The sequence below is a fragment of the Mixophyes fleayi genome, chromosome 1 (assembly GCF_038048845.1).
Source record: "Mixophyes fleayi isolate aMixFle1 chromosome 1, aMixFle1.hap1, whole genome shotgun sequence".
Classification (NCBI taxonomy): Eukaryota; Metazoa; Chordata; class Amphibia; order Anura; family Limnodynastidae; genus Mixophyes; species Mixophyes fleayi.
Genome location: NC_134402.1, coordinates 221,612,339 through 221,675,502, shown reverse-complemented (window position 1 = coordinate 221,675,502; position 63,164 = coordinate 221,612,339). Strand labels below are relative to the sequence as shown.

The 63,164-nt window shown below is 42.3% G+C and overlaps 2 protein-coding genes across 2 annotated transcripts; one reads left to right on the top strand and one right to left on the bottom strand.

Annotated features, from left to right (window-relative positions):
• Nucleotides 1-28,268: 28,268 nt before the first annotated feature.
• On the top strand, nucleotides 28,269-32,150 carry RPS15 (ribosomal protein S15). Its single transcript, XM_075205573.1, has 4 exons — nucleotides 28,269-28,371; nucleotides 28,867-28,952; nucleotides 29,200-29,434; nucleotides 32,002-32,150. Exons 1-4 carry the CDS (start codon nucleotides 28,369-28,371, stop codon nucleotides 32,113-32,115), a joined length of 438 nt encoding a protein of 145 aa, XP_075061674.1. The 5' UTR covers nucleotides 28,269-28,368; the 3' UTR covers nucleotides 32,116-32,150.
• Nucleotides 32,151-41,267: 9,117 nt separating this feature from the next.
• On the bottom strand, nucleotides 41,268-44,404 carry LOC142107247 (gap junction beta-1 protein-like). The gene is made up of 2 exons (XM_075190549.1): nucleotides 44,219-44,404; nucleotides 41,268-42,966 (listed from the first exon to the last, which is right to left on the bottom strand). Exon 2 carries the CDS (start codon nucleotides 42,954-42,956, stop codon nucleotides 42,273-42,275), a length of 684 nt encoding a protein of 227 aa, XP_075046650.1. The 5' UTR covers nucleotides 42,957-42,966; nucleotides 44,219-44,404; the 3' UTR covers nucleotides 41,268-42,272.
• Nucleotides 44,405-63,164: the final 18,760 nt, after the last annotated feature.

Sequence of the window (63,164 nt, the reverse complement as noted above, 5' to 3'; positions counted from 1 at the left end):
AGCCAGCATTTATAGTACCTCAGACAAGCCCAGCCGTTGAATGGGGAGTAATGCGCATGCGCACTGCTGTTCCCGCTGTCTACTAGGAAACGCCGCCTACTACAAACTCTTCTCCAATCAGCGCGACGATAACACAGCCAGCAACAGCACTCAGTCATCGCTTGCAGCCTTCCCTCCTGCACCCGCTCTCCTTCCATGCAGTCCTTGCTTTCTGATCTGGCTGCAGGCTTCCCCACGGCATCATTAAGGTCCCCAACGTGCACTCTTTTTTGCAGTATTCGCTCCATAAGACGCACACACTTTCCCCCCCACTTTTTTTGGGGGGGAAAAGTGCGTCTTATGGAGCGAAAAATTCAGTATATATATATATATATATATGTATATATATATATATATATATATATATATATATACATATATATACACACATATATATGTGACTATAAGTGCTCTTACCCAGGGATGTAACACATAAACGGAGTTGGTGGAACAGATACTCCGGGTGGCAGGAGGTGGGCACTTGCAGGGGCAAATTGGACACTGCAAGGGAAGACACAGGCTTTCAGTCTCATTATCACTCTCACCTATCCCTTAGGCTCCGGATTTAACTGGTCCCCTTCCCAACACAGGCACACACTTCCACACCTCTCTGCAACTGCCACCAGCTACATATAAGGCCCATACCTATGACTTAATTACCCAATTGTACACACTCTGCGCACTGATAGCTAAAAGAGTTAACACTGGTATTTAAAGGATTAACACACCAAGCAATCAACCTCTTCTTGACAGGCAGTGAATTTGTTTAGTGCAATAAGGACAGCACTTATTAATTTTTTAGATTTAATACACAAAAAGTACAATGCTTACAGGTTATAATAATAATTAATAAAGGATGACAAAATATATGGCAAATAGGTAAAATAAAAGGCGAAAGTTCATAGTATAAACTTACATACAAGTTTTATAATCTGCGCCAAGGGAAATTGGCTCAGAAGATGGACAACTTATCAATGTTGATTGATTTCTCAATAGACAATTTCTTGTAAGTGGCCTCATCTTTTCAAGACACTTTAACACCTTTTTCCTCCTCCAGTAAAAGTGTGTGACACTTTTTAGAACCATAATTTACATCTTCCCTGTTTAATACCCAATGCTAAAATGTAGCATATCTTTCCCGGGAACTCAACTTATTACTAATAAATCCAATGCAAATTTACCAATTTATAGATACCAAACATGCATAGGTTCAGTGGATTCTCTTGCTGTACAGTATTTACAATGTAGTTGTAACAGATTCTGGATACTATATTACTAATCTTGATTAGGGCTGGCTTACCTGAGGGGCGGAGTCTAACGATCTCCCCGGTGTTCACCAAAAACCGCCGCAAGGCGGGGTGGGCTTCGCTGCCAGGAGTCGCAGGTCGCGGTCCCCAGGTTCGCCCCAAGATGTAGTACAGCGGAGTGAAGCGGAGGTAGCGGAGTCAACAAGCCGGTTCGGTACACAGGAATGGAGTCAGGCAGAATCAGAAGGCAATTCGGAGTCAACAAGCCAGGTTCGGTACACGGGTCACAAGAATAGGAGAATGGTCAGCAAGCCGGGTCGGTACACAGGGGTAGGAGAACCAGAGAAATCAAACAGGCAGAGATCAGCACACAGGTAGACACTGGAAACTGGAAGACACTGCAATCCACGAAGAACAGGAGCCAGGAACAGGTAAGTGTTGCTCTGACACTCAGCGAGTGCCAGAGTGAGGTTTTTATGCTGAAGGGGATTCAAAATCCCCGCCTCTGAGATGTGGTCATGTGACCGCCTCCGGGTGCGGTCACATGGTCCTGGATGCGGAAGTGCGGCTTCCGGACGGAGCGGCGGGGATAAGGTAAGTCCGTTACAGTACCCCCTGCCATAAAGGTGGACTCCGAACACCTAATAGGGTTTCAAAGGAAATTTTTTATGGAAGGATTTAAGCAGACGGGGAGCATGCAGATCAATGGCTCTTACCCATGAGCGCTCCTCAGGGCCGTAACCCTTCCAATCCACCAGGAACTGTATGGCACCTTGGACTTTACGAGAATCTAGGATAGTTTTAATCTCGTATTCGACTTGATCCCGATCAACAGGAGGAGGAGTTCTGGATGAGGTGGAGAATCTGTTGGTTACCATCGGTTTTAACAAGGAGACATGAAAGACATTGGGTATACGTAAAGAGGGAGGCAGACTCAATCTAAAGGCTACGGGATTAATAATCTCAGAAATAGCGAATGGACCAATAAACTTGGGAGCAAATCTTTTACTGGGAACCTTTAAACGGATGTTCTGGGTGGATAGCCATACCCTGTCCCCGACTGAAAAACTTGGAGTCATTCTTCTCCTTTTATCATAGAATTTTTTGGAACGAGTAGTTGCTTGCTTTAAATTTGTCTTGGTTTGTTCCCAAATATCAGAGAAGTTACGAAACAGAGAGTCCACTGCTGGAACTTCAGAAGATGAAACTTGAGAGAAGGTGGGTAGTCTAGGATGGCAGCCATACAGAACAAAAAAGGGGGAGTTAGAGATGGCCTCATGGAAATGGTTGTTATGGGCGAACTCGGCCCAAGGGAGAAGATCCACCCAGTTGTCTTGGTTACTAGAGATAAATATTCTTAGAAACTTTTCTAATTCTTGGTTGGTTCTCTCAGTAGCCCCATTGGACTGGGGATGATATGCGGAAGAGAAGTCAAGCTTAATCCCGGATTTATTGCAAAAAGGCCGCCAAAATTTTGATATGAATTGTGATCCCCTATCGGAGACAATATGTTGAGGACAGCCATTGAGGCGAAATATTTCTTTGATAAAAATATCGTCTAAGGAGGAGGAAGAAGGAAGGCCTTTAAGAGCAATAAAGTGAGCTGTTTTAGAGAAGCGATCCGTGACCACAAGCACCACAGTACAGGATTTGGAAGGAGGAAGGTCCGTGATAAAATCCATGGAGATCTGTGACCACGGGTAATCAGGAATGGGTAATGGGAGCAAGCATCCATAAGGCTTCTTCCTAGAGGTTTTGTGTTGAGCACATTTGGAACAAGCAGCGACAAATCTCTTCACATCTTCCAGCAAGGAAGGCCACCAGTAACTTCGGGACAATAAGTCCCAGGTCTTGCGAATGCCGGCATGCCCAGAGAAGAGTGAGTGATGAGCCCAGTTAAGGAGCCGGGTGCGTAGATGTGGCAAGATGAATGTTTTGCTCGGGGGACAACCCTTTTTCAGGTGTGTAGCTGCCAATACTTGACATGGATTTACAATGAATTTATTATCTTCAGAGGATTCCATGTCAGCTGGATCAAAAGAGCGAGATAAGGCGTCTGCCTTCGTACTCTTGGATCCTGAGTGAAAAGTGATGTTGAAATCAAAACGTGAGAAGAATAAGGACCACCTTGCTTGTCGAGGGTTTAGACATCGAGCAGTGCGTAAGTAAAGCAAATTCTTATGGTCGGTATATATGGTGAAAGGAAATTGCGCTCCTTCTAGTAGATGTCTCCATTCGGAGAGAGCCAACTTGATGGCCAGGAGCTCTTTGTCGCCAATCCCATAATTCTTCTCAGCAGGTAAAAAGCGACGGGAAAAGAATCCGCAGAGATGAAGTTTTCCAGAAGGGCTTCGCTGTGATAGTACAGCTCCTGTGCCAACAGAAGAGGCATCTACCTCCAGGACGTGAACAATCCGGCTGTTGAAGAATGGGTGCAGATGAAAAAAGAGACTTTAATAATATAAAGGCTTGGATAGCCTCAGTGGACCAAATACTAGCATCAGCAGATTTACGGGTTAATGCTGTGATGGGAGCCACAAGAGAAGAGTACCCTTTGATAAATTGACGATAATAGTTGGAGAATCCTAGGAAGCGTTGAGTGGCCTTAAGACCCGATGGTTGGGGCCAGTCAAGTATGGCTTTCAATTTCGTGGGATCCATCTGTAGACCGGTGCCCGAAATAATATATCCCAGGAAGGGAATCGGTTTCTGCTCGAAGGTGCATTTCTCCAATTTGCAAAATAGATGATTTTCTCAGATACGAGAGAGGACCTCCAATACATGAGTGCGATGGGATACTAGATCTTGAGAAAAGATGAGAATGTCGTCCAAGTAGATGACTACGGATTGGTACAAGAGGTCTTGAAACAGCTCATTCATAAAGCCCTGAAAGATGGCTGGGGCATTGCATAACCCGAAGGGCATGACCAGGTATTCGAAGTGGCCATCTCGGGTGTTGAACGCTGTCTTCCATTCATCTCCCTCCTTAATGCGTATGAGGTTATACGCTCCTCTGAGGTCAAGCTTAGAAAAGATGGTGGCACCTTTAATCCGGTCAAATAATTCGGAAATCAGTGGCAGTGGATACCGATTTTTAACGGTAATGGCATTCAAGCCTCTGTAATCAATGCAAGGGCGGAGACCCCCATCTTTCTTTTTTACGAAGAAGAAGCCAGCCCCAGCTGGGGAGGCAGACTTGCGGATGAAGCCCTTTTTTAGATTTTCTTGGACGTACTCCTCCATAGCCTTAGACTCCGGGAGGGAAAGGGGGTAAACACGGCCCCTGGGAATGGGTCTACCAGGTATCAGGTCAATGCCACAATCCCAGATTCTGTGAGGGGGAAGTCTAGTGGCCTCTTCTTGACAAAAAACATCAGAGAAGGTTTGGTATGGTTCAGGCAAAAGAGTCACAGGAAATTCTTGGGAACGTCTGGGACTATTCGGAGGAACCACTCTCTGTAGGCAGTGAGAGAAGCAGGACTGTCCCTAGGACGATATGTGACCTGATTTCCAGTCCAAGGTGGGGGAGTGAAGACGAAGCCATGGAAGTCCTAGTATGACTGGGTTGGTAGATCTTTGAATTACTAGGAAAGAAATCTTCTCCCGATGAAGCGCTCCTATCTGAAGCAGTAGAGGAATAGTGTGTACCAGGATGGACCCCTCAGGAATTCTTTCCCCATCAATGGCCATTAGAGAGATGGGTTGTTCCAAAGCTTGTGTGGGAATGGCAAATTGTTTAACTACCGCGGCAGAGATGAAATTTCCTGCGGCTCCGGAATCAAGAAGAGCCGACTGCGGGAAAGTTTTTTGTCCTAACTGAAGGGAAATGGGAATAGACAGGCAATCATTACTACTGGGAACTGACTGACACTGAGAAAAGAGGCCCAACGATACAGCTCCTGAACTCGTTAGGCCCTGTCGTTTCCCGAGCGTTTAGAACAAGAACTCAGAAGATGGCCGCTCTCTCCACAATATAAACACAACTTTTTCCGAAACCTCCCCAGTTGCATGGGCTCTTCAGGAGGAAGAACAGGGGTTTGGAAGTTGGGAGCCAAGCGAATCATACTACGCCGAGACTGTTCCTTCTCAGAATTACGTTCCTTGAAACGCAAGTCAACTTTGACACAGAGGGAGATAACATCGTCCAAAGACGTAGGGAGTTCCTGAGATACCAGCTCGTCTTTGATTCGGCCTGAAAGGCCCTGCTAGAACGTAGCTACTAGGGCTTCATCGTTCCAGCTAAGTTCAGAGGCCATAGTTCTAAAGTGGACCGCATACTGTCCCACAGACTGGTTTCCCTGGCGGAGACGTAATAAGCCGGAAGCGGCATTGGACACCCTTCCTGGCTCATCAAATATTTTCTTGAAAAGTAGACAAAAAGACGCTGAAGTTATGTAGAATGGGGTCGTCCCTCTCCCATAAGGGGGAAGCCCATGCTAAGGCTTGACCGGACAATAATGAAATCACATAGGCCACTTTCGTTTTTTCGGAAGGGAAGTTCCCGGGTAAAAGCTTGAATTGTATGGAGCATTGATTTAGAAATCCTCTGCAATACTTGGGATCTCCATCGAACTTGGGTGGGTTAGGTAACCGTAACTGTGAGGAAGAAGTTGCTGCTGCGGCCTGAGGTACAGGAGCCACTGCTGGCCCGGGTGATCCACCAGCCACTAGGGTGATGTGGACAACATCCAACCGAGTGGATAAACTATTGAGGAATTTTAAAAGTTGCTCTTGGTTAGCTTCTTGCTTATCCATCCTTCCTACTAAATGCTCCAACCGATCTTTAGCTGTGGTATCCATGGTCAGAGCAAACTGTAACAGATTCTGGATACTATATTACTAATCTTGATTAGCGCTGGCTTACCTGAGGTGCGGAGTCTAACGATCTCCCCGGTGTTCACCAAGAACCCCCGCAAGGCGGGGTGGGCTTCGCTGCCAGGAGTCGCAGGTCGTGGTCCCCAGGTTCGCCCCAAGATGTAGTACAGCGGAGTGAAGCAGAGGTAGCGGAGTCAACAAGCCGGTCCGGTACACAGGAATGGAGTCAGGCAGAATCAGAAGGCAATTCGGAGTCAACAAGCCAGGTTCGGTACACGGGTCACAAGAATAGGAGAATGGTCAGCAAGCCGGGTCGGTACACAGGGGTAGGAGAACCAGAGAAGTCAAACAGGCAGAGATCAGCACACAGGTAGACACTGGAAGCTGGAAGACACTGCAATCCACGAAGAACAGGAGCCAGGAACAGGCAAGTGTTGCTCTGACACTCAGCGAGTGCCAGAGTGAGGTTTTTATGCTAAAGGGGATTCAAAATCCCCGCCTCTGAGATGTGGTCATGTGACCGCCTCCAGGTGCGGTCACGTGGTCCTGGATGCAGAAGTGCGGCTTCCGGACGGAGCGGCGGGGATAAGGTAAGTCCGTTACAGTAGTCCTCCTTTATGTGATTATGCTTTATTCACCAGTTATGTTATTTGCTAATTCTTACAACTGTAATTCCTCCCTGTTCACTAGAGACACCAGCAGGTTTTTTTACTTTCATTTATAATAGGTCACGGGAAGGGCACCAAAATTGCATTATTGGATCATTTGCATAAGCACCATGCTGGGAGTGTAGGCTTTTACTGTGCACATACGCCCCTCCTCCACCAGGTATTTGGTTCCTGAGCACCTCTGTTCCTTCCCCTGCTGTCCTCATTCATATAGCTGTATGTATTCCTCCCTCCCCCAGTGTGTATCTCTCTAACACCTCCATCTCTACCTTTTTGCACACCTTTTTGTATGTCCACCTATATGCTCCATGTGTGCCTCTGTTTACCTTTGTGCATGTGCCTGTGTCTTTTTTCCTCTTTGTGTGTCTGTCTCTAATATAGTATCTGCACCTTTCTCCCCCTTGGCCTCTTTTAACTGATTGGCCTTGATGGGGCATGTGGGGAGTCTGATTGGCCTGTATGGGGCATGTGAGGAGGCTGACTGGCCTGTGTGGGGCAAGTGCAGAGGCTGACTGGCCTGTATGAGGTAACTGGGGAGGCTGATTGGCATATATGGGACAGGTGGGGATGCTGATCGACATGTATGAGGCATGTTGACTATTTATAACTTTTTTTTATCCCCACTTCAACAGTTCCTCCACAGCAATTGTGGATACAGAAGCACAGTAAGCTACTGTGGAGAGACTGTAAATTCCCTTTGTACTCTCCTCCACTGGACACCGCAGCAAGGTAAGAGCTTAGTTGATTATTATTCTGAACATTTTGACAATGTTGGATATCTTCTTTTTCACTTACCAAGATTATTAGTAAATTTTGTTTTATTTTTAATGTATGTGTGTGTGTTATGTATGCGCATGTTTATACTGTGTATATGTGTATGCACATATATATAAAAGATAAAATTGTCTCTTTGCCGTATCTATGGACATTTTTTGACTCTTAGTCTCCAACCAGTTGTCCACTCCTACCCTACCTCCTCCTTCTTACAACTCTCTCCTCTTCACCCCTTATCTTCCTCCTCCTCTTCCGCTGAAGTCAATGGAGTTCTGCTGGCTGCCGATCATATGTTCTGTGGATGAACCTGAATCTTCTGATTTTAATAGTTTTGCCATTTAATTGTATTGTCGTATTGCTGGGCTGGTTCTATATGGAGAGAAAGAGAAAGAGGCCTGGAAACACAACGATCAAGTTAACACTGTCTGGATAGGGACTAAAGGTGACTGGTATTGAACTGTGTCCAGCCCATGGAATTCCTTCTTACAGCATTTGATGAGAGAGATATTAAAGGGTTTTATAATGTATTTTTTTTTTAACGTTAATAAAATGATACTGCACTATCCTGCTCCCCACCCTGTTTTGCTTGTAGCATAAAGATATCTATATATAATTTAATCAGCTGAATGGTAGCTAACATCACTATCCGTCCTCATATTTATAGGAATAAAATTAATGGTTTTGGCAAAAAAAAAGAAATTGCATGGTGATGGTGGTGCAACTACTCTCTTTCAGATGTTACTGTAAATTTATTACTTCCAAACAGCATATGCATTACATAACAATATTGTTATGGATTATGGGAAAGGTATCTTAGACTCTCGGAGTGAACCTCTTGTTCCACTACTAGTTAGTGCTAAATGAGTATTTGGACTTTACCAGGGACTCTGCTATGAAGTGAAAGATTACACGGTGGAACACCCAGAGGTCAGGGTATCAAGGGTAACCCTACTAGACAGCTTCTGTCACAAGATAAAGGAGAGAGCATGGGATGAAACACAATAGTAATTGGAAACAGGCCAAAGGCCATGATGGTCAGTAGAGATCAGATCAAGAAGTGAGTTGAAGTGAAGATCAGGGTCACAAAAAGACAGGCTGAGTTTGAAATGGGAGGTAAATAAACAAGATAGACTAGCACACAATAAGTAAAATAACCTATTGCTCAGGCACAGTGCTGTGCTCTGAGCAAATATTTTGCAGGTTTGGAATCAATTATTCTGTGAATTATTGGTCATGTGTAATGTCTGTCACTGAATTTTCTTAGGCTGACTTTGAATGTGATCATTATGAGAGTCAGTGTAAAACCACAATATTTTGAAGTGCATATTGAGAGAGCTTTGTAAATGAGACACACAGTGCTTATGGGCATCTTAAGTTGCCTATGGAAATATTGACATTATATCTGTTAATCATTTCAGCTAACAATGATCTTAGATTACTATCTTAACTTTTATTTACCAAATATCTATTTACATAACAGGTTTTATGTACCTCATGAAATGTACAGGTTTAAAAGGCATGTGTTTATGCATGTAAGTGGAAGTACAAATGCATGTGACATGCGGTTGAGGTCACCTAGGCTTCCACCCTATGTTCACTTGCAATAAATACAGGTGAATGGAGCGCGCATTTGAAAAAATGCAATGCATCAGAAGTGTGACTTGAGCAGGTCTAGTCATAGAAATAAATTGGTTAAAGTCTGTTTACATGCATTGTACTAGCAGTAAAGAATTACAAAAACCAAGTACAATGCAAGAAATTAACACCAGTCTGTATAAGGCCTTACAATACTTCTACAGTATCACCTGAGTGGTAGCTGTAATAATGAAGTCTCTTTAAGTAGGAGCTGATGTTCCTTATACACTGACTGGCCTCTTTGTTAGTTACATCTACACATTAGCCAACTGCTTCCCAATTTTCCCTCAGAACATCTTGAGTAGTCCAACCATGAACTGAAAAGGGGATTGAAAGTGAAAATCAGGCATACTGGTCAAGGTGGACTCCAATGTGTCTCATAGGATTTGTAAATTAGCTGGTGGTGAATCTCTACTCTGACTTAGGCTGCTTACACACTACAGGTTTTTTCACTCGATTACCGGGCCAATACCACGATAAATGACCATTCGGCCAGATATCACATTAGTGTATACACTCAACGATTATCGTTCCAAAGCACATCGTATTGCTTGATTTGATTTGATTTTATAGACGGACTAAAAATCTCTGTAAGGGATATTGTTTCAATTATGCAGTGTGTATGGACTCACGACCAGCAGTGTAGGCAGATCTACATAGAGTTTACAGAATCATGGAGGTAAATGTATCAAGGTGTGATTTTTCAAATCCAGCGATTTTCTCTGGAGAGTTGAAACTCGCTGTATGAAGCTGAAATTTCATGTAAAATCGTCACAGATGTGTTTCTGTCAAAATTGCTATTTCCAAAATCGATAGAGATCAAACTCCCGACTGTTTGTCAATCTATACAAGTCTCAAATGTATGAAGCTGCGATTAAGCAAACTCTCCTGAGTCTTTTTTTAAAATCGCTAGATACAACACGCTGCCAAGCAGCACGATTACTAAATACATCACTGTTACACTGCCCCTGCCTATAGAGCTGGAGGTCCGGCAGCTGTCAAATGTTTAAAAATAGATAAAAGTTTTTTTTAAAAAAAAAAATGCATTGGGAGATGGTCGCTCATTCGTGAAAGAATCTCAAGGTCATCTATTAATACAGCTATCCGTGAAAACTCATACAAGGTCTACACCAGATGGTATATGGTCCCTGAGAAACTCCATTGTATCTTTCCCCAAACTTCAGATCTATGTTGGCGTGATTGTGGGGCAGTGGGCTCTTTTCTTCATATTTGGTGGGATTGCCCTTTGGTGGCTAAATTCTGGGACGAAGTTATATCACTGGTCCGACAGGTTACCTCAATTAATGTGCCTAAGAATCCACTCTCGGTGCTTCTATACCAACCTATCAAGGGCATTACTAAAACATCAGATAAGCTGATCCGACACATCTATAATGCAGCTAATTTACAAATAGCTAGCGAATGGAAGAAGGCCTCACAACCTTCTAGAGGGAGTTATGAAAAGAACTTGGCACACAGCATCCATGGAATATGTGACTAGTCTCAGCCATGACACAGTTCCCACGTTCCACAAAGTGTGGGATCCTTGGTATAGCTTTAACAGTACTATGCCAGGCCTCTCATAAGCCTAAGTTGCTTTTCCCTCCTTTTCTTTCTTCAATCTCTATAACTTTCTTTCTCCTATTCTCTGTGTGTTCCCTCTATCCACCTCTCCCCCTCTGTCCCTTCCCCTTCCTCCCTTCCCCTCGCACCTCCCCAAAAAATAAAAAATCATAGCAGTGTGTTCTATTCGCTGGATATGTACAATGGTACAAGATGCACCTGTGGTATTGGGAAATTCTTTTATCTCAGTTGTTCATTTTGCAGATCTTTAACTCCCTGTTGGAATGTACATGGTTGCAAAAAATGTATCTATATTTTGTCTGTTATTTTTTATGCGTTTCTCATTTTTCTAATCTGATGCCTTTACATTTAGTAATCTTGGTACTTGGATAATATGTATGAACTGTACTGTTGTGCTTTATACACGTATCTGCTGTTATAAATTAAAAGTAAAAAAAAAAAAAAGGTTAATAAAAGTATCACATATAATTGTCAAAAAAAAAAAAAAGGGGTTAGGTCCCCCCTCCCGAGCACTATTAACCTTAGTGCTGCCAGCCTACTGCTGGTTATGTGTAAATAGGGGGAAAAATTTGCGTGGGGTACCCCCGATTTTGACAAAACCAGCACTAGGCAAACCAGCCCTTGGTGGGTGGGCGCTCGACACTCAGCAGGGGTCCATCTGCCATAATGACAAACCAACCCCAGGCAGAGCTGGATTAAGGATCTGGGGGGCCCGGGGCACTTTAGACAGGGGGCCCCTAAGGTGTACTATGGATATAATTTTAGATAAATACACAGGCAATACTGTGTGCACTACTGTTAGGTGCAGGCAGCTCTGCCTTCACCAGTAGTACAGTGTGAAGCGGGACATACCTCCCAACTGTCCTTGTAGTTGGACCAAATCCTGACTAAGCCAGACAGTCACCCAAATTCGGGACTGCCCCACCAGATTCCGGGCAGATGGCAGACTGTCCTGCTCTCTCTTGTTCTTGTCACTTTCATCACCTGTGGCTGTTGGTGTCTTAAACTCAGTTGTTGCTTGTGTAGATCCTGGAATGTTCATGAAAATCTAAAACAGCCCTGGCATTAAATCAATGGCACCCACATTTAATAAGTAGGCCTCCCTCCTGCAAATAGAGCTGAATATAAAATTAAAAAAAATTAATAGTATACAAATTTAATAATAGAACTGTTTCTCCCAACTAGCCCTGACATTGATTGAATAGCATACACATTTAATAAAAAAAACTATTTCCCTCCCCACAAAACAGCCCAGCAATAAATTAATAGCATTCACATGTAACAAACCCATTTCACACAACCATTGCTGACAATTAATATTTCATCTTCATGTTTAATAAATTAGCCCTCCTTCTCCCCAAACTTAGACCCAAATTAAATAATAAATTAAGTCCCAAAACCAGCACATCATTTAAATATTCCACCAACACCTGTAAAATAAATCAATAGCACCCACCATTATTCATTCATTCTCTCTCTCTTCCTGTCTCGCTGTCCATATTCATCCAACCACATAAAAAGGCATCTGAAGAACTGTGCAACACCCAACTATCACTCACTGCCTGCGCACAGTATTGTACTAAGATCGGATCACCAACTGACAGGTGATCCAATCTTTCTCCAGCTGTGAGTCCAGTCCAGTCCCCCTGACGCAGGCACGCACTTCTCATTACAAACCCTCCCCCTCCGGACGGACCAAATCATTGGCAGGAGTCCAGATGTACAGCAGCACCGCGGCTGCTGTACATTTTAGATCGCCGACTTCTAGCTGGGAGTGGGGTCAGCCGACAAAAACTAGCGGGTTTCCCCTCTAGGGACACCCAGGGGCCCAGTGCTGAAAACACTAGGGCTCTTCCTACACCCTGGGCGGTGGGTGTAGGGTAATAACAGTGATAGAATGGTCATCTGGTCATCACACAAAAAGCAAAAAAAAAAAAAAAAAAGAAAAGAGAACATTCTTCCCTTTATCTTCTTTTATTTAAAAAAAAAAAAAAAAAAAAAGGTAAGTTCAGAAGAGAGTATTACCAAGGTATTTGGGACAGGGAAACAGCTTCAGGAGTCAGGCCACCTATGCACATAAAGGAGTTCACTTGACAGGGAGGAGATGGTGCAGGAGCTAAGGGGTTATAAGTAAAGCCAAGGAGCCCAAATCTGGTGGAATTTATCGTCCTTATCGTGAAGGTGGTATCTAATCTGTTCCATCTGTGCAATGAACCAAATATAGGATCGTAAGGCCGCCATAGTGGGGGGATCAACTTGTTTCCATGACTTAGCCACTAGGCATCACACAGCTGCAAGGATATGGGAAGCCAATTTCGCACACTGTCTATCATCATCAATCAGAGGATAACAGAGAAGAAAAGACCATGGTTCTTTCCAGACGGGGCACGGAAGGAGGGGGGAGAGGAGGGCCCTAACTCGTTCCCAAAAGGAGGATATTTTAGGGCAGGTTTTTAATCGGGAGAAATTTTCTGTATTGTGTACCCAGCTTTACTCATACTCTTTCACCCAATAGATGTACTGTGGGATTCACAAGTGATAACCAATGCATTAAGCTGAACTCACTAAATGATCTCACTGGAAGAGCCCATTCTCAAATACATTGCAGCAGTAATAAATTCAATGTTTAGGCAATCCCTTAATGCTAAACTGTTGCTCTACTCATACCAAAGAACCAAATATGTACCCATAGAACACACCAACCACCAGCTTGCATTGGTACCACACCAGTAATAATGTATATCCAGATTATGACGTGTCTAAAAGCTGGAGCCAAGATTCATCGGAATGGGCAATGTTTCCGAATCCTCCAGGTCCAGTGTTTTTAATCAGCTCTTAGCAACCACACATCTTGTTTTTCACAGTAGTGTGGAGGTCAACATTTGAACATCCACATGCATGAGAAATTATGAGTTGTGTACTCTGATGTGCCTCTCTTGATATCATCATTGTACTCAGCTTTTACTGGACTGACTGTACCCACTACTATATTTCTACAATAGCAATTTATTTTCAATCGGCCAGATGTTTGGTCAACTTAAAGAACATGGCAACCTGATGCAGAGAAGTGAAAGGCAGCATGGTGGACATAGTGTGTTGTATTTTACTCAGTACCACACAACTTCTTGTTAGGCTGACAGTCTGATCACCAACTCACAGAACCAGATGGCAGAGGTCTTCACCTATAGCAGCCGCCTTTCCCTTAGAGCTTTATATGCTCACTGGTACTCAGATGCTCCCAGGACTTAACTCCAGGCGTAGTGTGAGTTGGTAATACAGGCCCTTAGTAGCAGGCCATGAGGCTGAATAGAAGGCAGCGGAGAGTCCGAAAATTACCGAGGTCAAGGGTCACAGGCAAGCAGGATAGTCAGTAAACACGCCAAACGGTCAGAGTCACAGGCAACACAGCGGGGTCCAAGGTATAGGCCAAAGGGGCAGGGTCACAGGCAAGTAGGCAAGGTCCAAGGTACAGGCAGGGGTCATACACAGTAGTCAATCCAAAAGGCTTTCACCAAACACAGCACAGGTTAACTGACATAGAAACTGGACACTATAACCAGCAGTGAGGCTAAGCCCTCCCTGCCTTAAATATTTTGATGTGCCAATCAGAAAAGAGAAGGACAGGGCTGACAATCAGCCTCAGGAGGCTGCTAATTAAGTACTAGCTAGAACTGGCATAGATAATAATATAAACCAGGAACATGTATAAATATATAAATTAACCAATTTAATTCATAGAAGAGCTCCCCCTGGTGTTGGAGGATGTCCCTACACCCTCCTACTCTATGCCACAAAGATAAGCCCAAGGACAAATAACAGTGCATTGAAACCAATGCACGCGCCCGGCTATTAGATCACGCCAGGATGCGGTGTACCGCCGCGGCTCGTGACACTTCTGTGATATATTTCAAATAGCAGTTTTTTTGCTCTTCAAAATGTGACAGACTTTCATATAAATAATGCAGCATGCAGTCAACAACTTTTGAATGATTTTCTTACTAACCAGAGCTTCTTTGACAGACAAGGAAGATGGTAAAACAATACAGTTCTTCCATCTTCATTTGAACATGTTTTAGGTTTAGTCCCAATGTGAAAGAAAAACAAGTCTGGAAGCTTTACATTTTATTGGTAGTAACATAACCTATGCATTTAGATCCATTAAAAGCAAACATAAAGGGTTTTCTGGAATGCAGTCATGGTCCCTCAGCACTGACAGCTAGAAGAGAAGAGACCTCTCAGTGCTACTATAACCAACCTGTCCTAGCCTTCCAAACAACTGTGTGTAGGAAATGAGGCCCCTGAATGGATAGTCCACATCTCATGTCTCACCAGGATCCACTGTAACCAGTTAAATACGGAAAGGGAGATTGAATCTCTCACCAGATTTTACTGATAGCTCTCAGTACTAGCAGTGTCTTCAATCTAGTGGGGGTCATAATGATTGAAACCCCTCCAAAAGTGTTAGGTTATAGGGAGGTATACCTAACGAGCAGGGGTTGATGAAACGTATACAGCAATTTAACCTATAAAGAATGAAATACATCTTTACTATTATTAAAATTAATATGACCCTATGCTACAGACTGGGGACATTAATAATGTGCTACTGAGGCCAATGTTATAATTTCTACTTTTGACTTAGAATTTTTTAACATTATAAAGTCATTTATAGTATACTGAATTTTTGGTTCAATGTCCTGAATACATATTCTTATACATGGGGCATAATTTCAAATTCTTGTAATTTTATAGATTTGTTTCCTGGTTTATAACTTTACTATTGTGTTGATTAACAAATACTGCACCTATGATCATTGTATGCCCTTTTCTAGGATTCTATACCAGCACTCCTCAAGTATGGGTTATAAAAGCCATACTTGGTATTTTTCCAGATGTTTTTTATGTACTTTTACTGCACCGTGCATATATAAATTGCATTTAAAAAGCAAAATGTATTGAAAAAAAATGTGTGTATGTGTGTAAGTATTATTATTATTATTATTATCATTTAATTGTTAGGCGCCACAAGGTTTCCGCAGCGCCGCACATAGTACAAACAGTAGACTATACAGGGTATAACAGTACAGAACAATAAACAAAAGTACCAATACTTCAGAAACTCCAAGCAGGCAGATGCAATAGACACGGAGCAGAAGAACGGGTAAGGAGACAGGAGGGAAGAGGGCCCTGCTCAAGCGAGCTTACATCCTAAGGAAGGGTTAAACAGACCAGGCACAAGAGGAGCCAGTTGAGGGAATGGGAGAGAGGGGAGAATGAGTGGAGGAGATGGGGGTTAAGTGGATGGTTGGTAGGCTTTGAGAAAGAGGTGAGTTTTGAGTGCACGTTTGAAGGAGCACAGAGTAGGAGAGAGGCGGATGGAGCGAGGGAGGTTATTCCAGTGAAGGGGGGCTGCACGGGAAAAGTCCTGGATTCTGGAATGGGAAGAGGTGATCAGAGTGGAGGAGAGGCGGCGGTCATTGGCCGAGCGCAGGGAGCGGGTAGGAGTGTGAATGGAGAGGAGGTTAGAGATATAATGGGCAGTAGAGTGGGAGAGAGCCTTGTAAGTGGTGGTGAGGAGTTTGAAAAGAATTCTGTAGGGGAAGGGGAGCCAGTGTAGGGAAAGGCAGAGAGGGTAGGCAGAGGATGAGCGGCGTGAGAGGTAGATGAGTCTTGCGGCCGCATTGAGTATAGAGTGGAGGGGGGAGAGACGGGAGTGGGGGAGGCCGGTGAGGAGGTTGCAGTAATCCAGGCGGGAGATGATGAGTGCGTGTATGATGGTTTTGGTGGCCTCCTGAGAGAGAAAGGGACGGATGCGGGCGATGTTGCATAGTTGAAAGCGACAGGCTTTGGCAAGAGAATGAATGTGGGGGGCAGAAGAGAGAGAGGAGTCAAGGGTGACACCCAAGCAGCGGAGTTGGGTGACAGAGGAGATGGTGGTGTTGTTAACGACAATGGAGAGGTCATGGTGGGATGGGAGGCTGGGAGGAGGAAAGACAATGAGTTCAGTTTTGGAAATGTTGATTTTGAGAAAGCACTCCGACATCCAGGAGGAGATGGCGGAGAGGCAGTCAGATACCTGAGCGTGGAGGGTGAAGGAAAGATCAGGTGAAGATATGTAAAGTTGAATGTCATCAGCATAAAGGTGATACTGAAGGCCAAAGGGGGAGATGAGAGCACCAAGGGAGGAAGTATAGAGCGAAAAGAGTAGAGGGCCAAGAACGGAGCCCTGTGGGACTCCTACAGCAAGAGGGTAGGGGGAGGAGGAAGAACCAGACATGGATACAGAGAAGGAGCGGTTAGCGAGGTATGAGGTGAACCAGGCGTGGACAGAACCAGAGAGGCCGAGAGAGAGAAGAGTTTGCAGCAGGAGGGGGTGATCCACGGTGTCAAAGGCTGTGGAAAGGTCAAGGAGGATGAGTAGGGAGAAATGACCCTTGCATTTGGCCAATAGGAGATCATAAGTGTCACTCACCGGACCGTGAGTGCCTCTTCCCGGACATTTAGGAACCGTGGCCGTCCACCATTCTGAGGGTCTGCGCATGCGCAGCCCTTTTCTATACTTCAGTGTATACCCCTTTAACTTAATTGGCAGATCAGGCAACCTCCCTATATTAAGCACCTGTGGTCACTACCACGTTGCCTGATCTTGGAGTCTCATTCCTCATGAGTCTCTGAAGGGGTTCCTGTATTACTTGTGTATTCAGTGCTGCTGATTCCTGTGGTTTCCAAACCACTTCTACTACTGTGGTTCCATACCACTTCTACCATCAACTTTATCATCATGACTGTTTGCTGATTCCTATCCGCTGCCTCCGTGCACTACAGTCTTCTACACCACTTCAACGTTATTTTATATCAATGTGACTGTTTGCTCATTGCTATCCGCTGCCTCCGTGCACTCCAGCTTTTACCTCACTCACCTGCTTCTCATCAAGTCTGTTTGCTGATTTCTATCCGCTGCCTCTGTGCACTACAGCCTCCTGCTTGCAACTCGCCTGTGTTCAACATCGTGACTGCCAGCTGACTACTATCCGCTGCCTCTGTGCACTACAGTCTCCTGCTTGCAACTCGCCTGTGTTCAACATCGTGACTGCCAGCTGACTACTATCCGCTGCCTCTGTGCACTACAGTCTCCTGCTTGCAACTCGCCTGTGTTCAACATCGTGACTGCCAGCTGATTACTATCCGCTGCCTCCGTGCACTACACTCTCATCTCATCTTTGCTGTGACTTCCTCGAGACTGCCGCTTTTCATTACCATCTGCTACACTTCGTGATCTACAGCTCCTGCCCTGCGCTGCACTCCTGTTTCCCATCGCTGTTGGTTCCTGTGGTTGCTACTGGTTACCTCCATGTGCCGCTGAGTCCTGCCGCTGTGGTCAGCGCTATCGTCCATCTCCTGCTGATCCACTCTCCTCGCCTTCACGTGTTCCACTGGCCTCTACCCTCCTGTCAGCATTGGATTTGTATCTCATCTACTACCCTCTGCTGGATCATCTCCATTCTCCTGGGTCTCCTATGAGTCCAGTTCCACGGGTTGCTGACTCCTCTGGATTCGTGTCCCTGTTGGTCTACTCACCTGTGCGCTGCACCTGCTAGACCGCTGCCTCACCTATCCAGGGACTTCCTATCCAGTCGGTCTCCAGCCGCTCAGGTACCGCTGCAATCCCATCTGACTGCTACTGCTGAACCACGGTATGCATACTTCTCATTGACTGTGCTGTGTATTGCATATCTTGCTGGACTGTGTTTGGTTCTCTCTGGAGTCTGCTATCCGCTGAGTCTATTGCCATCATTGACTGTGTTATCATTGTGCTGGACTACTTCAAGAGACTTTCTAGATTGCAGACCTGCTCAGTCATTTATATCCATATATATATCTATATTGTGCATATTACTGTGGATCGTGTATAAGGTGCCTGTGTATATCCTGTGTTGCAGTCTTCCCCTGTGCACCTCCTCACATATATATTCAGTGGTACAACTTGCGGATGTCAGACCACTGATCCCTGTTTCCGGTATCTCCTGTTCCATCATCCTCTCTCATAGCAGTGGTACAACTTGCTACCGCAGACCACTGACTACCTGGATACCTCCACTTGGATTCCATTCCTTCACTCAGACAGCGGTACAACTTGCTACCCGCAGACCGCTGACTCTCATCACCTCCTTGTTTCTGTTGGACATTCCTCCTCACTATAGCAGTGGTACAACTTGCTATCGCAGACCACTGACTATCTTCACGTGTCCTTGTCCATACAGTTCCTTGTGTATTATTATCTCATTATTACCAGTGTTGCTAGTCATAGACTTTCCTGAGCATCTCATCGGCCATCATTTCATGTTCCGTGATCACCCAGCTACCAGAGTACCCTATTACCATCTACATTGCTCTGGTAAGCCTACCATCTGGTGATCCCTGGGTAAAGACTCCTAGTGCCCGTGACAGTAAGATCAGGCCATGACAGACCCAGATGTGGAACCTACCGCCAAGGAGATGCTGCAATATCTGGTTACCCGTATGGAACAACAAGATGTTCGTCAACAACAGTTGCTGCAATGTTATCAGACTTTAGTCGCCCAAGTAACTTCTGTGCCAAGGGTAGCAGCCACTGTTGATCCTTCCGTGTCGTCATCTTCTTCCCCTGTGCCATCCCAGGTGTCTACTGCTTCCACGCTACACCTGCCTACTCCGTCAAAATATGATGGAGACCCCAAAACCTGTAGGGGTTTTCTTACTCAATGCTCAGTTCATTTTGAGCTCCAACCTCAAAATTTTTCTACCCATCGTTCCAGAGTGGCCTATCTTATTTCATTGTTTTCAGGACAAGCCCTGGCTTGGGCTTCCCCTCTGTGGGAAAGAAACGATCCATTGTTACAGGATAGTGCCGAATTTATTTCCACGTTCCGAAGTGTATTCGATGAACCAGGTCGTGTTATTTCCGCTGCATCCAGCATTCTCCGTCTTCGCCAAGGATCTCGCACTGTGGCTCAGTACGTCATTCGATTTAGGATCTTAGCCTCTGAACTTCAGTGGAACACTGAAGCACTACTTGCCGCCTTCTGGCAGGGGCTTTCCGATAAAATTAAAAACGCACTGACTTCACAAGAACTACCCTCCTCTTTAGAAGATTTGATCTCTCTTTGCCATCGGGTAGACCTGAGGTTTCGTGAAAGAGAAACTGAGAAAACAACTTCGGTTAAAACACCTCTTCTCTCAAATCCTCAATTTCACCCAGCTTCATCTCCGGTGATACCCATGGAGATAGGTCGCTCCAAATTAACTTTAGAGGAGAGGGACCGAAGAATAAAGAATAGACTTTGTATCTATTGTGCCGATTCTACGCATATGCTCAATTCTTGTCCCAGGAAATGCCGGGCTCTAACCAATACTGGGGAGATAAGGTTAGGGTTCCTGGAGTCCTCTCCATCTTCCATGAAATCTAAAGTCTGCGCCTTTGATGTTACGATTTCCTGTGCTACCAAAGCCTTTGAGTCACAGGCATTGATTGATTCCGGAGCAGCAGGAAATTTCATTTCCAAATCATTAGTGAATCAATGGTCCCTACCAGTGATTACTTTGAAAACACCGATTACTGTGACTGCTATGGATGGATCACGTCTCATCAATGGTCTCATCACCCAGAGTACGTCTCCAGTAACGCTTCAGATTGGTGGGCTACACCATGAAGAGATTTCGCTTTTAATTCTTCCTGTTACGACAAGTCCGATTGTCTTAGGCCTTCCATGGCTTCAGTGTCACTCTCCCCAGATTGACTGGCGCACTTCTCAAGTTACATCTTGGGGAGCTGAATGTCATCATCGTTGTCTCTCTCAAGTGGTTTCATTCAAAAGACAGCATTCGTCTATTCCACCAGGTCCTCCTCCACAGGATCCTTCATCTACGGATCTGTGTGATAAGGTTCAGTCTGAACGCCTTCCTCCTCATCGGGCGTTCGTGACGTCATCGGACGTTGAAGATGGATCTCAGGAGTCATCTTCAAAAAGTCAAGTGCTGGTGGTTCACGGTCACCATCCGTCTTTTCCGGAATTTCCTGCCCTCCCGCCCACCCAAGTTCCTGCGGTGGAAACTGTTTGTCAGACCTTTAAAAATATCTGGTCTCAGGTCAAAACCTGTTTAAAGAAGACATCTATCAAATATAAATCTTTCGCTGATAAGAAGAGGCGGGCTATTCCACCACTAAAAATTGGAGATCGTGTCTGGTTATCCACAAAAAATATTCGTTTGAAGGTTCCATCCATGAAATTCGCCCCTCGTTTTATTGGTCCATATAGGATCATTCAAGTTATCAATCCAGTATGTGTGAAACTTCTTCTTCCTAAGAGTCTTCGGATTTCTAATGCCTTCCATGTATCTTTGCTCAAACCTCTTATTATCAACCGTTTTTCAACTCCTCCCTCAGCTCCGCAGCCAGTTCAAGTCCATCAGGAGGAGGATTTTGAGATTACCGAGGTACTAGATGCAAAAATTTCGCGAGGAGTCCTCCACTTCCTCGTTCATTGGAAGGGCTTTGGTCCTGAGGAGCGCTCTTGGATCAAAGCTGAAGATCTTAATGCTCCTGCCCTTTTGAAGAAGTTTTACTCCAAAAATCCGGACAAGCCCGGTTCCAGGCGTTCTGTGCCCACCTTTAAAAGGGGGGGTACTGTCACTCACCGGACCGTGAGTGCCTCTTCCCGGACATTTAGGAACCGTGGCCGTCCACCATCCTGAGGGTCTGCGCATGCGCAGCCCTTTTCTATACTTCAGTGTATACCCCTTTAACTTAATTGGCAGATCAGGCAACCTCCCTATATTAAGCACCTGTGGTCACTACCACGTTGCCTGATCTTGGAGTCTCATTCCTCATGAGTCTCTGAAGGGGTTCCTGTATTACTTGTGTATTCAGTGCTGCTGATTCCTGTGGTTTCCAAACCACTTCTACTACTGTGGTTCCATACCACTTCTACCATCAACTTTATCATCATGACTGTTTGCTGATTCCTATCCGCTGCCTCCGTGCACTACAGTCTTCTACACCACTTCAACGTTATTTTATATCAATGTGACTGTTTGCTCATTGCTATCCGCTGCCTCCGTGCACTCCAGCTTTTACCTCACTCACCTGCTTCTCATCAAGTCTGTTTGCTGATTTCTATCCGCTGCCTCTGTGCACTACAGCCTCCTGCTTGCAACTCGCCTGTGTTCAACATCGTGACTGCCAGCTGACTACTATCCGCTGCCTCTGTGCACTACAGTCTCCTGCTTGCAACTCGCCTGTGTTCAACATCGTGACTGCCAGCTGACTACTATCCGCTGCCTCTGTGCACTACAGTCTCCTGCTTGCAACTCGCCTGTGTTCAACATCGTGACTGCCAGCTGATTACTATCCGCTGCCTCCGTGCACTACACTCTCATCTCATCTTTGCTGTGACTTCCTCGAGACTGCCGCTTTTCATTACCATCTGCTACACTTCGTGATCTACAGCTCCTGCCCTGCGCTGCACTCCTGTTTCCCATCGCTGTTGGTTCCTGTGGTTGCTACTGGTTACCTCCATGTGCCGCTGAGTCCTGCCGCTGTGGTCAGCGCTATCGTCCATCTCCTGCTGATCCACTCTCCTCGCCTTCACGTGTTCCACTGGCCTCTACCCTCCTGTCAGCATTGGATTTGTATCTCATCTACTACCCTCTGCTGGATCATCTCCATTCTCCTGGGTCTCCTATGAGTCCAGTTCCACGGGTTGCTGACTCCTCTGGATTCGTGTCCCTGTTGGTCTACTCACCTGTGCGCTGCACCTGCTAGACCGCTGCCTCACCTATCCAGGGACTTCCTATCCAGTCGGTCTCCAGCCGCTCAGGTACCGCTGCAATCCCATCTGACTGCTACTGCTGAACCACGGTATGCATACTTCTCATTGACTGTGCTGTGTATTGCATATCTTGCTGGACTGTGTTTGGTTCTCTCTGGAGTCTGCTATCCGCTGAGTCTATTGCCATCATTGACTGTGTTATCATTGTGCTGGACTACTTCAAGAGACTTTCTAGATTGCAGACCTGCTCAGTCATTTATATCCATATATATATCTATATTGTGCATATTACTGTGGATCGTGTATAAGGTGCCTGTGTATATCCTGTGTTGCAGTCTTCCCCTGTGCACCTCCTCACATATATATTCAGTGGTACAACTTGCGGATGTCAGACCACTGATCCCTGTTTCCGGTATCTCCTGTTCCATCATCCTCTCTCATAGCAGTGGTACAACTTGCTACCGCAGACCACTGACTACCTGGATACCTCCACTTGGATTCCATTCCTTCACTCAGACAGCGGTACAACTTGCTACCCGCAGACCGCTGACTCTCATCACCTCCTTGTTTCTGTTGGACATTCCTCCTCACTATAGCAGTGGTACAACTTGCTATCGCAGACCACTGACTATCTTCACGTGTCCTTGTCCATACAGTTCCTTGTGTATTATTATCTCATTATTACCAGTGTTGCTAGTCATAGACTTTCCTGAGCATCTCATCGGCCATCATTTCATGTTCCGTGATCACCCAGCTACCAGAGTACCCTATTACCATCTACATTGCTCTGGTAAGCCTACCATCTGGTGATCCCTGGGTAAAGACTCCTAGTGCCCGTGACAATAAGTAACCTTGGCCAGGGCAGTTTCGGTAGAGTGGAGGTGGCGGTAGCCGGATTGGAGAGGGTCAAGTAGGGAATTGTCCGAGAGGTGCCTGGTTAGGCGGCTGCAGACAATTCGCTCAAGTAATTTAGAGGCATAGGGGAGAAGAGAGATAGGGCGATAGTTGGCAAGAGATGTGGGGTCGAGATTGGGTTTCTTGAGGATAGGAGAGATGAGAGCATGTTTAAATGACAGGGGTACTACACCAGAGGAGAGTGATAGGTTGAAAAGGTGTGCAGGGTAAGAGCAGGCAGTGGGAGAAAGAGAGCGAAGGAGGTGAGAGGGGATGGGATCGAGAGGGCAGGTAGAGGGTGGAGAGGAAAGAATGAGAGAGTGAACTTCTTCACCTGTTGTAGGGCCGAAGGAGCACCAGAGTTGGGTGTTGGTGGGAGGTGAAGCGAAGAGGGAGGCGGGAGAAGGGGAGGAGGAGATGTTCAGTCTGATGGCCTCAATTTTGGAAGAGAAAAAGGTGGCAAAGTTAGAAGCGGACAGGGAAGACGGGACAGAAGGGGGGGGGGAGAGGATGAATTTAAAGTGAAGGAAGTCGGCCAGGGAACGAGATTTCCTCCAGAGGCGTTCAGCAGTGCGAGAGCACTTTTGGAGGAAGCGGGTGAGTTTTGAGTGCCAGGGCTGGGGAATAATGCGGCGTCTGCTGACAGTAGAGGCCGGGGCGACAGCGTCCAGGGCAGTAGAGAGGGAGAGATTGTAGAGGGTGGACGCCTGGTCAGGACAGACCAGGGAGGGAAGGGGTGATAGGAGAGTTTCAAGAGAGGAGGACAAGGAGGTATGGTCAATAGCGTCAAGGTTGCGCCTGGTGTGGGTGGCTTTGAGCGAGGCAGGAGCAGGGGAGGAGGACAGAGTGAAGGAGAGGAGATGGTGGTCAGAGAGTGGGAAGGGAGAGTTGGATAAGTCAGAGAGATCACAGAGGTGAGAGAAGACAAGGTCAAGGGAGTGACCAAGACAGTGGGTGGGGGAAGAGGTCCACTGAGTGAGGCCTAGGGAGGAGGAGAGGGCGAGAAGTTTGATGGTGGCGGGGTCAGAACAGTTGTCAATAGGAATATTAAAGTCACCAAGTATGATGGAGGGAAGGGCAGAGGAAAGGTAGTGGGGGAGCCATGAAGCGAAGTTGTCAAGGAAAAGGGAGGAGGGGCCTGGGGGAAGGTAGATGATGGAGACACGGAGGTGGATGGGGGAGAAGAGCCGGATGGAATGTACTTTAAAGGAAGAGAAGAAGAGGGAAGGTAAAGTGGGAATGACCCGAAAAGTGCAGTTGGGGGAAAGGAGGAGACCCACTCCACCTCCTGGACGCTCATCCGGTCTGGTGGAGTGGGTGAAGGAGAGGCCCCCATAGGAGAGGGCGGCATGTGAGGCAGTGTCAGAAGAAGTAAGCCAGGTTTCAGTGATGGCAAGAAGATTTAGAGAGTTGGAGATGAAGAGGTCATGGATGGAGGCTAGTTTGTTACGGATAGACCTGGAGTTCCAGAGGGCACATGAGAAGGGGAGGGAGGGAAGAGGGGAGATGCGGATGAAATTGTCAGGGTTGATAGAGTTAGGGGGAGGGTGAGGGGTGGGGCAGCGAGAGATGGGCGAGAGAAGGGGGCTGGGGGAGAGGATGGGTATAAGAAAGGAGCGGGGTGGCATGGTGAGGGACAGGGATGGACGGGGAATAATAGAAGGGGCAAGGGTAATTAACACAGAGGTGAGGGCAGCAAAGGGAGACAGAAATGGACCAGAGCAGATAAGAGGCTTAGTTAGATTAAGGATAGACGGAGTAAAGTAAAACAAAGACTTAGTAAAATTAAACTAGTTAGATTAAGCTAAATTAGATTAGGGATTGACAGAACAAAGTAAGACAAAGACAAAGATAAGACTGTAAGAGACAAAGGAATGGAGCAAGAACAAAAGGCGGTCGCAGAAGCAATATAAAGTGCCGTAAAGAATTAAAATAAAATGGAGAAAAGTAAAAATGCAAATAAAATACAATAATTAAGATAAAGTACAATACTTAAGATAGAATAATTAATATAAAATACAGTACAATACAATAAAATAAATTGCAGTAAAATAAGGTTAAACTAAGGTTAAAATGAGCTAACGGTAAGTTAGAAATGAAAACACAAAAATTAAATAGCAGTAAAATAAGGTTAAACTAAGGATAAAATAAGCTTAAGGTAAGTTAGAAATGAAAACAAGGTGGCGAAAATGATGTAGGGCTGCAGAGAGCCGGTACCGGGTCCAGGGCAGGAAAGTCCAGGGAGACCGGGAGTCCAGGGAGGTACAGGGTCCAAGGCAGGAAAGTCCAGGGAGACCAGAGAATCAGGAGAGTCACGGTGAGGACAAGAGCCACGCTGAGGCGGTGAGGCAGAGTCACAGGCTCGGGGAGACGGTGAGATGGTTGTGGAGAGTAAGGCAGCGTTGAGAGGCTTCAGTTCGGCAGCAGGAGAGAGCATCAGGACCGGAGCAGTGCCGCGTGGAGGGCAGCTACAAGAGCAGCTGGAGACAGCATCAGGAACTGGAGGAGCATGATCAGGGGCTGGAACTGGAGCAGCAGGCGTCCGGACCGGGGCAGTCGGAGACAGCAGCGGGACCAGTGCAGGCGGAGGAGAAAGAGCAGCACACCGTTGGTAAGGGATGGTGGCGTGGAGGTCGGAGACCAGACGTGGCAGCGAGGAGGCCGGTGACCGAAGACAGCATCAGGAAGACGGAGCAGCACGTGGAGCCGGAGTCAGCGCCATACGTGGAGATCAGCGGAGAGATCAGCAGCGGTCGGCATCAGGGTCCTCAGAGCAGAACAGCGGAGAACACAGGAAGAACTTCAGGCGGAGAAAATAGCAGCGGACGGCGTCAGGATCAGCGGAGCTGGGAACGGAGGCATCACAGACGATCAGGGTAAGAGACAGCAGAAATGCTGTAGAGGTGTACCCAGGTGGAAGGCTGGTTCAGGGGGCTGAAAGAGGAATGTAGGGCCCCCAAGCCACAGCAGCGAGAGGCAGCAGGCATCAGAAGGGCATCTCCGGGTGGAAAATGCGGGGCCCAGAGGAGGATCCAGCTGGGCTCCAACGGAGAGCGGGCAGGACACGTCTGTCCTGCTCAGTGTGGTGAGGTCAGGGATGAACAGGGAATAACATAGCCACTGTGTTATAGCATACTTACCAACTTTTTTAAGTTGGTGTCCGGGAGACTCTCTGTAGCAGGTGGGCGTGCAGGGGGCGGGGTGCCGAAATCGCGTCATTTTGGCCCCACCCCGCGGCGTAATGACGCAAATCGCGTCATTTGACAGCAGGGGGCGGGGCTAAATGCTGCAATTCACCGGGAATCGCGGCATTTGGGATCTAATTCTGCCCACTTCACTATGAAGTGGGGCACTTCCTAGTGAAGTGGGCAGAATTCGGGAGATTGCCACACTCGCCCGGGAGACTCTCGCAAAATGCGGGAGTCTCCCGGACATTCCGGGAGAGTTGGCTAGTCTGTGTTATAGATACAATATTGTAATAAATACTTGTACAAATGGCTCACTCTAACATCAGAACATGGGGATTATACATTTTGCTATTGGTATTTCTACCAGTAATGTGACCCTTGCTGTCAGTAAACCTGTAGGGACTCAGCGACTTTCTTTAAACTCCCAAATGGTCTTGGCGGCAAGTGAGTGTTTCACACACCCCTGAGGTGTCAGAGTATTTCTGTAATAGCTCCTGAAATATGTGAGACTCGTGTATGTTGCCATGGCAAGTGTTGCCTTCAAGGAGAATCGAAGGAGACTGACATATCCACTCAGATCAGTGTTTACATAAGCAACAGCTACCACTGAGATCTGGCTTTAAAAAGCAGGCGGGTGTTCTTATATTTTAGAAATAAAAAAAAAAGGATGTAATGAACAAATAATAAATATATAGGCCCCGAGTCATTTAGGAGAATAAGGCAAAAAAGGAGTAAATTTGATCATGAACAAACCAGGGTACAATGGAAAGGGTGCAAATTATTTTATTGCTGTGCACATAAAAAAAATACTGTTATTGTCATGTAGCACACAAATACTTGATAACTGAAATTTAAAATTGATCTAGGACATGCCCTACCCCAACTATAAATCTGTTCTCACGTTTTAATTTTACCTCCCCCTCCAATGCATTATGGTTTTGCCCAGGTGCAAAGTTACACCTTCTTTTTTTTTTTTTTTTTTTGCTTTGCTCCACTTAATGACTCGGGCCCATAATGTCTGCGTAAATAAAAAAAAGTGTGCTTGTGTAAGAGTGTGTTTGTTTCTTTGTGTCATTGTGCTACTTTATTATTCATATGTGTGTAATTTTTTTTCCTAACTTGTGTATTAAAATGAATGAAATAACCCCCATAGTAAATTATTATTAGTCTATTCATAGTTTCATGGCCTGTATAAAATATGGTCTTAGAACTCCTTTGTGACTTCTTCTAGCCTTTTAATTTACAGAAATATACATTATGCTATCTAGGTTGTAAGAGGATCAGACTTCTAAATAGAAATCATGGGATCTTTTTTAAATTACCTAGCTACGAAGAGTAGTTGTAGTGGATTAGCTACAGTCTATAAAGCACTGCACAGAAAAAAAACGACTTGAAGTTAACAATATTTTTATATAATTTACATAATCAAGGTAAATGCATGAAGAACATGTTTCATCAAAATCTATACTCGCTAAAGGGGAAAAACAAAACTTAGTAAACAATTCAATTTCAACTGCAGCCAGCTCTAACATTCTGAAAACCTGTCAATGGCCAGGAACATGGCCGCCAGCAGCCGTCATTTTGTAGACGACCAGATAGATTGGGGACTTCATGCCGGATATGACTTGTCGACTCTGTACAGGAAGTGTCTCCACATCTCGCGATAACTGGTGGCGCACGCCGAGATCGCCCTCTTTTCCCTTAAGATCCCGACAAGATGGTGGGTGCTCTTTCTGTCTGTGATTATAATCCGATGTCATCCGCTATTAGGAGATCACCGGGGCTGGTTTATCCTGCGAATAGCGACTACATAGTCTACCCTATATCTAGACGTCAGCGTATGGGTGACGAATATTGGAGCGTTGTGGGGTTTAGGGCTGGGCGGTCGGCGGGCCTGTTCACCCTGGATGTTACTCTGATAGACCGAGCGCATTTCTCGTCATGTGTCTCTACACGGCTTCCTTACTCCTACCGGTCTCCGGAGCCATTGTCCGTGTGTGGTTACCGTCTGCGGGCTGGAGATGCCATAGAAGCTGCTGTGTTATAGCATAGGCTACATACACCAGAGAATGCCGTTCTCAGACGTTGGGCATATTGTTGCTGCTTTTTTTTTCTTCATCAAATTTATTATGTTGGACTTATGATGGTTTTCTTCCTATATTTATCTTCTAATTTCTTTGAAATCTGTATCTCCTGTCTATATTTCTGATATCAGGCGGACGTCGAGCAGAAGAAGAAGAGGACCTTCAGGAAATTCACATACAGAGGAGTGGATTTGGACCAGCTTCTGGATATGTCTTAGTAAGTAGAGTGATTTCTATCATCATGTATTTATATAGCTCCAGCAAAGTCAATGGCACTTTACAATTCAGAACAATCACTAATAAAACAATGTGGAACAGATTGATGAGGCCCCTCGTTGCAATTGTCAGTCCAAATGTGGTTTATTGCATGTGCATTTATTCTTGCAATTCTACTAAATATTTAATTCCAACCTGTTGGAAACTGATCCTTGTATTTGTAATGTTTACTTTTTGCTAATCTACAGTGAACAGATCATGCAGTTGTACTGCGCCCGACAGCGCCGCCGTTTGAACAGAGGTCTGCGCCGTAAGCAGAACTCCCTTCTGAAGCGTCTGCGAAAGGCAAAGAAGGATGCCCCTCCCATGGAGAAACCAGAGGTCATCAAGACTCATTTGAGAGACATGATTATCTTGCCAGAAATGGTTGGCAGCATGGTGGGAGTGTACAATGGCAAATCCTTTAACCAAGTTGAAATCAAAGTGAGTAATTTGGGGATTTTAGGGCCTGCAGGTGATGGGTGGAAATCCTGCAGTTTAAGAATGGCATTTCTAGATTCCTGATTTTTGTGATTGTTCAGTTGTGTAAACACAATACAACTTTGGTGGTTCAGTTGGTGGAAGGCAAGATTGAGAGGAAACCTAGTCTTCCAATGCAGAGGTGCCCAAACCCAATCTTCAAGAGCTACCAACATGTCATGTTTTGAGGATTTCTGTCTGTAGAAACAGGTGGAATAATTACTGACCCAGGAAAATAGATGAATGACATCCTGTACACATGAGCTGTTGGTAGCTCTTGAGGAAAGACTCTAAACCACATAGAGATTTGCCTACACTGATTGCCATGAGTGCATACACACCAGAATTTACCCAAGATCGTTCCATTGTTCAGTGGTTTTTTTAGTCTGTTTATAAAATGAAACGATACGATGTGCTCTGGAACGATCAAACATGATTGTTGGGCATACACACTAATGCCCATTTTTGGACCTAACTTTTATATTATGTGATTGGCACGATAATCTGGTAAAAAACCTGTATTGTGTACCTAGCTTTAGCTTGGTCACTATAAGGGTAGCATAATGGTGAAGGTTATCACCTTACATACAACAACCTGACCCATTCCATTTGGGAGGTAGATCTCCTGAGCTTGGCACTGTTCCTTCCTCTCCACTTGGACATAACCTGGGCAATGTATTCAGGGCCCTCTTTAGAACATCTTTTGCCCCCGGGCACAGCAGTGCACCGGGGCCCTTATATATACCAAAAAAAAAGATATATATATATATAATGGGCCTTGCAGCCCAGGGGGGCCCGTCGAAGAAAAAAAAAATACAATACTTACCTTGCGGTCAGCTGGCGATCCAGCTCCCTCCATGGTCTCCTCCGTCGCGCTCCGCAATGGATGTTGGCCGGGCGTGATGACGTCACACCCGACATGCATTGCGAGTGCCGTACGGAGGAGGAGGCCATGGAGGGAGCCGGATCGCCAGCTGACCACAAGGTAAGTATTGTTTTTTGCTGCCTCCGACTGGCCCCCCAGGGCCCCCGGACACCTGCCCATTGTGCCCAATGGGAAAGACTGCCCTGAATGTATTTATACAAAACAAGTGTTAAGTTAACAGGAAACTTTTTATTTCAGTTGTTACATAACTGAGATTTTAAGTGGGCAATTGAGTACCTTATAACAATCTATTTTTTTTGTTTTGTAACTAAAAAAACTTGTTTTAAGAGACGGTTTCTGTAAATGGTTACAAAGTAATTGTGTACTAGAGTAGCAATTTTTTCTTTTATATTGGCAACTTTCATACTCTGTATGAGTCCCTCCTATTTCACTGCTCTTTGGAAGAATAAAAAGCATGTGGAGAGTAAAATTCAATGATGTGTTGGCTTGTGCACATGGAGCAACTGTCACATTTAATACAGATTGATGGGTTTTGCATTATAGTGTGCATCTCTTGAGTAATCCATTGGTGAATGCTCCGGTATTCCAGTATTCTCCCCTGTCCTCACCATTTATTTGTATAGTGACACCAATTCCGCAGCTCTATACATAGAATGTAATTCACGGTGGCTAAGTGGTTAGCACTTCTGCTTCACAGCACTGGGGTCATGAGTTAAATTTTTGGCCATGGCCTTATCTGTGTGGAGTTTGTTCTCCCCGTGTTTGCGTGAGTTTCCTCGGGGTGCTCGAGTTTCCTCCCACACACCATAAAACATACTAGTAGGTTAATTGGCTGCTATCAAAATTGACCCTACTCTCTGTATGTTAGGGAATGTAGACTGTAAGCTCCAATAGGGCAGGGACTGATGTGAGTGAGTTCTCTGTACAGTGCTGTGGAATCAGTGGCACTATATAAATGGTGAAGATGATGCACATCAGTCCCTGCCCCATTGGAGCTTACAGTCTAAATTGCCTAACATACAGAGACTAGGGTCAATTTTGTTAGCAGCCAATTAAACTAAACTACCAGTATATTTTAGGAGTGTTGGAGAAAGCCCAAGCAAACACAGGGAGAACATACTCCCTATAACATATCAAAATCATAACCTCAGTGCTGTGAGGCAGAAGTGATAACCAGTGACCAGTTCACCATGCTGCCCAGTACTTCCATGATTTTTCAAGGCAATGATTTGAGCACCTGACTATTTGGGGAATTAAAACTTTAATTTCTCAAATTAAATGTTTCAACAAAACTTATTTTAGATAAATTATTTCTGCACAGTGATTAGTAAATTATGGTCTACAGAGTATTTTAAAGGGATTTATAAATTATTTTTTTCTGTTGCATTGTTCAGTATCTGAATGTGTTCTGTGAAATTATGTGCATTTGCAATTCTTCACCTCAATGTTGAGGGAAATGTCTACTTTTGGGGGGATGGGAGGAGTAAATATTGTTTGGGTTTTTTTTTTTTTGAGGGGGGGCATAGTTGCAAATTGCGATAATGGATCCTGATGGAGAGTGAATCAAATGACAGCTGTGCAGATCTGTACTGAATGAAAATGATCTTGCTCTTTCTCTACTGACTTATTTGTTTTGTTTTTTCAGCCTGAGATGATTGGCCATTATTTGGGCGAATTTTCTATCACTTACAAGCCCGTGAAACATGGCAGGCCTGGTATCGGTGCCACCCACTCCTCCCGGTTCATTCCACTGAAGTAACCTGCTAATTATGTAAATAAAGGTTTTCCAGTCACTATGGTCTTTTGTTTTAATGTTGGCTGCTGTTTTGGGTTGTTCTTGGGTACATTGTGAGTGTTGGTTACATTAAAGCTGCTTAGGTTATGTTGCATACATAAAATAATCACCAGAGTGTGTTCTGAGCATATTGATGGTGTAAATACTTAAAGCAGCAGTCTCTAGAGAGGATGCTAGATTTTTTTTATTTATTTTTTTGAGCCAGTAACTAAACTTGCAAAACTGTGCTTTATTGTATTACTATCCAAGTGATGCACTGTTGTAACCAAGAAATTACAATTGAATATAGCTTGTAAACTAAATCTGCAATATGTGTATTACAGATTAGAGCCTGGCATAGTACAGTTATAACCTACATGAAAACAGTTGACATGGGTACAGTGCAGAATAAAAATGCTTGGATACAACTGGCAGAACAAATCACATGGCATACAGAAACAATTCAGCATACAACAGGCCAGGGACAAACTAGCAAGACACTGGGCATGCGTGGGACATAGGCTAGAGGACCCTGTCTGAGAGCTTAAATACTAAAGGGAGGGGGAAGAGACAATGGGACACTAAGATTAGTGGTCTAGGTGGTTAGCAGAGGAAGATGTCACTAAGCGATCATACCGAAAAGAGGGTGGGTTGAATTGAGTAACGATATTGGGCAGGCAGGATGGGTAACAATGGGAACATTGGGCAGTGTAGAGACATGGAGAACAATCTGTCTACTTGATGGTAGTACATATATACGATTTAGATATACAGACAAACTAAATGAGACGTTTTGCAAGTGCTTCTTTAAATAAGCAGTGAATTTATTCTTGCACAGAGGTCATTAGCGAGTGTCTGGTATATTCAGGTGGAGGGTAATAGGACTTTCTGAAGAGTGATTTTTGCCCTCATAGCATTGGTGTCGGCTAGTGTTGTTTTTTACTGTTTTAACTCCAATGTATCTGCATTATGCTATATTAATCCTAATACACTTATAATTAACACACTTTGAACTTACACTAGCTAAGCAGCCATTTATGATCAAACTAGCCCTTTCTGGTATGTCACATTTTGGGACACTGGAAAAGCATAGTTTCTATTTAAATAGAACTCATGATCTAAAACTAAATATATTTCACAATAATTCCTGTTAACCCAAATGTTTAATATTTAAAATTTGATTTGTTTTTATGCAAATCACACATTTTTTAGTAAATATGAAGAAACACAACTTGTCCGTTCCATTTAAAGGTAAATGAAGAGTAATAGATGGCACATGAAAGCTGACTTAGGGCACTGTGCCTGCCAAGGAAACTTATAAATGTTCCCTTACACATGCAGACAGACCTATAATGTGTAACTCTTAACTAGTCGAGCAGTTTACTTGTGTATGTCTGCTTCTAAACCGACTAGTGGAAATCTAGTTTCACTGGGTTAGGGCATATTTCACCATTTTATTTAATAAGCCTTGCTCTGTCCTATTAAAGTTTTAATGTCTGCCTGTTGAAAAGCACATAAATGTATATTATGAGCCTTTTGGTCACTTGACTGAGTTGTGGGGAAAAATGTGTCCCTAATACATGGTACGTAGCTGACAGGTTTGGTGCTTTTTGTATTCAAATAAGAAAATGCACTACCCCCACAAACTCGCATATATATTTTTTTAAAAAGGTTCCCTAACTGGCAGCCTGGCACTCCGTGTGTTTTTTATTTTAGACAGAAATTAAGTTTTATGACCAACCACACTAGGCTCTATACACATCATTAAGGAGGTGTTTAATCCTCTTTGGATTCTGGCAGCCCTGACCAAATGAGTTAATTCCCTACAGCATAGCAAAGGCTGTGAAGGAAAAAACCTGATGATTTATTATGTGACTCCTCTCAGATATCAGTTGAACCCTGATGGGATTGAAGAATTAATACAGGAAGGAAAGTTGCTCAATCAGTTTATAGCAGGGTTGTCCAGCCCGCGCACCGCATGCGGCCCAGCACGCCTGTAAATGTGGCCCAGAAGGAGTTTTGGTTGCGGCAAGGGGGCAGCACTGTTAAGGGGAAAAAAAATCCTGCAAAAGAAAAGAACATACTTACCTTGCGGTCACGTCAGCTGGTACTCCGGCTCCCTCCCTTGTCTCCTCCTCTGTGAGGTGCTCGCAGTGAATGTCGGGCGTGATGTCATCACGCCCAACATCCATTGCGGAGCGCAGCACAGAGGAGTCACCCACGCGAGAAGAACAATCGGCAGCACAGAATTGGAGAAAAGAATAGAAGAGGACAGGAGAACAAGCCGATTTAAAAGGTAAGTTAAGGGGGATTTTTTTTTTTATTTCAAGGGATAATAACTAGAGAGGATTTTTTGAACGGCGATTGAAAGGTAAGTATAGGGGGATTTGAAAAAAAAAGTGATTTTATATATATATATATATATATATATATATATATATATATATATATATATATATATATATATATATATATATATATATATATATATATATATATTTGTTTTTTTGGATGATCAGCTATCGTTATTGTTAGTGTATCTTATGTGTGGCCCAAACCAACTCATCGTCTTCCAATGTGGCCCAGGGAAGCTAAAAGTTTGGACACCCCTGGTTTGTAGTTTCGCACTAGGGGCCTGATTCATTAAGGATCTTAAATGAAGAGGTATCTTATTTCAGTCTCCTATACAAAACCATGTTACAATGCAAAGGGTGCAAATTAGTTTTCTGTTTTGCACATAAGTTAAATACTGACTGTTTTTTCATGTAGCACACAAATACCTGATAGCTTATGTGTACACTGAAATTTAAAGGTGATATTTGTGTGCTACATGAAAACAGTCAGTATTTAACTTATGTGCAAAACAGAAAACTAGTTTGCTCCGCTTGCATTGTAACATGTTTTTTTCCAGGAGACTGAAATAAGATACCTCTTCATTTAAGATCCCTAATGAATCAGGCCCTAGGTGCTTAAAAGGGTGGGTTTATCCTGACATGAACAAATACAGAGAAAAATCGGCTTTTAACCAATGAAAGCTGCTATTTCTACTTGTAATTAAAATTGTGGCAGTTACACACATTTGCCAATGTATGAAAAGCCACCTACCCTCTCAAGGTTCTTCTGTGAATAGGTTGCTTTTAACTTTAAAGTGCGTCCCTAGCTTTGCGTCACACGTATGTGTTCTTAAATTCAGAACGATCTTGCTAAGGTACCCCAGGAGTCTCCAAATGGCAATGGCACCGACACTCCCCAGGATAGAAAACAGGTGTCCATTTTCAAATAATAGGAGAAAAACTGGGTTAGTATCGTTACTAATCTCTCGGTAATAAAAAAAACAGTATAGAAGGGATGTCATGGATAGAAAGATAGTTTTTTTTTTTTGTTCTTTTTTTGCAAGAGATTGCATATTTCATTAGGAATTGCAGTTAAGTTGGATGTAGCCTGTTGCTAGAGCCCTTAGCTCTTGTGAAGCTTCCTAAGATAGGGGAACACATAGAAGGTCACCACTTTCAATTTACATGCTTATTGTTTGGTCTTTCAACATACAGAAGAACAGTCACCAAGGTGTTTCTATTACTAATGGTGGCACTAAGAAAGAAGGGAGTCGTGGTCTGGCCCTACCTGGATGATATTTTGGTGATAAGAGTATCAGAAGAATATCTCAGACAAGGTGATTGGTTTCTAGTACAGAATCATGAACAGAGAGAAGAGTTGCCTAATAACATCAGCAGTTACAGTTCCTAGGTGTTTATATATATGCACCAGAACAAGACTATTTCAGTGGAGGGTATAGACAAAAATAGAATGTAATGAACCATTTTAAGTTGTTGAATCCCATTTTGTCACCCTACTGCAGATGGGGAAAAAAGGGGATTTTTTTTTTCAATGCCATACCTCTTAGATGTGGAATATAAATCATTGTCTGTGCTGCCTAACAGTATGAGAAAGTGATTTATCAATAATTACCAAAAAATCCCTAGTTTTTATACATGTCAAGGCTAGACTTATTTTATTATCTATACAGCAAGAAGGTGGCTGTCATTGTCCTATCGTTAACAAAGGTTATTTATGACTAGCTAAGAGCCTGTCAGACTTACAGAAAAAAACAAGTAAGGTCCTGTTGGACCCTCTTTTGGCAACTTAAATTCCACGCATCATTTATTTTATGAATGAGGAATCAGGTACTGGCTACAAAAAAATGAAAGCCTGATGTAATATTTCTTTATATACCACTTTTTTTGAGTCTTTTACTAAGACCCCCTGTTCCATGCCACCAATAATTTTTACGTCAGCAGATCGTCGTACTCGATAGTGTCACAAATTTGACTGTGGCTAAAAACAGGATCAGGTAAATATATATACCAAGTTATCCGTTTTTTTCGGGCCATTTCGTTTTACATGTCATTGTGATAAAATAATCTGTCTTTTCTGAACTTGTGAACAATGGCCATTGCATCTTGGTCATTTTGTGTTTGGGCTCCCTTAGGGGGGTATTCAATTGTTGCTTTTAACGCGCTAAAACAAAAAAACCGCTCGAAAAATATTCGTTTATACAGTAATATGCGCGTAAATACCGTTAATAAGGTAGTTTACTCGCTGAGTTTCATCTCGCAGCTCAGGAGCTGCGAGATGAAATTTAGCGAGTAATTACCGTATTAACGCTAATATTTTTAGAGCGCTTGTTTTTTTTTTTTGTTTTAGCGCGTTAAAAGCAACAATTGAATACCCTCCTAAGAATGCATAAGAAAGGATGACAGATTTTCTGGGGAGCAAACCTCATGCTGCTTCTTCACTATGCAAGTAATCCATAAGGCCCATATATTTTTACCATTCTCAATTGTTTTTGATTGTGTTGTATATAACTAAGCCGATTGGCATCAGTTTTCACGTAAGCATCAACTAAATATTGTTGAGTCTGCTTACAGGCAGATAGAAAAGGGTTAAACTGGTTATGGACTGATAGTCTATAGCTGTAATATTGCAATTGTCTTACTCATGTTCCTATATATCTATCTACACATATACACCGACGTATATTTTAAGAAATTGTGTGTATTTATAAAATTGAGGAGCAGTGTTAGCCTTTTACATATATAGATAATGGTACCTTTTAATCTCTATTCTACTGTTTGCAGTTTTGCTTCTATATATGTTCTGTGGTGTTTACTGCAAAAAGGTGGATTATCTTTCTTCAACGTTGGTTTATCAGATCAGCTGTATAAATCTTGGATGGTTGGCACCAACAACAAGCTGCTGTCAGAACCCTCTAGTTTCCAAAGTCAGAATTGAACATTTTATACATTGTACACTCATAAAAAGCAGTGACATCACCAAGATACAGTTACAGTATTAAGGTCTACATTCATAGGATGAAGTTTCATGACCTAAGGGATAGTATTCAGGATTACTTGGTACGCAATAAAATTATTTGTGGGAATCAACATAGATTTGTGAGGGATGGATCATGTCAAACTAATCTAATTAGTTTCTACGAGGAAGTTAGAGGGAACTTAGATCAGGGCAGCACAGTAGATGTGGTCTACTTAGATTTTGCAAAGGCCTTTGATACAGTGCCACACAAGAGGTTGGTTTACAAAATAAGGGAACTGGGTCTAGGAATCAACATTTGTACTTGGATTGAAAACTGGTTAGAGAATAGGGAACAGAGAGTTGTGATAAATGGAACATTTTCTAATTGGTCAAAGGTCTTAAGTGGAGTACCTCAAGGTTCTGTGCTGGGACCACTCCTTTTTAATATATTAATGATCCTTGGTGATGGTTTAGAGAGTAAAGTTTCTATATTTGCAGATGACACTAAACTCTGTAAGGTAATACAATCAGAGCAAGATGTAGCTTCTCTACAGAGGGACTTAAATAAACTGAGGGATTGGGCGGCCAAATGGAATATGAGGTTTAACATAGATAAATGTATGGTTATGCCTTTAGGGATCAAAAACAAGAACGCAATCTATAAATTAAATGGAATTAATTTAGGAGAATCTATAATGGAAAAGGATTTGGGAGTGCTCGTAGACAGTAAACTTAGCAATAGTGCTCAATGTCAAGCAGCAGCTGCAAGGGCAAAGTATTGGCATGCATAAAAAGGGACATAGATGCAAGGGAAGACAGTGTAATTTTGCCACTGTATAAATCGTTGGTAAGACCTCATCTTGAATATGCAGTACAGTTCTGGGCACCACTCTATAAAAAAAGATCATTTGGAACTAGAAAGGGTTCAGAGAAGGGCGATTAAAATTGTTAAAGGGTATGGAGTCATTAAGTTATGAGGAAAGGTTAGCCAGTTTACTTTAGAAAAGAGGCGTCTAAGGGGAGATATGATTACTATGTACAAATACATTAGGGGTCAATACAGAGAACTTTCATGGGAACTTTTTACCCCAAGTACTATACACAGGACATGCGGTCACCCCCTAAGGTTAGAGGAGAGGAAATTTCACAACCAGCAAAGGAAGGGGTTCTTTACAGTAAGGGCAGTCAAGATATGGAATTTATTGCCAGGGAAGGTTGTGATGGCAGAATCAATAGATATGTTTAAGAAAGGGTTAAACAAATTTTAAGTGGAAAGGTGTATCCAGGGTTAGGACCGTTAATTAAAATGAAGGATAGTAGTGGATATAAGGTAAAAATAGGACTGCAATATTGAGTGTGGGGGGATTTTCACAATTGAAACAGATTGGCGGTTGCTTACTCTGGATCAATTTCAAATATAAGTGCAGGATTGTGGGAGATCCAAAATAGGTTGAACTTGATGGACTGGTGTCTTTTCAACCTCATCAACTATGACCTTGCAAGAACTTGACACACCATTGGTTGATTACTCTGGTCATCGTTCCTTGAGGTGGGGGTCATCTTTCCATGTGTGGCTAGCTGTCCTTCCTCAGTCTCCCTCCTCTAGACCTGTATAAAATAGTTATTTTATGACATCTCTGGAGTTGCTAGTTGTATGAAAATGTGTCCCATAGATTGTAAGCTTGTGAGCAGGATTCTCTTACCTCTCTGTCTGTATGTATTACCCAGTATTGTTTTATTAATGTTTGGTCCCAATTGTAAAGTGCTACGGAATTTGCTGGCGCTATATAAATAAATGTTGATGATGATGATGATAATTACTACCAGAAATGTTCTCATTCGATTGCGAACAGAATGAGATCAAACTTGATGTAAGTAATTTCTTGGAAACATTAATTAGCTTATTCACCACATTATATTTTACATTAACTGAAATAAATAGATTAACTTATTTGCTTGTTATTATTTGCTAAACTAATTGCGTTATAATTGCATTGCAACCAATATTAGTGTATACACAGCATTACATAAGCTGCATGGTTACACTGCAAGGTGTTCACATACATACCTCCAGTTTTTACTATGCAAGCAGTGCAGCCATGCAGCATGTTTAATTCATATGTGTCTGGATTTACATGGCTAAATCTGGTAACCCTTTAAGGATGACACAAGTAATGTTTTATCCCAAATAGTTGAACCAAAAATGCTCAGTTGTTCATCCAATACCCCCCCACTGGCACCCTCTGCTTGGTGGATGGCAGCTTATTGGTCAAACCAAAGTAAAAAGTGCTTCTTTAAAATAGGGCTACACACCTCTTATGCCTTATCAAGATGTGTCATATTGAAACATTTTAATACTAATTGCAAACCAGAAGAGGATTCAAATGGTTTTCGAGTGCTTTGGACTTGCTATGGGTCGGGGGAACATTGATCGTTATATGAGTATACCAAATAAATAATAGCGATTCAAAATGCCACTATGATAAAATATTGATAAAGCAGGCATTTCTCCTGAATGTGATATGCAAGCACTATTATAACACTGTAGTGATGAAACAACCCCTAAATCTCAAGTGTAAGTAACAACCCAATCTAGTTTAGATATCCTTCATTAATAACAGCTGTATCTCTGTCAAACATAATCAGTTACTGAGGGATACCCAAAACTTCAGGTCTGTTAATAATGGTCATCTAGTGTGAAGCTCTGAATACTGATTAGTTGATTAATTTTGTTATAACACATCAAAGCTGAGGATATTTGTCTTCTCATATACAGTTCTATTTATCATATGATAATGATTAATAGAGATAGCCCTTTTTTTTTTCCTTTTGACAAATATTTTACAGAGTTAATGCTGGTGATAGCACTGCTAACACCATTTTCACTGTGTATTGCCATCCCAATGGACTTTAGGGGGATGACGAAAATCAATTTATCAAGCAGTGAAAAGTAAAATTTCAATTCTTTGATTTTTACCTCTTAAGGCCGTCTGTGGATGACATTAACTATGCAACAGAAGAATCAGAGAAGAGGCATCTTACCTCTTCTTGGTCCTCCTCTGCAAGATCATTGCTCCTCCCCTCCTTCCTATCTTTACTGTTAGCTGACAAGCACTGCAATACGATATTGCATAAACAAAGGTGCTATTGAATATAGAAATATTTCATAACAGAAATGTATTTGTCTGCTAGATGTCCTGGGGCAAAAAATAAAAGTTGTTTTTTTCCCTGCTTTATAATACAGAAGAAAGTTGTATTAGCTGCACTGCCAAATAGCAGTGGATTGCTGGAAACTTTTGCTGCCAAATCTGTTGTGTCATAAATGTAATATGGGAGCAAAAAGGGAAATTCACAAATCTGGCATACGAATACTAAGTATATATTGCAACTACTGTATGTAAGTGGCATTAATTTCACCAGGATGGATTTCGTCGATAACTATATATTCATGGACATTGTATGACAAATTTGCATTGAGCCAGAGATATAAAGGAGAAAATGTACAATGAGCATGCGTGGGCTTTTTACCGTGTATACGCAATGTAAACTATAACAAATAGTCATAGTCGGAAGATACCACTTTTAAGGGGTGGTAAGGAAGCTGCAAAAATTAACCCTGGGGAGAAATGTCTTGCTGGTACAACCACTTTCCCCCTGTGCTGTCCCAGCAACATAACTTTCATGAATAGTGGCAGAATTATATATTTTTTACCTCTGCATTATGTGTCAATGCAGAATATTCATTATTACTGAAATAGGCTAGATGTTAATAGAGACATTAATTAATGTAAGTTTATATTCTTTCACAAATACAAATGCACAGTAAATATTTTTATAAATTTAATGTTTTAACAATCTGACTTTTCATAGTTGTTGACTGCCCTAAGCTGATAGCAACATAAAAATTCAATGCTTGTCACTTTAAGAATACATACTAGCAAATTGTATCTGTGGATAGTTTCCAAGTGTCAGCTTGGCTATAATTGAGGTGGTGCTGTGTGGTGCTCCTGGCACCCTGGGACTTGTGCATTGCAGATACTCAGGATGTCCTTTTGGTCTCCTTGTACTTCTTGCAGCTGCCAGATCTCTTGGAGTCCTAGGAAATTACTGATAAGGTGCTGATTAGTTACTTTCAATGCTGTTTTATGTTGGGTAAGAGTATGTTGCATGGCAAGTTTTTTTGGTGTATTGTATGCAATGCAGGCTTTGCTAAAATAAAACTCTCCGTATTATTTTACAACATTGCCACTTTACTGTGGCTGATGGTGTTTGCTTATTATACATTTCAAAAATCCAGCATACCATTTTCTAGATGCACTTAAATTCATGAAGTTGAGCCACATTACAGTAGTGGCTTGGAAAGAAATATAAAGTTGCATTTGGAGTACAGACAATAACTAAAACTCCCATTAGTTAGACAGTGTCTAAGGTTTGTCTATCATAATAAAACACTTTACATTGTTAACTGTGGTTTTCTATATGAAGTACAAAATGTAGCTGAGTTAATTGACACTATTTATTTAGGAATACAGCTTGTGTAAATCCCCAGAGATAACAGTTATAAAGAATCGCTCTGGATTATGATGTCGCAGAGAGGAAGTACAGCTGAACTTTGGTCACTAATTTCCTTGTATCCCTTAGAGACTAATGCTCTTGCAGCTGTTACTGGGAGGGGATGGACTTGCTGCCTGTGAATTTTATTTGTGTGATTGATAAACATTACAACCTATTCATATCCAGTAATAGACTCCAAAGGAAAATGTCATTTTGTTATTGATCGATTTACAAAAATCTACATGGTCTTGAATAACAAGAGCCAGAGATTGTATTAGCTAGCGGTTCTGTTTCTTACATGGTGACTGGCTTGCTGATGAACTGCTCATATGTTGTGTGAATGGCAGGCTGGCCATTAATTCCCACAGACAGATCATAGCACTGGAAGCAGACGATGCACAGAGACACATACTGAACATATTCTTAATGGTCGAGTTTACATCTGTACAGATGACCAAACTTTCACACAGCGTAGAGTGGCACTGAACTGTCCTTTTGTGCACAAATCCCTCTGTTACTTTATAGAAAGTAAAGATGAATATGACTTCAATAAGCATCCTGCTCATCAGTCCGATAACATGAAGTCTCATTTGAACCTGCTTTCTTTTGAGTTGGGCGTGCAGCCAACCTTCCCTTGTCTGGTAGCTTGAACGGCTGAAGCAGGCCACGCACAGAGAGTGTGTAAGCAATGCCACCATTTGCAAAGAGAAAAGGTTGAAGGAGGAAAGAGGGGAGAACTCATCAAAACAACTTGGAGTACAGAGTAACTTTGAGGAATTGCAGATAAAGTCCTTCTCTTCATCCTGCCAAAATGTACGGCATCCAACTAGCAAAATTCCAAACCGAGTGAAGAAAAGTATGGCTAAACATGCCCGGCTTACTCGTGAGGTGTGTGAGGAGGTTCCGCTCAAAAGGCACGTGGTCGTCTCTACTTCCTGGTAAGCCTCAGGAGACATGGCCATGATGGATAGCCTATCGAATAAACAGTTATAAGAACAGCCATCCAACAGCTAGAGAGACCAACAATGTACAAAAAGTATGTTGCACCGACAGACCCAAACCTACCATCATAAAGTAATGTCAATATGATAACAGGTAAAAACAGGGTAAAATGATACAGTACTTCAGGGCTGCTTAAGGGAACTATGAACTACATGGCTAGATGGTGAAAATCACAAGTAATATATAATTAGAATAAATACATATCCAAAAACTTTGTGGGTTCTATCTCTATAGAGATTTCCCTTGTATTATAATGTATAATAGTAGATTCCACATCGAGACCAAAGGGTAAATGTATCAATGTGCAATTCTAGCAGATTGCTGACATTCAGCAATATTGTAGGATGGATTAAAAACAGCAATTTAATGAAAGACAAAACCTGCCTTTAATTAAATTGCTGTTTTAAATCAAGCTGTTAATATTGCCGAACATCTGCAATTTGGCAGAATCGTACATTGATACCTTTACGCCCAAGTTTTTCCATTATAAGAGGGAGTGCTTCTGTTAGAATACTAATTACCTGATTGGTTTTCCAGCTCTCATATGAGGAGAACTTCAGAACCAAGAGCAGGATAACAAGAGAAATGGGAATAAGGTACCTGTCAGAGCTGCCAATGATTGTTATTGCAACATTATTTTATAATGTAACTATCCCCCAAAAATATATATATTTATGATTATATTGTGTTACCTTTCTTTGTATAGCAATAAAGCCATGTTAAAACAGAAAATATATATCACTCATTAGATTACTCTGTTAGCAGAAACCTATGTTACGGCATTTATTTTTACCTCATTCACCTTTTTATATATTGTGCTTTGGAAAAGAATTCATCAACAGTAATTTATCTAGCGCCAGCAAATTCCATAGCGCATTACAATTGGGAACAAACAGTAATAAAACAATACTGGGTAATACATACAGACAGAGAAGTGAGTCTTAAGTTTCCTTTAAATAACACAGTTGCCCCATTTTATGGAGTAGCATAATGGTAGACTACAGACATTACAATCTGATACTGTAGAATTACCACTATAAAAGACCCATGTATCATTTTACATGTATTAATAGATGGCTATTACATTGAGTTTTAAAATTATTTTTGTTTACAATTTCATTTAAAGCTTATTTTGACTCTATATTTAAGGTTATTTATGTCAAACAAATATTAAATCCATTTGTGAGGGGATCACGTTATGTTCTATGAATTATAAACTCACCTGTGTGTCCTTGAGTGACTACTTGGATAAAGTGTTTGTTCTAATATGTGATCTGTACAATCGTCAGAACTATCCACCTGCTCTGTGAGTCTTCTGCCTGGTTCACTTGCCCTGCATTGCTGTCCCAGCTTTCTTTGATGTGGCTCTGCCAGTGTACACTGTATATATGAATCACTCTTTGTGTGTTCTTGTGTGTGCTGGTCTCAGTCTCTATGTCACAGTTCTTCCTCATTTACGTTCTGAGCTTTGTTTACCCACAAACATATGCTGCAATTGGGAGGGGAATTGTTGCTAACTAGAGAGGTCAAGAAAGGAGGGGAATAGACTGGATATGAATATTAACCTGGGTTGCTAGCAAAGGATTGTAATATGAGAGCCAGCCACAGGATGCCTAAAAGAGATTGTAGGTTTAGACAAGGAGATGGCATGATATACTTGCCAATAATCTCTAGGCATGCCATGTTGTTAGTCAGTATATGTTATGTGGATAACATGCTTTAGAGATGTAGTACACAATAATATGACATGATCACTGTACTTGGCACAATTCTATTAGTGTATAAAAATGAAACCATACATTTTCCCAATGTAATAAGGACAGTGCATGTGATCATTATAGAATATAACACACAAGTTATATTAATGTATGTATAAACTCCTGTCAATAATATATGTATAAACCGTGAGTTCTGATGTAACCAGTGTTCTTTAGGAAGACTTGTATTATAAGGAATTATGCACCCTTCACTGTAAATTAAAAAGTTAACTTGGATTTCAGTGATATGTTTGAAAGCACTTAAGCATTTTATTTTTATATAGCCACAGAAGTTGTGAGTACTACTATCCATGAAGTTTGCAGCAGGAAGTACTTTATGACATATACTGCATAGGAAACCATAACCAACAACACATAGCTACTAGAGATGAACGCACTCGGATTTCGTGAATCCGAGCCCACCCGAACGTTTCCGATCCGAGTCGGATCCGAGACAGATCCGGGTATTGGCGCCAAATGAAAACTTGAAACCGAGGCTCAGAGTCATAATCCCGCTGTCGGATCTCGCGATACTCGGAACCTATAAATTCCCCGTTAGTCGCCGCCATCTTCACTCGGGCATTGATCAGGGTAGAGGGAGGGTGTGTTAGGTGGTCCTCTGTCCTGGTAGATCTCGTGCTGTGCCGTGCCGTGCCGTGCCGTGCCGTGCCGTGCCAGTGGTGCTGTGCTCTGTGCTTCTAAGGGCATAATTATTTCCCCATTATTCCCAAGTGTTTAAAAAATTAAAAAAAAGTTATAAAAAAAATACAAAAAAATAATTTAAAAAAAAATTTATTACAACAAAATTTGCAAAACCAATCCTGCAGTATAAGCCCATTGGTACTGCAATATTACCAAGTTCACTGATTCAGCAGTATAAGTCCAGTGGTACTGATATATTACAAAGTTCACTGATTCAGCAGTATAAGTCCAGTGGTACTGCTATTACAAAGTTCACTGATTCAGCAGTATAAGTCCAGTGGTACTGATATATTACAAAGTTCACTGATTCAGCAGTATAAGTCCAGTGGTACTGATATATTACAAAGTTCACTGATACAGCAGTATAAGTCCAGTGGTACTGCTATTACAAAGTTCACTGATTCAGCAGTATAAGTCCAGTGGTACTGATATATTACAAAGTTCAATGATTCAGCAGTATAAGTCCAGTGGTACTGATATATTACAAAGTTCAATGATTCAGCAGTATAAGTCCAGTGGTCCTCTCCTGTGCCGCATATAATTTTTAAAGGCTTTGCCGAGTGTGTGTGGCCACCAAAGTAACGTGGTCCATTTAATTTCACTTTCTAGCTCCAGTCTGTGCAGCCTGCTTTTTTTTATCTTCAAAGTATTTACAAGCCTTGCAATCTAAATTAACTAGAGGTAGTGACGTGCTAGAACTCCACCCTCTATATGCTGCAGAGGATGGAGGAACATCAATAGGCCATTCAAGCCTACACAGCCACCTACGACATAGGAAAAGGAGTGGGGATGCGCCTGAGTCAAGCGCACTGGAGAATGATTTTCGTGTTGGGCAAGGTTCTGCAGCCATTTGAACTTGCCACACGAGAAGTCAGTTCCGACACTGCCAGCTTGAGTCAGGTGATTCCCCTGATCAGGCTTTTGCAGAAGCAGCTGGAGAAAGTGAGGGAGGAGCTGGTAAACCATTGCGATTCCACCAAGCATGTAGCCCTTGTGGATGAAGCCCTTCGTACGTTTTGCCAGGATCCGAGGGTGGTCAGTCTTTTAAAGTCAGAGGAATACATTCTGCCCAACGTTCTCGATCCTCGGTTTAAAGCGTATGTTGTGTCTCTGTTTCCGGCGGACACAAGTCTACAGCGGTGCAAAGACCTGCTGGTCAGGAGATTGTCCTCTAAAGAGGACCGTGACATGCCACCAGCTCCACCTTCATTTTCATCACTGTTTGTGCAGTTCCAAAAAAGAGGAACTGCCATTTCTATTGCTACCTTCTTTCTATATTTAAAAAAAATAAAAAAAAATAACTGCCATTTCTAGTAGTACCTTCTTTCTTTCTATATTTAAAACAAAAAAAACCTGTCATTTCTATTACTACGTTAATTGTTTGTGCAGTCACAAAAAAGAGGAACTGCGCCCTTAACTGCTATGTTGGTTTTAGACGTCCATCCGGTGTCCGCCATCTGTTCCCTAGAATTCTGACCAGTTGAGGGTGTATTTATTATATTGTGGCCCCGGTATCAAATTGGGTACCGGGGCCACCCCACTACGCAGTCCAGAATTTTTTTTTGGGGAATTCAGACCCGTGGAGGGTTTTTTATTAATTATATTGTGGTGACCACTCCTCTACGCAGTCCAGATACATTTTTTGGTGCGATTCAGACCAGTTGATGGTTTTCTTATTATATTGTGGTGACCACTCCTCTACGCAGTCCAGATACATTTATTGGTGCGAATCATACAAGTTCAGGGTTTTTAAATTATATTGTGGTGACCACTCCTCTACGCAGTCCAGGTACATTTTTTGGTGCGATTCATACCAGTTGATGGTTTTCTTATTATATTGTGGTGACCACTCCTCTACGCAGTCCAGATACATTTATTGGTGCGAATCATACAAGTTCAGGGTTTTTAAATTATATTGTGGTGACCACTCCTCTACGCAGTCCAGGTACATTTTTTGGTGCGAATCATACAAGTTCAGGGTTTTTAAATTATATTGTGGGGACCACTTCACTACGCAGTCCAGAAAGATACCTCGTTGCAACGTTTTGGACTAATAACAATATTGTGAGGTGTTCAGAATACACTGTAAATTAGTGGAAATGATTGTTATTGAATGCTATTGAGGTTAATAATAGCCGTGGAGTGAAAATAAGCCCAAAAACTTGATTTTTGAACTTTTTATGCTTTTTTCAAAAAAAATCCAAAACCTTAAATCCGAACCAAAACCTTTCGGCAGGTGTTTTGCGAAACAAATCCGAACCCAAAACACAAAACACAAGACACCAAAAGTAGCCGGTGCACATCCCTAATAGCTACTGTACATGATCAAAATACAATTTTTATTATACTCTATGGGTCATATTCAGTTGGCCGCATTACTGTCAAAAGTAACGCGGCCTGCGCACTATTACCGATATTATGGTAATAGTGAGAATTATTACCATTAATATGGTAATTTCAGCGCTGGCTTTTTGCTCGTGGCTCCCTGAGTGGCGAGCAGAAATCAATGGTAAAATTACTGTATTAACGGTAATAGGTTTAACAGTGTTAAGGGGGGAGTTGAATTCCCCCCTATATATGGTAATTAAATTCTGAACTTGAATGTATTCTATTGTATACACCATACAGGCTAAGTACGTAGATATAACTGGACCTAGCAGCCAATACCAGAGAGTTGTACTAGACAGATCTGGTTATTAAAGGTAGACCCCTGCTGCATGTCTCAGTGGAACCTACTTCTCTCAGCAAATTCCGTAGCACTTTACAATTGGGAAGCAACAATAATAAAATAATGCTGGGTAATACATACAGAGAGGTAAGGGCCCTGCTTGCAAGCTTACAATTTATAGGACAATGGCTTGATACACAAGGGTAAGTGCTACATAATATTGAATATTTGTCCAGCTAGAATGCAAATGTTACAAGGTATTGAGTGGGCTGTGTGATCAGTCACACAGTAATATTGGTCAGAGGGTGGTAATATGGAGGTTAATACTGTTATTTAACACTGTGCTGCTACATCATTTTTTTTCTGACTCAGAGGGGGGTATTCAATTGACGGCGGGATCGCCGAAAATCCCTCGCTCAAAAAATATTACCGTTAATACAGTAATCCTGCGCGTAAAAAGCGTTAATACGGTAATTTACTCACTGGATCCAGCGAGATATTACCGTATTAACGGTAATATTTTTGGAGCGTCGGCGGTCCCGCCGTCAATTGAATATGCCCCAGAGTATGGGCTCATACCAGTTATTTAATTCCCTGTGTGGTGGTGTTTTTCCATTTCCAGTTGTTTACTTTTATGTTTACTTTTATGTTTTTAGCCAGGTAGAGTGTGTGCCTGTAATTCCAAATGTGAGTGTTACCCACATTTGCCACACCCCAGGTTTGAGTGGTTACATGCAAGGAGTGAAGACTTTAATGCTTTATTAATACTAATGACATGTTTACATGCTACACTTTTTAAACTCTTGTTAGTATTGCTCTTGTGAGCTCATATATTGTGTTATCAAAAGTAATACAACTCTTTTTGTACCTTGCATGCAGCTTATGTTTCACTGTAACAGTCACTTAAGCCTATTTACCTCATCTGAGGACAAGTTATTCATTATCCATTGAATTATTGGCCCTCCAGTTGTCATTTAATAATTATGCCAAGAGGCTTTTTCCTTATTAACTGGAGGAGGAGGGCCTGCTTCCAGCCCTCCTCCTCCTCTCCTGCTCCCCCCTCTCCTCCTCCCGTCTCTCCTCCTCCTCCTCCTCTTCCACAGCCTGCTCCTGGCCCTCCTCCCTGGCACCACCTCTTCACCGCTTGAGGTTTATGCAGTAGAGCAGAGTCAGACGGTTTGTTGGAAAAAATATGACAAATTAGCTGTTTTCAAAATGTTATCTCTGTTTCACACTTACATAAAGACAACCAGATAATGTTAGGTTACACTGTGAAATATGCATTTACACACATAGACAATTGAGTGGCTTATAAAAACCCCACCTCTACACCACTTCCAGATGGACTTGACCTGGATGGCCAATAATCACATAGTGAATCAGAAAGATCATTATTACAGGATACATTTGACAGAATAATTGACAGATGAGGCAGACATTTTATATATGGTATTTGTCTAAACCTTGTACTTTGCCAAATTAAGCCTATTCCCAGTTAGAATATTACATAAAACAGATCTAACAGTTAAGCAATCAGTTTAATTTAAAAATTGCGATCACTAGAGAACTCGCATCTCCGAATTTCATCTGAGATCTACTAGGAGCCGCTGCTACCGCCTCCTAAGATCGCTTCAGCTGAGTCACAGAGTAAACATATGGCAGTTTGGAGATTATCAAAGAACTTTTTTTTCTCCCCTTGTTTGTTTGTTGGAGTGGTGCCAGGTACTGGTTTTGGAGAACTTGTCTACAACCTCTTGTTTAGTTGCCGCCGTTTGCACTGGCAAACAGTATGATATGCCCAGAGCTTGTCCTCATTAATTATGTACCGACCTCTAGGCCTGTACAAGTGACCCATAGTGGCAGTTAAAATGTGCAGCTCTGCCTGGACGAATATCGCAGTCCTCATGTTTGCAAGGGAATCACTCTCCAACATTCGGCACAGTGATTGCTCCTCAGTGCACGTATGGGCATGCACACATCATTCGCTTCAATACTGTATGCAAGATGTCTGCCTCACCTGTCAATTATGTCAATTATTCCCGGTCATCAACCGTATCCAGGAAGTTAGGGGCGTGCCCAAATTCATACACCAGCATTCACACGAATGAATGCACCTGCACTAAATCACAGTAAATGCATATGCTTGCTCTATCATAATCATCACCATTTATTTATATAGCGCCACTAACTCTGCAGCGCTGTATAGAGAACTCACTCACATCAGTCCCTGCCCCATTGGAGCTTACAGTCTAAACACACACACACACACACACACACACACACACACACACACACACACACACACACTTGTTAGCAGCCAATTAACCTACCAGTGTGGGAGGAAACCGGAGCACCCGGAAGAAACCCACACAGGGGGGAACATTCAAACTCCTCACAGATAAGGCCATGGTCAGGAATTGAACTCATGACCCCAGTGCTGTAAGACAGAAGTGCTAACCACTTAGCCAACGTGCTTCCCTACAATGACTATAATGAGTGCTGAGATACTCATTCAGCCCTGCCATTTCTGGATTCTCTACAGGAGCTTAGATACATTTGTAACATTTGTGAAATCTCTTCAGTATAATTGGTGAGTGCAATGGCCTATGTCTGACCCTTATAGGTCATTTAAGCATACCTGTCGTTTGCCTTCTCTTCAGAGCACTCAAAAAATGTCAACGAGGAGCAGGCTGGGCACACTCAGGCCTCGGGCTCCTCCACATCTGCCTCAAAACGAAGACCAATTTCTCCCAACAGAGGTTGAGATCCTGGTCCAGCTAGTGGTGTAGAATCTGCACTCCACCACCCAGCAGCTCTCCGTCCCAGCCAAAGCCAGGATATGGGATGACATAACAATGCAGATCAATACCGTTTTTCCAATTCATCGCATTTTTTAGTTTGGGCCACTAATTTATATATTATCTGCAACCCTAGTACAGGTCAGGTTATTCTTCACAATAATTTAAAAATGCACATAAGCGAGAAAGGATATTTGGTTTATAGGAAGGCTCATTGTTTACATTTTTAATTTCCTTTCTTGTGGAAAATTCTTCTTAGAAAATTATGCATACTCCTTTTCTAGCTAGCCAAAAGTCCCTAGCACAAAAATTTGTTATTCTATATATAGAATTCAAAGCAAATATTAACCATTTGCCATTTTTTATAACATTATCTTTTCTCATTTCACACAGGTGGCAAGAATTTAAGCGCCATCTAAAAGATAAGCTGAGGCACCAGCGCAAGCAACTGGTGTACCCCCCAGTACACCTGGGGGTATATTTAATAAACTACGGGTTTGAAAATGTGGAGCTGTGACCTAAAGTAACCACTAAGATTCTAGCTGTCATTTTGTAGAATGTACTAAATAAATAAAAACTAAAATCTGATTGGTTGCTATAGGCAACATCTCCACTTTTTCAAACCCGCAGTTTAGTAAATATACCTCCTGGAATTGACTCACCTGGAGGCCACGGAATTGGCCTGCATTGATGAGCAGATGGTGCAAGGGTTGGGCCACATTGACAAAGGACACAATCCACCCTTATTAGAACCTCTATCTCCCATAGCTACATTGTAACCATTTATACATTGTTTCAGAGTTTTTGTTTATTTTATAAACAAACTAAGCACCAATAAAAAATATCCACAAATAAAACAAAATACATTTACACTAGTATGCAGTGCATGAGACACAAAACACACTGCTTAAAAAAGACTGAAATATATTCTGATAAACCCAGCAAATCACACATCAAACCACAAATAAGTAATACAGCAACCAATATATATATATATATATATATATATATATATAATCATCATCAGCTATTTATATATTGCCACTAATTCCGCTTCGCTGTACAGAGAACTCACTCACATCAGTCCCTGCCCCATTGGAGCTTACAGTCTAAATTCCCTAACACACACACACACACACACACACACACACACAGATCGAGAGAGACTAAGGGCAATTTAATAGCAACTAATTAACCTACCAGTATGTTTTTGGAGTGTGGGGGGAAACCCACGCAAACATGGGGAGAACATACAAACTCCACACAGATAAGGCCATGGTTGGGAATCCTACTCCTGACCCCTGTGCTGTGAGGCAGAAGTGCTAACCACTGAGCCACAGTGCTGCCCCCAAACAGGTTGTCAGCGGTTTACCAACCCAGTGAGCTGTCACAGTCATATAATCTTTAGTTTTCTCAGTTCCGCTTGTTCCCATATTTGTGGTTAAGTGTACAGTGGGTAGAATGGCATTTTGCACCACAATTATTTTCTTTTTTGTAACCTCCTGGTACAGGTGAGGAATAGCTTTTCTAGTAAAATGGTGTAGTGATGAAATTTGGTAACAGGAGTACAAGATCTCAATTAACTGTCTAAAACCAGCTGCATTAATAGTGGATATTAGACGCAGAGCTAATACTAGCATAGTCGCCATGATGTCTGTGATCCACTTTGCGACTGGGTGACACCTTTCATACTTGCTAAGGATTATTTAACAGTCAATTGTTGAAAACTACTAGTAGTCGTCTTCTTGGTCTGCTTCTGGGTTGAAGATCCACCCCCAGCAGCAGTGGGCCTAACACTCAAGGATTCTTCTGAGGAGTCCTGGATAAGGGAGGAGTCATCTCGTATTAGCAACTTGGATGCAGGACTAACTCCGATCACTTGTGAGGATATTGATGATGAAGGTGTTGGGGGTGTAGATTGCAGGTGCTGGTATCTAGCTGAGAGAAGGGACCTAGCTGATGATGTACAGCTTGTTATTTTTTTAGCATAAGTTTCTGATTTTCCCAAGAGCTTTCCATGAACTTGCTTCAAATGACGTAACATGGATGAGGATCCTAGATGGTTAAAGTCCTTAACTCTACTGACTATGGCTTTACAATACTACAAATGACTAGACAACTGTTAGAATTTGGGTAAAAATAATTCCACACATAAGAGGTGGATTTTTTGGTCTTATGCCCAGGCATGAGAATGGCTTTCTTATCACTGGCAAGAACTGCTGCAGCCTTTGTTTGAAAGTGTATGAAAATAATATTGCGACCTGTGAAGTGGTCAAAATTGACTGCAAATGACTTGAAATTAGTGTTATTGAGGTCAATAATAATATAGGAACAAAAAAATGAGCAAAATGATGTGGTTTTAGCATATTTGAGCTATTTTTCAAAAAAATACAGATTCAAAAGCAAAACACACGAGGATGGTTTTGCCAAAATCAAAACACAAAGTTGATCCAGATTCAAAACCAGAATACGGGGGTCAGTGAACATCTCTAATATATATATATATATATATATATATATATATATATATATATATATATATATATATATATATATATATATACATATACATACATACATACATACATATGTATTTGGTATTTGATATGCCATGTTCATACATCGGCATTATAGAAATAAGTCACTCAAAGTAGTCATGCTTGTGCTATTAATATATAGATGGTCTTGCTCTTGTTTTATAAGTGTGACCAGTTCTAGGCTGCATTACATTATAGAAGTTGCACAGCTGGTTAAGCCAATAAGTTCTACTCTTTTGCTGCACCAAATTACTGCGGAACAGGAATGAAAGTTCCATATGTGCTCAGTATCGCATTTATGGTCATCCCATCAGGGAATTTTAAGACTTTCACTATTTCAGAGTGTAAATGTCCTATTTTCACTATATCTTTCACATATGACTGATATGACTATAGCATGTACTTGGTTTATTTATTGAGAATTCTAAGCAATGTCTATATCAGGGGTCGGCAACCTCCGGCACGCGCCGGGGGTGGCACACAGCCCCCTGAGTCCTGGCACGCCGCCCGTTCTCAATGACAGCCGGAGAAGAGCTGAACTGGTGCGCTTGCGCAGCAGTTCAGTGTCGACTGCGCAGTTCCTCTCAAGCACCTTTGCGGACCGGATCACGCCTGGAAGAGGTAGGTATAAACTTATATATTTTTTTTATTCATTTATTTGTGTCCTAAAAATTTATTTCATGCAATTCTGAGGCCATAAGAGTCATTGAGGTCATTTTTTCTCTATCTACAAAATTTTTTGGAGGCACTTTGAAGTGTGAAGAGAAGGGGGCATTACTGTGACATAAAAGGTATTGGGGCAACTGTGGCATACTATGTGTTTCTGGGGGCAACTGTGGCATACTATGTGTTTCTGGGGGCAACTGTGGCATACTATGTGTTTCTGGGGGCAACTGTGGTATACTATGTGGTTCTGGGGCAACTGTGGCATACTATGTGTTTCTGGGGCAACTGTGGCATACTATGAATTTCTGGGGGCAACTGTGGCATACTATGAATTTCTGGGGGCAACTGTGGCATACTATGTATTTATGGGGCAACTGTGGCATACTATGTGTTTCTGGGGGCAACTGTGGCATACTATGTGTTTCTGGGGGCAACTGTGGCATACTATGTGTTTCTGGGGGCAACTGTGGCATACTATGTGTTTCTGGGGCAACTGTGGCATACTATGAATTTCTGGGGCAACTGTAGCATACTATGAATTTCTGGGGCAACTGTAGCATACTATGAATTTCTGGGGGCAACTGTGACATACTATGTATTTATGGGGCAACTGTGACATACTATGTGTTTATGGGGCAACTGTGGCATACTATGTGTTTCTGGGGCGACTGTGGCATACTATGTGGTTCTGGGGCAAATGTGGCATACTATGAATTTCTGGGGGCAACTGTGACATATTATGTATTTCTGGGGGCAACTGTGGCATACTATGTATTTCTGGGGGCAACTGTGGCATACTATGTATTTATGGGGGCAACTGTGGCATACTATGTGGTTCTGGGGCAACTGTGGCATACTATGTGGTTCTGGGGCAACTGTGGCATACTATGTGGTTCTGGGGCAACTGTGGCATACTATGTGGTTCTGGGGCAACTGTGGCATACTATGGATTTCTGGGGGCAACTGTGACATATTATGTATTTATGGGGGCAACTGTGGCATACTATGTATTTATGGGGGCAACTGTGGCATACAATGTTTCTGCGGGCAATTGTGGCAAAGTATGAATTGGGGGCACAACTATGTGGCATAAGATGAATTAGGGTCAAAATTATGAGGCATGATGTGAACTGGGGCACTACTGTGCGGCATAACGTTTTTTTTTTTTGCTGGTCCCTTACTGTTAATATTATATTAGCCTCATAAAAATTATATATATATATATATATATATATATATATATATATATATATATATATATATAGCTGCCGAGAGGGGAGGGGGCGGCAACAAATTGCCTGGGCCTGCTTGGTGGCTCCAGTCCCCTCTGGAGACCTAATTTTGAAAAAAAATATATATTTTAAAAGTACTTTTTTAAAAAAAAATTATTGAGTGCAGGGGGATCGGTAGTGGCTAAATCCCCTTCAGCTCAGGTACCTTCAGATGCCAGGTCATGTGACTGCAGTGATCACATGGTACTCGTTGGGCTGCTGGATATCTTCCCATGCTGTGCAGTGGAGAATAAGGTAAGAAGAAGGTGTGCTGGAGAGGGGGCATTTGTGACGAAAGGTGATGGAGAGGGGCATGTGTCACTGGGCAGAAGGGGGGCAAGTGTGATTAAAGCATGTGGGCAGAGGGAGGCACGTGTGATTAAAGCATGTGGGCAGAGGGGACATATGTGAGCAAAGCTGCTGAGCAAGGGGGCATGTGTGAGTAATGGCCTGGTGTTTTTCACCTGCTAGACATGCACCTGCTAGACATGCCCCCAATGATGTACTGCCACACCCCCAATTGTATGACCACTTGCATGGTAAAAAAATGTTGTGGCGGCACAACATTTTTTTAACCATGCTTAACTATAAGGGATGACCCATGGAGTTGCTGTACTGGGGCCATGAATTTCTCTAGGCAGCTCTATATGTATGTGTGTGTATGTATGTATGTATGTATGTGTGTGTGTGTGTGTGTATATATATATATATATATATATATATATATATATATATATATATATATATATATATATATATATATATATATATATATATATATATATATATATATTACACACACACACACACACACACACACACACAACTGCCGGCACTCTGATAGAAAAAGGTTGCCAACCCCTGGTCTATATAAGTGGTTGTGTACATTCAACATGAGGATTCTGTGTTTTGAAAACACTGGTGAAATGTACTAAACATTACAAGCCTAGATATGCTGCACAGACACAATACAGTGCAAAGAATTTCAAATGTTTTGGTGTGTAGCTCCTCTTTGTTTTGTACACCTTGTTTGTGAAACCAAGTCTATTCTACACAAAACTACATTATTGCAACATTGATTTCACCATCTTTGATATGCAGTGCAATGTAATCTTCAGCTTATGATTTGTCCAGACTTATATAGAAACAATTTGCTATTTTCTCCATTTTCGGTTTGTACAACTTGAAACTGCTGAGCTACATGAGGCACTTCCTTATTTGACAACGATAGGAGGCTCTGTTATTTTGCAGAATTCTACTAATAGGATCCTCCTGTCTATGAGACATTATCTTAAATCATTTGTGGATTGACATTTTGAGAAAAGAACAATTTTTTTTATGAAAAACTGGTTACCACGCTTAAACACCAAATTACCCTGAGCTAATTTAAATTTAATAATGATGTATAGTAAACTCATACATGCCGACTTTCAAAACTTCTCACCTGGGAGATCCCATAGCCCTGCCCTCACTATAAAATACTGAAATTCACGGCATTGAATAGCCGAGGTGGGGCTTAATGACACAAGTAAGCCCCACCCCCGCCATTCAATGCCGTGAATTTCGGCGAATCCTGGAGGTTTCCCTACTCTTCCAGGACTCCCTGAAATTTGGGAGCCTCCCAGGAATTCCAGGAGAGTAGGCAAGTATGAGTAGATTTGCAGAAAAATATTGTAATTGGTTGCATAGATTCTCAGTTATTTCGCAAAACGCTCTCCCTCCATTTACAACTATGCATCATCATTGTCCTCTGAAAAATGTGACAGTTGGCAATACACCTGTGCACCTGCTGATAGCTCTGGAAACTGTCACAGTTAGTGAACTCTCCCTGTTCACTAACTGGAACATGTGACCTGCTGGGTGGTCTGGAAACTGTGACAGGTATTTGCAGCCCTGCTGGGTGACCTTACAGGTCATTCAGAGCAAGCAGTTTAAAGATCTTACAGTCAAGAATATTTTCATCACGATCAACGTATATCAAAAACAACTGATACGCCGCTTGCATTGGACATGACATATTTGCCAAAATATTAAGGCGGTTACCGCTGGGTTTCCCTAGTTTAGGTGGTTTATGAATACTCATTTAGGTTTTAAAAATAAGGGACATTTGTACAATATTTCTTTGCTAAGCGACTTCTAAACTTTTTTTAATGAATGTTTCCAATTTTTGCAAAGGGACACAGGAAAAAAAATGACTATGTTAAAAAGGGAATAATACACAAGGAGGAGAATGAAAATAAAGGCCCCAACTGATGAGAAAATATTCCAATGTGGAACAAAACAGGGCCACAAAAAACAAAAATAGTGATGATCATCTTCCACATTTCACCTCTGCAAGCCACTACCATCACAGTGCCCTCTAACCAACACTCGTACCTCTAATGTGTTTACTGTGGAGATGAATGGTTATGTAGCAAATAAAAAGAAAGGGAAGAAAGGATGGAAGAAACAAAACAAACAAAATATACGTATAAGATAAAACCATTTCCTTGCAGTACTAGCAGAATAGTATTTAATTGCCCATTTGTCTTATTTCACTATATTGTAAAATCAGCCCTGACATTAATAAACATTTCTTGACTTCAATATCTGCTATATTTTAAAGACTACATTTGTCATGAAGAATACTGGAAAAAGGACTGTTAGCCCAACTACTAAGTTATATAAAATAGGTGATATTAGATTATGTGCGCATCTGAAACTAAGAAAGAGAATGCTGCTTGTACAAAGCACAGTTTTCAGCTAATGTTCAGTACTTAATTACATATTCTGAGTTCTCGAAATATTTTTTTTATTTAGTTGGTTTCTTATGAATAATTATTTGGTATATTTGAAGGGTTAAAGTGGAACTCAAGGCAATATGTAATAAAACGTTTTATGTCAGAACATCTCTAGGTAATCTAGTCAAATAGTTAGTGTATGTGCTTGCATATTTCTGTGAATGTCCATTCCACTTACTTAAGCTGTCCCACAGACTATAATATAAGCACCAATATTGGGCAATAGGCCTATCACAGTGTGAAGGGACCCAAAAGGAGCCCAATGCTGTATTATATTATAGAATTTAATTGCATCATTATTGGACATGTTCGTAAATATGGTTGAAAGATGACTCCCAATAGCTTTCCAATAGATTTCAACCAATTCTTGGTGCTTTGTAGTCATTTTTAAAAATGGCAATTTTATTAAAGTCAAAGCCCATTTTAAGTAAATGATTGTAAGAGTAATTAAGAGTAATTTACAAACAGCAAAAATGCAGACCCATACAGCCACCTTATTGTGCAAGTGTACCTACTTGCCAGGAGCATCTCAAGGTGCACACCTAGTAGAGAAGTAAAATAGGAGCGGATGTGGCAACCTTCCGATGCCTAGGGCAATAGGGGGGGCAATAGGTGTAGCAGGCAATGGGTGACATGACAGTTGGTATGCTGCTACTTTGTAAAAAAGCAGCTAGTAAGATTTGCTATATAATAGAAACTGTCACGACTCTGAATGGTTTTGTAGAGCCCTTGCCTCTGTCTATATAGGACTTGCCCAGGAGTGCGGAGTCTAACGGATAGGAGGTATTCACCAGGGATCCCCGCAAGGGAATATGGACTCCACTGCTCCTATTCCGCAGGTCGCGGTCTCCCAGATAAAAACTAACAGAGGGTAGTGGAGGCAACACACAATGAAGCAGAGGATGTTGATATCACAGGATTAAAAGTTCATGGCTCACAGGCTTAAGTAATAATAGTAATAAAACACTGGAGATAGTAGTGATGCTGCAGAACAATGTATTGACTGATGGTACAATAGAAATAGAAGAATATATATATATATATATATATATATATATATATATATAAACGGCAGATACTGAACACACGGCTATTTGGACAACAGGCAGAATGCGGATCACATTATGCTACTTCACAGTTGGTAACTCTTGACAACTGCATGGGATGAGTAAATCAATAGTTCAAACGTAGAGGTGATAAACGGAGAATGCGTGGATCCAATAACGTAACACACAGCAGATAAATGTGAATCATTGGTACAGCAATAGTCCCGACAGAATGATAATGTAGAACTGCTGATCCGAAGATAAAGATGATTCTACGTAGCAGGTGGGTTACAGGTATCACGATAATTGTCAGGATGGAAAAGCAATAATCGTTGAACTAGTTGGTTCTATAGGTAACAATCCCAAATGATGAGAATGAACAGAAGAAACATCAAACAGTTCGTTACCTAGAAGTAGCAGAGGAACAAAGAGTATCCAAGCCGTGTGTAGAACTACAGATGACAGGTATCTTCAGTAATAGACTTATCAATGAAGAAATAGCACTGTTGGATCAGCCGAGTAGACGTAGAAACTTGAGCTGTAGAACTAGCCACAGATGCAGCAGACAACTCACAGAAGAAGTTCAGCATGCAGGTAACAGCGGAGAGGAGTATCCGATGAGCCCAGTGTGGAACTGCAAGTGACAGGTACCCTTGGCTGCAGACCGTAGTAATTCAGCGTGCAGATTAACAATGGGAAGAGACTCAATTGAACCCAGCATGGAGGTACAACGACAGGTGTGCAGGACTGGCCACAGGTGCAGCAATCAACTGACAGTGGACGTTCAACGTGTAGGTTTAACAGCAGCGAGGAGTCTCAGATGAGCCCAGTGTGGAACTACAAGTAACAGGTACTTCAGTCGTAGATAGCGGTAGTCCAGCCAGCAGGTAACAGCAGCGAGAAGTTTAGCAGACCAGCGTGGTACTATAAGTAACAGGTACTTCAGCTGTGGATAGCAGTAGTCCAGCGAGCAGGTAACAGCAGCAGGGAGTTCAGCAGACCAGCGTGGCACTACAAGTAACAGGTATTTCAGCTGTGGATAGCAGTAGTCCAGCGAGCAGGTAACAGCAACGAGAAGTTCAGCAGAGGAGCAAACAGGAGGTCAAGTAATGGCACCCAGGACCTAATGCAGACTGAGTAACACGAAGAATAGGCAATGAGCCAAGGACCATAGGTAGTTTAAATAATACTCCAGAGCCAATGAGAATCAGGAGGAGGTCCAGAACAAGGTAGCAAGGAACACCTGCATCTCAGAAACAGGAGTAGGCTCAAACACAGTTCCTAGAGGAAAGTCACAGTGCTGGCACCTATCTATGGGACCGGCGTGTGACACAAACATCTCCTCTAATGTCAACACATCTGGAGAATGCTACTTACAGATCATGGCCTAGGAAAAGCAGTGTCAGAAGATTAAATAAATGGCTGTTAATAGCAACTCAATATAGTTTACAGTGGTCAGTCTGACAAATCAAAACACTTTGCACAACTCAGTTCAAACCTGGTGACACTGTTTGCGACATGCTGGAGGTGGCCTAGCATAAGCAGAACACTATATTATTACTATTGTTGTTAATTTGTAAGTCACCCCAGTGCTCTACTGCGCTGGACAGTGGAGGAAAGAGTGTATAGGATGCAATCAGGGACACAATACACAAAATAAATGAATAGAACTTAAAATCTACTGCGAAAAGGGCAGAGCTGAGACAAGAGGAGCAAGTGTGGTGCAGATTGGAGATTGTGACAGTAGTTAGGGTGTACCAATGTGGGTCATTTAGGTGGAAGTGGAGTAGAGTATAGTAAAGAGGTGGCTTTTCAGAGAGAGTTTAAAGGTTTGAAGTCTGGACAAGAGTTTGATTAGGCATTGTGATGAATTCCATAGCTGGGTAGAAGCACAGGAGAAGTCTTGTAAAAGAAAATGTGAGGTGGTTATCAGGTAGAAGGTGAAGTGCAGGTCAAAGGCAGATCTAAGAGGGCATGAGGGAGAACATTTTGAGATGATGTTTCAGCTGTATAAAGTGCGAAAGATGTGTAGTGGCAAGAGAGGATGAAGAATCTTGCGGTGGCACTTAGGATGGATTGAAGCTGGGATAAATGGGTAAGGTGCTAGATAGGACAAGGTTGCAGTGGCCGGTGTGGGAGATGTTGGGAGAATGAATGAGTTTTAGTTACATCATGATTTAGAAATGGGTGTATGCCAGCAATGTTTTAAAGGTGACAGTGACAGGACTCTTAGAGCTTGGATGTGAGGGGTAAAGCAGGGGATGGATTCAAGAGTGTCTTAGGAGACTGAAGAAATTGTGGTATTGTTGGTGAGGGTAGGTAGTGAATCTGGTAGGAGAGAAGATGATAAACACTGCTTTGAACATGTTGGGCCTGAGTCATTAAGGAAAGTAAGGCAAAAAATGGAGTAAATGTTCTTTGGGACAAACCATGTTACAATACAAGGGGTGCAAATTAATTTATTATTTTGCACATAACTTAAATACTGGCTGTTTTTTTCATCTAGAACACAAATACTTGATACTTTCTTTATACTGAAATTTAAAATTGATCTAGGACATGCCCTACTCCAGCTATAAATTTGTCCCCACATTTTAAATTTATCTCCCCCCTCCAATGCAACATGGTTTTTCCCAGGTGCAAAGTTACTCCTTTTTTATGCTTTGCTCTCCTTAATGACTCAGGCCCGTTGAGTTTTAGGTAGCGTTGTGACATGCTTGTGTAGCAGTAAGACAGTTGGTCACTCAAGTACAGAAGGAGGGAAATAGGTAGATTTTGGCGTTTTCAGTGTAGAAATGATACTGTAAGCTGAATGAGCGAACCAATTCACCAAGAGGTGTACAGTGAGAAAAGCAGAGGGCCAACAATAGACAGGGCCATCTTAACAACATTATGGGCCCCCGGGCAAAGCAGTGCACCGGGGCCCCTAGAAATAGATATAGATATATAGAGATAGATATAGATAGATGTACTTGCTCAGTGACCCTTGTAGGTTTTTTTTGCAGATTTTTTTCTTTTGCAGGATTATTTATTCTCATTAAGAGCCGTGCCTATGGGGCCCCCTTGCCCGTGGGGCCCCCGGGCAGCTGCCCATCATGCCCAATGGAAAAGATGGCCCTGACAATAGAGCCATATGGGACCCCAAAAGATAACACAGGTCTGCGATGAAAAAGGTTTTTTAACAAATTTATGTGATACTTATAGATTTTTGGCTTCTGAACACGAAAATGACTCCCGATTTTGCATATCCCATCACGTTTTTCTGCAAAACGTGTATTTATGAATAAGTCATATTTTTCATATTCTTTAAAATAATAAATATATTCTGCCTACATTTATTATAAGACATTGTCTTAAATGAATTTAGTCGGTAGTATAGAACATTGCAATTCAGTTCTTGTCATAAAACTTCCCCCCGCCCAGTGCCAGATTAAGGTCCACATGGGCCTGGAGCTGAAATTTACCAAGGGCCTAAACCCCATACTGTCTAAAAGAACATTGCACACACACATCAACTACAACTACAAGGTGAGCTGGCGAAGGTGGAACCAAATACAACAGATGCAACACAGTTATGCCCTGTGTCGGCTCATTTTAACCCCTGCTCACCACCACATACATACACATATTACACACTACACACACACAGTACATATACATTCATAGATTCTTCAAAAAGAAGTTTAAAAGCTGTTTTATTGCACAATGGCAACACATACGCGTTAATACCATTAGCACATTCAGTCTATCTTTAAAAAACATAATTTGAAAACTGATTTGGAACTGATTGGATATGCAAGACACAACTGGTTAATATGTGGAGATCTTAAAATTTTATGCATGGTACTTGGCCAGCAACAAGGTTACACCAAATTCCAATATTTTCTCTGTGAATGGGATAGCAGAGATAAAAATTTACATTGGCAAAAAACAATTGGCCAGC

Excerpts from the sequence above, each read along its gene's own strand:
- RPS15 (XM_075205573.1), top strand. Across the intron at positions 28,953-29,199 it reads CAGCTTCTGGATATGTCTTA|TGAACAGATCATGCAGTTGT; the intron begins GTAAGTAGAGTG and ends GCTAATCTACAG. Across the intron at positions 29,435-32,001 it reads TTAACCAAGTTGAAATCAAA|CCTGAGATGATTGGCCATTA; the intron begins GTGAGTAATTTG and ends TTGTTTTTTCAG.
- LOC142107247 (XM_075190549.1), bottom strand. The coding sequence starts at position 42,956 with ATGGCCATGTCTCCTGAGGCTTACCAGGAAGTAGAGACGACCACGTGC.